Source organism: Squalius cephalus, assembly GCF_949319135.1.
Source record: "Squalius cephalus genome assembly, chromosome: 4".
Taxonomy (NCBI): domain Eukaryota; kingdom Metazoa; phylum Chordata; class Actinopteri; order Cypriniformes; family Leuciscidae; genus Squalius; species Squalius cephalus.
Genome location: NC_137125.1, coordinates 12,811,868 through 12,883,956, shown reverse-complemented (window position 1 = coordinate 12,883,956; position 72,089 = coordinate 12,811,868). Strand labels below are relative to the sequence as shown.

The 72,089-nt window shown below is 37.9% G+C and overlaps 1 protein-coding gene and 1 long non-coding RNA gene across 2 annotated transcripts; both read left to right on the top strand.

The window, feature by feature from the left end:
* Positions 1-17,214: 17,214 nt before the first annotated feature.
* On the top strand, positions 17,215-18,499 carry LOC307157443. Its single transcript, XR_013820979.1, has 4 exons — positions 17,215-17,681; positions 17,809-17,904; positions 18,092-18,173; positions 18,358-18,499. It is a non-coding gene; the product is annotated as an uncharacterized lncRNA (long non-coding RNA).
* Positions 18,500-45,611: 27,112 nt separating this feature from the next.
* Positions 45,612-54,375, top strand: LOC307157339 (tripartite motif-containing protein 16-like). Its single transcript, XM_079869225.1, has 6 exons — positions 45,612-46,273; positions 46,812-46,907; positions 46,994-47,227; positions 47,992-48,151; positions 48,297-48,344; positions 53,339-54,375. Exons 1-6 carry the CDS (start codon positions 45,701-45,703, stop codon positions 53,893-53,895), a joined length of 1,668 nt encoding a protein of 555 aa, XP_079725351.1. The 5' UTR covers positions 45,612-45,700; the 3' UTR covers positions 53,896-54,375.
* The last annotated feature ends 17,714 nt before the right edge of the window (positions 54,376-72,089 follow it).

Genomic DNA, 72,089 nt, shown 5'->3' with positions numbered 1-72,089 from the left:
TTTGCGCCCCCTAGCGACCGTGAATCGAAATTTCAACTTTTTTTCGATAATTATTGATATTCAGACTCCATAGAACATTTCTGCACTGGTTTGGTTCCGATCGGACTAAAAACCTAGGACTAGTTCGCAAAAGTAGGTTTTTGACAAAATTCAAAATGGCGGAAAAATTTGCATACCGGAAATGAAATCGGAGATATACGTTTTGTTCTTCAGGGTTCCAGCTTTCCAATGATATAAGACACTTGAGTCTACGACATATGGTCTAGGAGTTATGAGCAGTTTCGCGCTTTTGGTCGCTATAGCGCCACCTATGGGCCAATCGGAGTCATACTCTCTGAACCTCTCCTCGATTTTTGTACTACCATTTGGCAAAGTTTCAAGTCTCCAGCACTTACGGTTTAGGCTGCACGATGCGTTTTACGGCAGAAGAAAAATAATAAAAATCAGCACAATTACAATAGGGTTTCAGCACTTCGTGCTTGAACCCCTAAAAATGACTGCAAATGTATAAAAATTTAACTTAAAATGAAGTTAAATCATATCACATGCAAAATACACATCAACACAATACATGCACAGCAAAGGCATTATGGAAACTTTTTTTTTTTTACACAAGTTACACAAGGATATAATTGAAATGGTATGATATGGTCAAAACAGTTTATTTGTCTTTCCATAAGACTGAAAATAACATCATCTTTAAGATGATTAAACCTTCTATTCGCCAAGTCTCTTTTAGTGAGCCTGAGGTAGGGCTGGGTGACAAATCTATATACCACGATATATCTTATATAGATGATATAAAGTAAAGAAATATCGTGACCATCGATATAATTTAATAACACTTGTATTTGATCAATTAAGTTTTTGTTTCAATTAAGTAATTGGCACCGTAAAACAATCAGTAAAAACGAAAAACAATTCAAATAAGACATGAGCAAATCTAATCATCACAGTAATGATGTTAATGTAGCAGTATGAGTTAACTCGTGACGAGCTGGCACTCTTTTGGCCAATCACTGCCACAGGCTCCCCCCATAAATCCAGGTAGTAGTCCCTCTGATTGCCCTCTTGCTCGCTGGTGACGGAAGTGCGTCATACTTCCGGGTCACTCACTCCGTGCGTTGCTCTGCTGTGCTACAGGTAAAGTAGCGGCTTTGCTGTCTCCGTTCTTATTCCATTGGTATCGGCTGCTGTTATGTTTACTATGCATTGAATGCTCATAGATCTCCGGTTGGCGGGCCAGTCCTTCACTCCGTCGTTCAACGCATTCAAAAGCGGATGTTACTGAAAGCTGCCTGTACCGTTTGTACCCTTTGAGCTGCCGCCTCCTGGGTGATACAAAATGCTGCTTGATCGGTATGTAGGATATATAGTGTAGGATTTATTTGTTTGATTTGGGGTTAATTCATTTTTTTTTTTAATAAAGAACAGGAACCGGGCTGGTTCAACGGGAGATTGACTTCAGCTGCAGAGCATTCATTCACTAGCTGCTGTTTTGCCTGGATTGCTGTTTGTTTAACGTACATTTTGAATATTGTACCATCAACCTTAACGTTATCTGATTGCTGCACGTCCGTCCTGGAGTGTTGCTTGCCTAACGTGTATATTTTGAACATTGTATCAGCAGCTCTACTCGATCGCGCTACCTGCTCGTCCTGGACAGCTGTTTCCTCATGTGTGTTTTGAACATTACGTACCAGCAACTCTAACGTTACTCGATCACTGTACAGCTGTCTCTTTAATGCAGATTTTGAACACTGTATCACCAACTCTACTCGATCGCTGCATGCCCGCCCTGGACAGCTGTTAATGTGTACGTTTGGAACATTTATACCAGCAACTCTACTTGATCATTGCCTGCCCGTTCTGCCTTCACGGCCACTGGGCAATCACGGCCAAACGGTCGAATGTGTGAGCCTCCAGTTTTACGTGGGTCAGTATTTTAAACTGTTTGAATGCAGCTAAATGGGTTGGCTCTCTATAGTTATAATTTGGTTAAGAGGTTTATTTTCCTTTTCATTATTTTGTTTTCAATTTAGTTAATTTGCATTATGGTTTTTGTTTCTTTATCAGTGACTTTAGTTTTTCATTAGATTCATCAGTTCAGTTAATGCATTTATATTTTGTCTTATTACTGAATTTGTTTTCCTTGGCCAAGGTCTCATTGTACTTTAATCCATATTCATTATTTTGTTTTTCTTGGTTTATTGAGAAGTGTTTTAGAATTGGTCTTTTCTAGTGTACCTCCTTCTGGAACCATTGCTGGTTCTGGCAGTTTGGTTATTTTGTGATTTAAGATTATTTTAATTTGTTTCCTTCATTTAAATATTACATTGGTTTTTCTTTCTGTTGAGTGAATCCCCTTTGATCGTGTGTGTTTGTTTGTTTTAGTTGCTGAGAGCCAAGGTGGTGGTGTTGGTGTCTGGGTGGTGGTGTCCCCTTCCTGCGTGCTGTGTTGTCTACCCCGTTTTCTTTGTTGTGTTCACTGTGTTTTTTAGTGTTTGTGCGTGTTCACTGTGGTGACTTTTCCTGGGATTCCTTTGTGCCTTTGTGACTCCTTCCTCCTCCACCGGCAAGCCTCAGCAGCAAGCATGAATGTGTTTTAAATTGTTTTTGTTTTTTTTAATTATTGAAATAAAGTTGTCCATTCACAAAATTGAACCGTCTCTGGCTGAATTGTATGCGTACCTGTGTGTCCTTAAGTGAATCAATAGTATTGCAATTAGGAAATAAAGAAAATCATTCTCTGGGTGAAATTCCCAGGGTGGCGTAGTCGGTGTTTTTGAGGCAGGTTTCACCTAGACTATAACCTCCTCTGTGTCTGTCTGCTCTCGTGCCGCCACATTAAAAAAATAAATTATTTCGTGATATGTGCTCAGTTGTGGTCTCGACCAGTCTTGAACTAAAATCCTGAGTCCTCTTCTTCTGAGACCGAGACTAGACCAAGACCTTGAAAAAGTGGACCGATCTCGAGTACTACAACACTACTATACATATGTCTTGATTCCCAGCGGTTAAACCCTTGTCGATGTCATCTTTGGCTGCTGGTCCACCACCTCTCTACTGTCAGTCCGGCTTTAAAGGAACACGGCAACTTTTTGGGACTTTAGCTTATTCACCGTATCCCCCAGAGTTAGATAAGTCCATACATACCCTTCTCATAGTCACAGCGTGGTCACATGAAACACGGCCATCTTCTAACCATATACATACTGGGAACTATATTCTCAGAAGGCAAAGCACTGCTACTTGGGTGGAGTGATTGGGCGCAACACTCTGAGCGAACTCTCTGCTCCTCACCACGGGGCTTCTCAGGTGCTGCGAGCAAATCACTCCGCCCATGTAGCAGTGCTTCACCTTCTGAGAATATAGTTCCCAGTATGTATATGGTTAGAAGATGGCTGTGTCTCATGTTACCTTGTTATTCGTACACGCTGTGATTTTACAAATCATAACATGTAAATAAGAAAATGTTGGTGTTATTTTTGTCACTTATTGGGAGCAGTATGCTAGCTGGAGCCATTTACCTCCAGTCTTTGTGCTAAGCTAGGCTAGTGGTGGGTGTGTCAGACAGAGTTACGGCACGCACGGAGATGAGAAGGGTGTGTATGGACTTATCTAACTCTGGGGGATACGGTGAATAAGCTAAAGTCCCAAAAAGTCAGCATGTTCCTTTAAACTGCTGGTCCTCCACAGATAAAAACATAAGTCGCTGGACCTGGACTGGGCTCAGGCTGGTCCTCCAATCAGACTTCACTCGTTTCATGGTGGAGGTTCCTTCTCACACACCGTTGTGTTCACTGGTAGGACCTGGTAGACATTCATAAGAGGCACATTCTTGAAACTTGTACACCTTTCCTCTGAAAAGCAGGGTGTAATGTATGGCGGAATAGCACTGGGACTCAGGAGCACTTCGACTCGGCACAGTAAAAAGTCACATTGGTTCTAATGACAGAAGTGAGAGAGAGAGGGAGAGATGATTGGAGTGATGATATTACTGCGCCGAGTCGAAGTGCTCCCAAGTGCTATTCCGCCATACATTATAGTTATCCTTTTTACCCGCTTAGAACGTGGAGGTGTTTGGTCGCTTCTAGCTTCATCTCTGTTTGGATTGCACTGAGACGAGAGAGGTATGTATCAACTTGTCTTAGTTAAGGGAATAACATAGTTTAATATGAAAAAACGGTGGAGTGTTCCTTTAAAGGAACTTTGGCAAAAGCCATGATTTGTTTATTTCGATGATTTTGCATGCATTTATGGATGCATGGCTTTACAAGAATTGAAAATAGAAGTTGTGTTTTTTGGCTATTGTTTGTGGACTTTCATAATTTTGTGCATTGAAAAGAATGATCATTTTGTTAAATATCTATTTCTGTGTTCAAGTAAAAAAAAAAAAAAAGTGACATGATGCTAAGCAGATTTTTGGGTGTTTTGAACTCTTTTTTTCAGAATTGTTATGAACAATTTTTGACAATTGTACTACTTTTAAAATTACATTTTAGATGGAAAAGCTAATAGCTCTTGGCTATGTCCCTCTTCTGCTTTGGGGCAAATGTTTGAGATGGCAACTGGGGGGTATGGATTGTTGGGGGGAATAAATCCTCATTATTCTTTGAGTATATTTTACAGGATAAAATGTATTGGGAAGCACTGATACTTACATTTTTTAAAAAATATTTTAATACGTACTTTAATAAGTTCTGTAGTTATACAATGTATATGTTGAACTGCACAGTTTTTTAATGCTGCATTTTGCAAAGGTTTAAGTGCAGAAATTCACCCTTCAGATAAATAACAAGAGGTGATGAGGAAGAGAGTCAGGACTGGGAAGAGACAGAGGATGTTGAAGACACAGAGGGAGACCATGAGAGAATAAATACATACATTATGAAGAATGTAGAAGAGGGAAGATTCAGAGCAGATAGAAGAAGAACAGAGATAAAGTGGGGAGATAGAAGCAGAGAGACCTGTGGAGGAAGAAAGAGAGAGAGGGAGATAAAAGTGACAAAAATACTGAACAGACAAAGGGGGTGAAGAAACAGACTGATAGAGGAGAGATTATTTCACTTGAGATGGAGGAAATGAAAGCAAGGAGAGAGATGGAGAGAAGAGTGAATAGCATAGTAGCAAGTGCACAGAAGAACGAGGAAGTCATATTGAAAGAAGAAGTAAGTAAAAGAAGATGAGGAAAAGCCAGTACATAAGGAACAATGTGAACTTATGCACTAGGACTAATGCCAAAAACTGACATGATCGGTTTCTTTTATTTTTTTTCTTCACAGCAAATCAGCTGTCAACATGGTTGCAAAAAATATAGATCTGGATAAAACGGCTAGTTGTGACAGCAGCGGCAATCCACCTGTCACTCAAGTGGACACGCCCATAATTATGCAGAACTTTAAGGCTTAATATAATTTAAATGGATGAGTTATAAAAAAATGCACCCCCTCACAGTTGTCATGAAGGGCAAAATGAGCTATATAGACCAAAAGCACTTTTTTGCACCAGGCTGTAAACATTTTATTTGTTTACAGCCTTTTTTTTCTGCTGTAAAGTTGGGCATTTTAATATGGGGGTCTATACCCTGGAAATCCAGAGTTCTCGCGAGAGCACAATTTGAATTTGCTCAATGAGTTACTCTGGTGTCGAGTAATGATGCTCATTAACTATGCCCCTGGATCCGAGCTGCACCAATCACATCGGTTTATGTTATATAGGCGGGCCAGAGGCGAGATGACGACAGCGCTGCGACGTCTAAGTCATTAGTAAACATTGCAAGGTGGCTATGGATGAACACCATTTGTTTGAAACGGCTTTAGCCGCTACAATGAACGAGTTAGACTTGGCTTTTTATTTAAAACAGGAACAGAAGGCGGCGCTTGAATCGTTCCTTTGCAAGAAGGACGTTTTTGCTGTTTTGCCGACCAGATACGGCAAGAGTCTAATCTACCGGTTAGCTCCGCTGGTAGCCTGGTAGCTAAGCGAATGGGGCTTGTTGTGATTGGTCGTAGTGTTATCCTATTGCGTGCAGTGAGATTTTCAAATGCATGCTTGGTGCCGCCCCTCGAGTTGGGCGATTTTCATTACTCGATGCCAGACCCTTAATTTTTCGGATTTGGGTCTTTCCAGGCTAGGGGTCTATGGGATTGACTCTCTTTTGCAGCCCGTCTCTAGCGGCCAGTCAATGAATTTAATTTACTTCTGTATTGGTTTCAAGGGAGAGACAGGAAGGTCGCCGCTTGTCATATTCACAACTTTGGATGTAAACATAGCTAATGGTTTCATGAATTCACACACCTTTGTGTGATGTAGTACAAAAACTCGAAACAGAAGATGTTACCCTCTCCTCATCCCGTGTTGTTGAGCATCTTTTTCATCTCAATGCCAAGAAGGGTCGGAGGACATACAAAGTACTGGAATATTACACATTTGTTGAATTTAATCAAGGGTGTACTCATTTCTGCAACCATATATTTAAACAAAATTGCCTAATTTACTTATTTTACAGATAGCACATTTCTCTGTTTTTATTAGGATTATGTTTACATTTTGCCATCTTTCCATGAATTGAATGAGTGATTATTAAGAAATTAAATCTTTTGCATTTGTGCTGAGGAGGTGTATTCATGTATACTGAATACTGATAAAGAAGTTGACCTATCTGTAACATTATTGTAACCAAAAGTTTTTAAATGTTTAACACTGGAGGCAAATGTGATGTGTTTGTAGGGTAATGTTGTTTTCTTTGTGCTTTTGCAATCTTCATTTTACAGTAATAGTGCCAAAAGTTTAATAAATGAAGGGAAACCAGTCCAAAGATTTGTATGAAATGAACATAAAAGAGCTGCCTATTCCAATAACTGATAAGCACGCACTTTAAAAACGATAGAGGCAGATACCTAACCTGCATAATAAATGCTAAAATTACCTTACAGAAAATAGCAAGAAAATCAATTCAAGACATTTTCAATTCAATCAATTCAAGACATTTGTGCAGTTTTATTGCACAAAAAAGAACTGCCACAGAACTTGCCAGGAAGAATATGAGTTAAAATGTTTTTTTTAAAAGCTGCATTAGAATACAAAATCCTGACATAAAATCCAGCCTTCACTAAGTGTGCCATTCATTTAAAATTAATATCAAACAATCTGTTAGAACTGTACTTTAAAACACAGCACAATGTGATGTACTTACAAGCACCACTTTAATTTATGACCCGCAATGTCACACTTACTCTGTAACTACATGGAACAAGAGTATATTTCCCCAGTATTAAAAAAAACAAATTGCAATAGTTTTATTTTGACTTGCCTTGAAACATGCAAGCCTAAACTAAAACATCTGCACTTTTGCTATCAAAAATAAATAAACTACTGTATAAATGCAGATATGTACCCTGTAAAAAAAAAAAAAAAAGTGTATTGGTACACTATATTACAAAAAGGTAAGCATAATAATAATAATTATGTTATGATTATGATAATGTATGGTATCGCTTAATTGCTCCCAAATGTAAGATTGTTGAATTGCTCCCAAATGTAAGATTGTTGTATCATAATAGTAGAATAACTACCCCTTAGTTCTATAATACTTACAGTATAAATAATTTGTTAATTCTCCTGGTTGTTACCCCTATATTTCGTATTGTTCCCTTATACTTACAGTAGTTAGTTTTTTTTTTTTTGACGGAAAAACAACCTTGCTGAAAACAAGTTTTATTTAATAAAGTTTTAAATAGTTACAAACCCTGTAGTTTGTACATTGTGTGAATGTGCACCTTTAATTTCGTATAGTGGTGGGCAATAGCCAAGTATTTTCTTTTTTTCTTTTGGAGAAACGTTTGATTTTACTCCAAAACATAAACAAAAAAAATAATAAAAAACCTTCCCTGAAAAGCCTGTGGTTCCTTGTTGCATGCAAGAATAAATATCTCTTAAAGGAACACGCCGACTTTTTGGGACTTTAGCTTATTCACCGTATCCCCCAGAGTTAGATAAGTCCACACATACCCTTCTCATCTCCGTGTGTGCCGTAACTCTGTCTGACGCACCCACCGCTAGCCTAGCTTAGCACAAAGACTGGAGGTAAACGGCTCCAGCTAGCATACCGCTCCCAATAAGTGATAAAATAACGCCAACATTTTCCTGTTTACATGTTGTGATTTGTATAGTCACAGCGTGTACAAATAACAAGGTCACATGAGACACAGCCATCTTATAACCGTATACATACTGGGAACTATATTCTCAGAAGGCGAAGCACTGCTACTTGGGCGGAGTGATTTACTTGCAGCACCTGAGAAGCCCCGTGGTGAGGAGTAGAGAGTTCGCTTGCGCCTAATCACTCTGCCCAAGTAGCAGTGCTCCCAGTATGTATACGGTTAGAAGATGGCCACGCTGTGACTATGAGAAGGGTATGTATGGACTTATCTAACTCTGGGGGATACGGTGAATAAGCTAAAATCCCAAAAAGTCGGCGTGTTCCTTTAAAAAGAAGTGTATTCTTTGATTGGCTGATCCTTTACCCCTCTCAGTAGTCCACATGCACTTTGACTTCAAATACTTAAGTATATTAATAAGTAGGCACTTACACTTTTATTTGAGTTATATTAAATCAAGTTCAAAATCAAGTAGAAAATATGTGTGCTTTTTCCACCACTGATTATGCAACTCTAAGTGACTAAATTATAGCGGCACTAATTTTATACTTATACATGACTTCACAAGGGCATCTGACTTAATTTACATAACATAAGAGCATCTCACTTACATAAATGCATGCAAAATGCATTACCAGCACAATGAAAAACCGTTTATTAACACACAAGGTAAAACAGACATTTTGAATACAGAAGGGAAACTTGGAAGGCAAAACACAAGGAAAACCACATTGGTAGCACATCATAAGCACATGCAGAATAATACCAACAAACATTCAATTGTGGAAACCACAGGACATTCAAAATTATTCATTCATCCTTTCACACTGCACTGGTCAGCACATATTTGGCAGAACTCGCTGCAGAAGTCTTCACTGATTATTTTTATAAGTTCCCCCCTTCTTCCTCGACCTACATATCCTATGGGTTAGCAAAGAAAGCAAATATTCCTGTTCATTATTTTTGTAATGTTTTAATTCATCATTGAAAGAAAAAACACTCCTTGACAAAAACTAACAATGCATACCTGGAGTGCAGTTGCCTCTACATTGCCTACAGGTTTCCAGTCTGTACATTTTATAGTACTCCGCCTTGTAGTATGTGGAGAATTTGTGACACCTGTACAATTTTTTTTTTAAATCCCAAACATTCAAAAATACACAAGGCTGGAATTCATTAACCAGCCAATCAAACAAAAATCACTTGAATTTCTGAATTTCTTAAGATTTTTATAAAAATATGTAACTTTTAAAAAAGGTATGCAAAAACTGCTAGGAAACAGTCATTAAAAACACTGTGATGAATGGTTCACGTAATTGCCTGAATTGTAAGTTTCAACCCAATTTGGTTCTATTTTCCCTCCCTTTCTCTATTGGCTCCTGATATTCAAAAAGACCACTTTGTCCCCAATTTTGCATGTTTTGGAGCCTTTGGGATCATGTACATTTGGGCAGCCTTTTCAACATTTTCTCTTACATGGGTGAGGATCTTGTCCTGCCGCTGTATTGCCTCTGACACCACCTCCTCGTCTGTAACATCCTCAATGTTTCTGTCAATCTGTTGGATGAGTAATTATCCTTATAAATATTTAGAACATATTGTAAAAGTGTATGATTGGTGATGTGCTTAATATTGGGAATATTGGCATATATTGCTAATAATAAAGTATTTAATGTTTATTTTAAGTTCCAAACCTTGATTCTGATTGGTCAATAGCTGTGCTTTATTCACGATAAAACACGGCTATGACTGCTTCACCCAACGGTTCTATTTATCACTGCGCCCTTAGCAACACCCTTAGCAACCACACGAATCAACATAAACAGATTGTCCGATGCTGGTCTCGAATCGAGGGAAATTATGTCTGTGAGTTCACTACAGAGCTACTGGAGGCCAAACTTAAAACAAAGAAAGCACTGGAGCGACATTCTTGCTGCAACAGAAAACACCGCTGACAGTGCTGAGCCCCAACTAAAGAGAACCACATTAAATATCACCACAGTGGAGCCGATTGAAATGAGACAAATATTTAATGCGTGCACAATAAATGGAGATGTTCAAATAAATTTAAATAAACAACAATAAAAAAAATGGAGATGTTCAAATAAATTTAAATAAACAATAAAAAAGTATCTCTTGTTAGGCAGCATTTTAGCAACTAAATTAATAACATTAATAAAATAGATTAAAGACCTAACTGTTATCTATCAAAATATGTGCCCTTGTGTTTTTATTTAGGCTATGTAAATATTTAGTTTAGTGCAGAGAGAAAATAACGGAATAAACAAAAAATAAACGTTTTCTCATGCTGAGAGATAAGCTATGCCTATTTGTGTGAGGAAATTTCACAAATATTGTGTTGTACAAAATAAAAAGAATGAGACAAAGTTTGAGAACGGTTTGTTGTTTTTATTTGAGCTTTCATGCATATTACACATTGGACCGTTGTTGTTCACGGTCAGGGACTATTTTTTTCTAGCGGAAGGAATGCTTTTATTGATTTAACTTCATGAAAGTTGCACTAATAAATTTTTTTTACTTTAATATTGTGTGGTAACCGTTTTATAAAAGCAATAAGGTACTCGAGGCAAGTGCTGTATCGTAATAAGTAACTCCGCTTCACGTCGTGCCTAACAATGCCCTTCAGCCGTTACTTATTCACGATACAGCACAGCCTCTCGTACTTTATTGCTTACAAGTGCAATACTACAAAAGCAGTTTAATTATTCTAACCTTAAATTTGTAAACTATTAAAATAAAAATAAAACATTTTATTAAAAGTGCAGATACATACTTGCTATAAACAAACCTTATAGTCCTCAGGCACTTAGGATAGCAGAACATTGTTGTAAGCAAAATCTGCCGCCCTTTGCTGAATAACATATTTTTCCTTCTTTGTAGCACCAACAGGATAGGTGCCACTTGTTTTGTTGGTGACAATCTCCTTGTAAATAGCTTGATACATTTGTCTGAACAGCCGTTCAAACTCTGCATTTGAGTGTGGCGAGGATTCAGTACAGCTTTGCACAGGCTTCTAGGTTGCTTACTTAGAGTAACAATATAGTTGATTCATCATCTCCAAATTACCTTTTCGTCCTCTGGCACAAGACATTGTGCTTTTGAAAAGGTACCCAAGGTTTGGTGCTGGACTGAGATGTCAATCAATGGCATCCTACAGGACATAATTTTTTGCCATTGGGTTGACTACTCTGCTGTAAATTACTACTCTGCTGCAAAAGTACTCTAGTAAATTACTAGGTAAATTACTACTCTGCTGCTCACTGGTCTTGGTCAACTCAAAGTGGAGTTTCAGTTCTTCCCACTGGTCTAAAATACGAGTAACCGCAGACTCAACCGATAGCTAATGTGTGGCACACACTTTCAACTCTCAGATACAAAAAATAAATACATAAAAAAGAAAGACAAACTATCTTGTGAAATATCATCAAAATGCAGTGTCATCAGTTTGACAAAAAAAACAAAACAAACAGAACTTTCTAATGTATTGCGTACCATTTACACGAGGTAGAGAGCACTAATTAAGTTCACCTGTTGTTCATCTAGTTCCCTCATTTACCTCTGTGTATTTAAGTGCTCAGTTTCCTTTGTTCAGTTGTATAGTGTTTAATAGTGTTTTCAGTTCTGTTTAATAAATACAAACTGGCCTATATCTTTATTTCAACTCAAGTCACGCCACTGATACTGTATGTCAAAGGATCTAGTCTTGGTGTGCAAATGCAAAATAAACCATTGGCCAGAGGAAAACTGAGAACAGAGCAGAACTGCCCTCTGGCTTTCTTAGTTGGAGACAATATTAATATTCAACAATATTGTTGATCTGACTACTGATACTGCTGTATGAGAACTGAACTGAGCTGGACGATGACATCACTGTTTTCTACAGAACTTCTTTATAGATTAAATTGACTAATTCAATAATTGATGATCTTTACAATGGAACTGAACTGAATTCAGCTGAACAACGTCATTTTCCTGTTATCACTGTAAAGCTGCTTTGAAACAATCTGTATTGTGTAAAGCGCTATATAAACAAAGGTGACTTGACCTGTCACTTTTCTATGTAAAGTATACTTTGTTGTTCATTAATAATAATTTTAAACTTTATTTTATATAGCGCCTTTAAAAGTTGCATCTCAAAGCGCTTTACAAAGACATACAGAAAAAATACATTGAGATACATACAGATTAACATAATTAAAAAATAGAACTATAAAATCTAAATAAAAAAATCACATATATGCTAGCCGGAAAAATACGTTTTAGGAGAAGATGTTAAAGTCTTCAGCATGTCTAATCTCAGTGGGGAGAGAATTCCATAGTTTTGGAGCCAAGGAAGAAAAAGCTCGGTCACCCATAGAGCGTAAACGAGTTGCAGAAATAGTTAAAAAGACAGAATCAGAAGAGCTGAGATTACGCCTTGGGGTATAGACAGTTAAAAGTTCAGACAGGTATTCTGGCGATAAATCATGCAGGGCCTTGTAGGTAAGCATGAGAATTCTAAAATATATGCGAAACCTGACAGTATGCCAGTGCAAGGACTCAAAGATTGGAGTGATGTGCTCACTCGTCCTGTCAGGATTCTGGCAGTTGAGTTTTGAACATACTGCAATTTGTTTAGAGTTGATTTAGAGACCCCAGCGAGCAGAGCATTACAATAGTCAATGCGAGAAAAAACAAATGTGTTGATCAGTTTTTCCGCCACAAAGAAAGATAGCATGGGGCGCAGTCTTGCAATGTTTCTGAGGTGAAAAAATTATACTTTAACCTTGTTCTGGACATGTGGATGAAATGTTAAGTTTGAACCAAATATCACCACCAGATTTTCTAATTTTGTTTGTAACTCCATAGCAGAACCATCAACCTTCAGGGTTAAAGTGCCATGTTTACATATTTGGTGGGGTGAACCAATTAGCATAACCTCAGTCTTGTCACTGTTGAGACAAAGAACATTTTGTGACATCCATATTTTTACCTCTGATATGTAGTGTTCTAGACAGACAACAGCCGAGTTATCAGCAGGTTTTGAGTGAATGTAAATCTGAGTGTCGACTGCATAAAAATTAAACTTAAGACCAAGGGATCTTAGAAGTTGCCGAGGGGGGAAATGTACATGCTAAAAATTAAGGGAAAATGCACTGAACCAATACTGGACCTAAATTCACCCAGGGACACAAACTGCCTACGGTCTGAGAGGTAAGACTTGAACCAGTTTAATACAGTGTCAGTAACACCAAAAACGTTTCCAAACGAGTGAGTAAAAGAAAATGATCTACAGTGTCAAAAGCTGCACTGAGATCAAGAAGAATCAGGATTGAAAGACAGCCAGTGTATTGTTCCTTCTCGTGTAGTGCATTTATTAAACTACACACACATAGAGATGTATCTCAGAACTAGATATTTATTATTAAACACTAGCAGCGTGTGCTGCTCACAAGCCTGTGCATGTATATCACTCACTCCCAGTAACCACAGTATTAAGAAACAAGGTGGCCCTCTACTGGAGTCAATATGAAATTACACCACAAAATGCACCACATCCCCCTTTTTCTCAGGGAACAATTCTAGCTATAAACAGGATATAAGAACACTAAACATAGCTCTTAAAGTCCACATAACAGGAACATTGTCTTTCTCATTTATAGCAAACATCTTGTTAAATAAGCAGTTCAAAGCTTAACATGTCTAACCTTAATTACTAGGCAAACTTATAGTCAGTCCATACAGTAGTCCTGAAACCTCACAGGAACTTTCGCCACCCGACCACTCCTGGTGATTGTGGTACTGTTTTTATGTAAGGATTGATCTGGTACACCCTGTGCAAACCGATCTCTCACTTCATGTGCCACTGGGATGTTAGAGTGTGCACCGTCATTGCGCTCATCTGCAGGAACAAATGTTTCTGTGTGCTTGTGAATTGTTATCCTTAGGTGGTGCCTGTTGCGGCGAAACTGTCGTCCTGCTGCATTGACAACATTGTATGACCTTGGCTCATCTCGTTTGGAAACAATGAGACCCGGCTGCCACCCTCTGTCTGTTTCAATGTGTACGGTATTACCTGCATGCGGTTCTTACAGGGCTTTTGCTCCCACATTGTAGTGACACCCTTGCTTCTTTTGCAGGGTTTGGAGCACCTGATGAACACCTTTGGGAGACCTGCGTGAAGTTGGCCCCCCACCCAACGCAAAACGTCGTCAAACTATGCTCAATCGTTTGTGCTCCGTTTGTGCTGGTTTGTGCTGTAAAAAGTTTCGTTTGTGCTGCTTCGGTTTTTTAGATATTAAAATTATATTTTTAGGTCATTCTGAGTTCACTCAGCCCCCCCACATGCTCCAAATTCACCCAAAATAGTCTTGTTCGTTTGTGCTTCGTTTGTGCTGGTTTGTGCCGGTAAAATTTTCGTTTGTGCTGCGTTGGGTTAAAAATATCAGAAATTGAATTATAGACGATGACGTCACCAGCCCCCCCACATGCTCCAAATTCACCCAAAATAGACGCAATCGTTTGTGCTCCGTTTGTGCTGGTTTGTGCTGGTAAAAGTTTCGTTTGTGCTGCGTCGGGTTTTAAAATATTAGACATTAAATTATTGTTGATGACGTCACCAACCCAAAATAGTCTCGTTCGTTTGTGCACAACTAACTGAATGGGAGAGACACTGAATGAGAGAGAATTCTAGACGGTGCACCAGCCCACTTTTTTTAACAGTAGACTAGTTAAAGTAACAAGGTAAGACCTAAAGAATCGGCAAACCAAATCATAATATTCACTTAGGTTATTATACTGTATGTTGTCCTGTGCGTTTTCAACTTTTAACGAACACTGCGGATCACAGGATGTGGATGCAACACAAACTTCAAGGTAAGTGTTTTTACTTACTGTATGTTGTGTTTTGTTAATAACATATGAAAATTGTCACAAATACATGCACCATAATCTGTTTGCTGCGTTTATACTCGTGTGTAAAGGTCTATAGGCTACAGTAGGCTGGGGTGAACAGTTTGGATTCTTCTTCTTTTTTTATGTCTCTTAAGCTCACTAAGGCAATTTTTTTTTTTTTTTGATGAAACATACACTGATATTGTGAAATATTATTACAATTTAATAGCTATTTAGCTATTTTCGGTTTTAATATAATTACAATGTCATTTATTCCTGTGATGTAAAAGCTGAATTTTCTGTATCATTAGACCTACTCCAGTTTTCAATTTCACATGATACTTTAGAAATCATAGTAAAATGTTGATTGTATGCTCAATAATTATTGGTGCTCAGTTAAGAAAGGCTCTTAATTTTGATCAATGTTGATCATCCTTTTTTTATTTTTATTTTTTATTATGTCCTTGCTAAATAAAAGTATTATTTTTCATATTACTTAACCAAAATCTTTGAATTGCTGTTTATATTGGTTTTCAGAAGAAGAAAAAAACAACAATAAGCAGCACAACTGTTTTCAACATTGATGTTTCTTGAGCATCAAATTCATAACATCAGTAGCTATATTAGAATGTTTTCTGAAGGATCATGTGACACTGAACTAATGATGCTAAAATTCAGCTTTGATTACAAGAATAAATTACTTTACTATATATTCACATATAAAACTGCAGTATTACATTGGAATAATATTTCACAATATTACTGTATTTTTGATAAAATAAATATAGCCTTAGTGAGCATAAGGGAAAATTAAACTTTGAGAAACATTAAAAAATAAACTTTTTAAATCTTTTGACTGGTAGGCTACTGTGTGTGTATCTATGTGTCTGTGTGTATACATCATTTAATTACTACTACTATTATTATTATTATTATTATGTATGTGGAAACTCATGACTCAATTAAATCAAAATGATTTAACTTTTGAAATTTAATTATGTACTATCGAACATCCATTAACAAAAAAAAAATACCTTTAAAAACTTAAACTTAAAAACACTTAATACTGACAAGTTACAATCTGTCTTCAAACCAAAGATACCACACAAAATAATAGACTTGAGTGCAAACTTCCATAAAATAGCACACTACTTCTCCTAACAGGAGTAAGAAAACCAGGGTGTGTGGCATACAAAAAGTTCAACAAAAATAATTTAACTTGTGAAATTAAATATAAATAGTGCAATCAGTCTTTTGTGTATAATACAGCATGTGGGCATATTTTGTTTTTATCTGACGCTCCTGTCACTCCACTTCTCAGGTCATACATCTCCCAGACACATGGAGACCTCCTGCAATAGGCCACATAATGTCCAAGAGCATCCTGGGTTAAGCCTCCTCTAAAAGCAATGACTGCCCGTAAAGTAAATCTCTTTCCCTGGAGCATCAGATCGGAGGGAAATTCACTCAAAGGAAATTCTGTGGAGTTGCTTCCCAGGTCAGTGTCAATCCACATAAGTTCTCCCAGACTGTAACTGTGAGAAACTTTCCCTGCACAGAGCACTTTTTCTGAGGTATCTGGCTTGATTGCAGAGGGACACTGTGACGGACTTTGGATCGGCCTGAGGCAGGGGGACTCCGGAAGGTCAAGGCCTTCTTCCACTGCGGTCTGAAGATGAGCCACGCCAGAAGCCTGCAGTACAGCAACAGAAGTACAAACAAATGCAATTTCCCTTGTGACTTGTTTGCTGAGACCACAATACTGTGAAGAGCACTGTTTTGATAATGAAACACAAGTGCGTTTTGTCATTGACTTTTCAATGATAGTGGAGATGTGGCATTGTGCATCGATTTGGAGGGCACCAGACTTCAGTCGGACAGCTTTGAATATTTCGCTTAGCAGTTCTGCCCTCTGTATGTAGGCCTGTGCATTCAGACCCTTTGTGGTGATGGATTTCACTAGCTGGAGGAGGTTGTTGGAATCCTCATTGCAAACAATATTTTCAAAAGTGACACTATCACAGTAAGCACAACATAAGCATTGACAAAAAGCATAAAATGCACATGTGTTCAGCACAGAGATTCTTGATTTCCTGAGTTTAACAGGCTGTTGATTGTTTCCATTTTTCAACAGGTCCACTTTGAGTCTTTTCCCTCTCACAGATGGATCTGCATGGAGCCATTCAGGACAAGGAGAGAGGTATGAACTCCTCTTCCTCTTTTTGGGTGGAACTGCTAAGCCTCTCCAGTTTTCAACAGCTTCTTCATCTGTTGGATGGATGTTTGTGACAGTGTCAGACTTCCCAGAGCAGGAAGCATCCATTTCTGGCCTTCCATCTACACTGGAGGTTGTGGTTGGTAGTGGATTGACTCCTGTGTCGATCACTGTCGCAACAGCCTTATCCTCTTCACCTTTTTCCACACTCTTTTGTTTTGCAGAAAAAATACGCATGTTGCCTTCAATGAAGGACAGATGTCGAGCAATGAATCGATCCACTCGAATAGGCAAGTGTTCATGCTTGAAAAGGCCGCGTTTGATGTTTTTAAACTCGGCTTCGACATTGGCTGAACTTGCGGTGATTTTGGAGCTCCGGAAGTGAGGGATCATTACCCCTGTCCAGAGAGGTAAGTAATTTGCAAGCCAGATTATATGTGGAATAATCTCAGGGAGGAAGTGCATATTGTCATGATCACCATTAGATGTGGCAAGTGACCTGCTCTCCTCACATATATCTGTTACCCACTGCTGCAGGTCTGTCTGTGTTTGGTCACATGGATCCACTTCCTCCAGGTCCGCACCCTCTACATCTGGAATGATGACACACTCTTCTGCAATTCGGGCTTTTAGGTATTTCTTGCACCTTTCTGAAATGAGGGGGGCTCCAGAGCTGTCACTGCCCTCTGTTTCGCTGAAAGCCACAATAGTAATGCATCTTAGTAGCTCTCTTGCATCGTCCATGGATTGTGACATGAGAAGCTGAGCTATTGACCTAACAAAGAAATCTTTAATGCGATGTGGTTTTTTTTTCAAGCAGTCCCACCGGCAGATCATCTTGATGCAGTGTGCAACATCAACCCGCACAAAACAAGGTGGGATTTTTGCTGACTGTCTACCGAGTAAGACACCACAACACTCATTGATGTAGGTCTTAAGATCAGGATGAGAAGTAAAAGCCTTTACCAAAGCTCCGAGCAAAGCCAGAGAAAAGTCACTCACAACCTCTTTTGGAGTAGGTGCACCTGCGCGTATCCATTCTGTCAGCCAATGTGTTATGGCATTAATATCATGTCTCTCTGACAGCATTTGCACCACTGGGACACTTGAGCTCTCACCCCCTGCCACAACACCCTGATATAGGAATATATGGCCAGACTTGCCATTTGGTCTCTGTAGTTTCCTCACCACTGAGCCAGTTGCATCAAAACTCACAGTGGGGTTAGTAGATGTCTTTGATAATGTCTTGTACATATACATTTGTGTTTGACTCCAATAGTGACAGAAAAACTTGTCTTTAATGCTACCACTGTGAGGTGCACTGTATTTTAACATCTGCAATGATAGAATAGGATCCTTGTCGCCTAATTCTAAATCATTTCTCTCTTGCTTTGCTTTGCGCAGGGTGGCCAAATTTGGCAGATGACTTGGCTCAGGATCTCCAAAATCCATCAGCTTTGTTGCCTCTGATGCCGTCCATACATGGGGTTCCTTTCTTCCCTCACACAGTTCTTTAGATATCTGCACACGCAAGTTACCAGACATGGCACGCTTGGAACAGCGAGTATGCAGGGAGTCATCAGTGTTTTTCAGCGAACACCTGAACATCATTGTGCTGTTTATTTCAGGCTTTTTGTCACATTTTATGTGAATGTGGCCACGACACTCCTTACAGTTGCCTCTGATAACAATATATTTGTCTGTGACTGATGGATAGACCTTGGCTCTTTTAAAAGCAAATGTGCAGGGGCATTTCACTTCTTGCCAAATGTGATGATTTATCACATGCGTCCAGATACCAGGCTTCAAAACTGTGTATTCCCTTTTTTTTGTTTTAGAGAACTTGTTTTTGTATGTTACTGTTTCAGGCATAAATTCAATCCATTTCTGAAATGGAACTTCAAAATCAAAAGTGCAGCAATCTTTTGGACTGGAGGAAAGGGACCCTGGCTCAAAATCAGTGTCATCACTACTGCCACTTGTTTCATGATCACTTTCATGAGTAAACCCTAAAGCATTCCAGATGTTGTGTCTGTTTAATTTAACAAAAGTGTATAGTGCCTTTGCAGTGATCTTGTTGTCTAGCTGTTTACTAAGCTCTGTCCAGATGCTCTGATTAGGAGTAGCTATGTTGCCATTTTGGACTATGGCCTCTTTCGATGAACACAGGACTGTGAAAATGGAATCCCTATCGACTGCTGGTTTCTTGGCCATCTGGCATAAGCAAAACATAATTACCCTCAATTATCCTGACTCCAAAAAATATCATGTACAGCATAAATTTGTTTTAATATTACTGTATTGGTCTGAATATAAGGATAATATAATATAGTAAGGATAATGTAGATGGATAATATATCTTATATTAGGACCAATATGGTAATGTTGTTGACCCAGATTGTCAGTGTTTATTAAACCGAAAACTCATTGCTAACACTAATATCACTAATTTAGATATGAAATGTTAAATACAGTTGCACATGTGACCCATGGTCGTTTTTTAATACTAAAAGGCAACTTTGTGCAACTGTAATCAGCATTTCATGGCTAAATTAGTAACATAAGTGTTATTAATTAGGTTTCTGTTCAATAACAAGTCTTAGCTCTCTTGAATGTTGTACAATTTTTCTTGAAGCTACTAATATTGTAACTGACAGTTTTAAAACAATGTATACTTACATTGGCCAGAAATTTGGATTAGTAACGACTTTTGTAGTTTGATTTATATCGACCTTTTCTCCACTAACTCTACACCATTTTATACAAGAGCATTCTTGAACAGAAATGTCACTTGGCCCTAGTGGTGGCAGTGAAGTGTAGCAGATGAGACTCGTAAAAATAAAAATAAAATACAACCAGGAGAGACTGAAGTAAAGATAATTGTTTATTGAACACATTATGTGATGACAGAATGTCTTCGTCAATTCTACTTCAAAAGTGTGCTCACCTCGAGGATAGGTTTCCTGTTCTCTTGCCCAAAAATGCTGAAGTTAGATTAAACTACGACTTGATGGCACACGCACACAAATTTTGCTCAGAGAGAAAGAGAGTGGCAGAAAAAGAAAGTCTGACATGATGTCTGAACAACATGACGTTTTTAATAAACACTACAGGGGCTACAAAAACACTAAGAAGTTGATGTTCTATTTTATTCAGTTAGCCTTGTATAGGCCTAATAAATATCAACATTTAATTTGATTTAATTTCTGATATTTTAAAACCCAACGCAGCACAAACAAAAATTTTACCGGCACAAACGAACGAGCCTATTTTGGGTGAATTTGGAGCATGTGGGGGGGCTGGTGACGTCATCAACAATAATTTAATGTCTGATATTTTAAAACCCAACGCGGCACAAACGAAACTTTTACCGGCACAAACCAGCACAAACGAAGCACAAACGAACGAGACTATTTTGGGTGAATTTGGAGCATGTGGGGGGGCTGAGTGAACTCAGAATGACCTAAAAATATTCTTTTAATATCTAAAAAACCGAAACAGCACAAACGAAACTTTTTACAGCACAAACCAGCACAAACGGAGCACAAACGATTGCGTCTATTTTGGGTGAATTTGGAGCATGTGAGGGGGCTGGTGACGTCATCGTCTATAATTCAATTTCTGATATTTTTAACCCAACGCAGCACAGACGAAAATTTTACTGGCACAAACCAGCACAAACGAAGCACAAACGAACGAGACTATTTTGGGTGAATTTGGAGCATGTGGGGCGGCTGAGTGAACTCAGAATGACCTAAAAATATTCTTTTAATATCTAAAAAACCGAAACAGCACAAACGAAACTTTTTACAGCACAAACCAGCACAAACGGAGCACAAACTATTGCGTCTATTTTGGGTGAATTTGGAGCATGTGAGGGGGCTGGTGACGTCATCGTCTATAATTCAATTTCTGATATTTTTAACCCAACGCAGCACAAACGAAAATTTTACCGGCACAAACCAGCACAAACGAAGCACAAACGAACGAGACTATTTTGGGTGAATTTGGAGCATGTGGGGCGGCTGAGTGAACTCAGAATGACCTAAAAATATTCTTTTAATATCTAAAAAACCGAAACAGCACAAACAAAACTTTTTACAGCACAAACGGAGCACAAACGATTGCGTCTATTTTGGGTGAATTTGGAGCATGTGAGGGGGCTGAGTGAACTCAGAATGACCTAAAAATATAATTTTAATATGTAAAAAACCGAAGCAGCACAAACGAAACTTTTTACAGCACAAACCAGCACAAACGGAGCACAAACGATTGAGCATAGTTTGACGACGTTTTGCGTTGGGTGGGGGGCCAACTTCACGCAGGTCTTTGGGAGTAGTTGATCGCAGGACTTCACTAGATGCTGGTAAGGTGCTCCTCAGTACTGTTCCCATCAGAACTTGCGCTGGTGAATAAGACGTGACAGTGACAGGAGTATTCCTTATCGAAAGCAAAGCAAGGTGATGGTCCGTCCCTGATTGTTCCGCTTTTTTCAGGACCCTTTTGACAGTTTTGATAGTTCTCTCTGCCAACCCATTTGACTGAGGGTAGGCTGGACTTGAGTGTATCAGTTTGATGCCCCATTCAGCTGCGAATTTCTTCATTTTGTAGCTTGCGAATGGTACGTGGTCACACACTAGCTCTTTAGGAATGCCGTGCCTGGCATACACTGCTTTCAGCTTTGCTATGACTGTGGGTGCAGTTTTGTCTTTGATATTCTCAGTGCATTTTACCAATCGCACTGAGACATTTAAAATGATACCAAACATGAAAAGGAAAAACAATAGATTCACAAGATACATCATGTGATATATAGACAATCTCAGTGAACTTTTAGTGACTTGACTCAGGGGGAGAGAAAGGGTGGAGGGAGAGGGGGGATGCAGAAATAAGGAAGGAGAAAAGTTTGGACAAGACAATGTCCTGTGCTCTTTCTTTGAGATCTTCTGTCCAGGGTGCTTTTTATTGCTTTATTGTAGGGTGAGTTTTATCTCAGCTTTTTTCTTTGCAGGAAAATCAGTTCTACCAGAAAGACTCGGAAGAAGATATTGTAACAATCATGCATTTATTAATGACCCAGCAAGCAATATATGCGATAAAGTATTTGTCCATAACTCGCAATCCGAGGGTACGGATTCAGCATTTCCTGCCTGAAGATGAAGGCAGGGGCGCAGCCGACCCCCTGTGAGGTATTGGAAGGGACCGTCCTGGTGGTGGTGGGGAGGTTGGAGGGGAAGGGACCATCCTGCGGTGGTAAAGAAGATGGAGGGAAGAAACCATCTTGTTGGTGGAGGCAGGGCCGGCCCGCGGCATAGGCGGTATAGGCAAATGCTAAGGGCGCCACTCATCCATAGGGGCGCCAGAATGAGTGAACGAGTGAATTTTTTTTTTTTTTTTTTTTTTTTACATTTTTTTTTTTTTATAATAGGCTACTATTTTAAAACCATTAATTCGAAATACTATCAAATAAAGCAAAAAAAAAAAAAAAAAGTCCGGCTCTTCAATCTTCCCCCGCCCATCGAGTGCTTGAAGTGCGTCAGAAACAGAGCGCGCGGGCGATCAGTTGTTGGTAATTTGTTGTGTCGTGTGCGCGACGCCGCATCCAATGTAGACAGCACTGCTTTTGTTAACACACAGCTCGTAGAAACGGGCCTGGCAGCTCGCGCCAGTTCTAGACACGGTGAAAGTTTCCTGATTGTGACGGAAGGCCGAATTTACATGACACATTATAAATGAGCATAGTCTGCGATAGACACAGTGCCAAAAAGAAGAGAAGAGGATAAAGACAGAGGTAAAGTGATGTAGTGAATGAACAATTTATTGCATAGGAGAAAGATACTATAATTTCATGGCAGTTATTTTTACCTTAAACTTAATGTTAGCAGTTGTTCTGAGTTCTGAGTCCCCAGACTGTGATTTTGTAAGAATCATGTCAGTTTTAAGACGCATTTTTTATTATCACTTTTTTATTAATGTTTTACTCTACAGTTGTGCAGTTTTGGGGGGATACAGTACAGGCCAAAAGTTTGGAAACATTACTATTTTTAATGTTTTTGAAAGAAGTTTCTTCTGCTCATCAAGCCTGCATTTATTTGATCAAAAATACAGAAAAAAATGTAATATTGTGATATATTATTACAATTTAAAATAATTTTTCAATTTATTATACTTTAAATTATCATTTATTTCTGTGATGCAAAGCTGAATTTTCAGCATCATTACTCTATCACATGATCCTTTAGAAATCATTCTAATATGATGATTTATTATGAGTGTTGGAAACAGTTCTGCTGTAATGTGTGTGTGTGTGTGTGTATATATATATATATATATATATATATATATATATATATATATATATATATATATATATATATATATATGCTAAATCATGAACACAATGACAGGGTGAAATGGGCTGTGATGCATGGGGCGCCAGGTAAAATCTTGCCTAGGGCAGCAAATTGGTCAGGGCCGGCCCTGGGTGGAGGGAAGAAACCATCTTGGTGGTGGTGGGATGGATGGTGGTGAGTGAAAGCGTTCAGCATCTGCGAACTCAGACAAGTGTAAGTACCGGGCCTTTATACTTCTAGTATTAGAACATGATTGGATGGATGAGAAGGTAACAAGTGACGCAACAATTGAGTCTTCCCGGCCGAACTTATGCTAAAGCTTTTATTTCTTACATTACTGTCTCTTGCAGTAGCGTCTGTAAGCTGCTTTAGCATGTCTTCACTGAGACATTTAACTTTTGATGCAATCAACTTTTTGATGAATCAACTTATTATTCCATACCTCCTTTATGACCAATTGTATTTCCTCATCCAAAGCAGTAGACAACTGCTTAATTGATGTTGCAGGTAAATATAACGTTTTATCTACATAAATGACTGTCCATGAACACTTTAAAACAAGAGGAAGATCATTGGTCTTAAACAACTTCCTTAAGGCACATCACATTGCAACTCTTTCACATCTGAATAACTTCTATTATAAAATACACATTGTCCCATTAGACAGTTAACATTTAAACCAATGTACATTATGAGAAGTTAATTTGTAACATTTCAGTTTATCCAGCAATAATTTATGATCCAGTACATCAAAATCTGAGCTAAAATCTAACAATACTGCTCCTACTAAGTTATTGTCATCAATCTGTGCTCTTTCAATATGCATGCTAAAATTTAGAGAGCAAATTATTCTCCTTAAAGAATAATTGATTTTGCTCACAAACTATAATTCTTCTCTTCATTTATCAAATTTATTAATGAAAAAATCATTAACCCTCTGGGGTCTAAGGTGTTTTTGGGGTCCTTGAGATGTTCTGACATGCCCTGACATTTGTGCTTTTTTCAGTTGCTTATAAACATATTAATGGCAAAAAAAAATTACACACTATTTAGCACAAACAGGGCTACCACAATATGTGAGCAACAATAATGTACATGTCTGCATTTTTGAGAGAATAATGTTTATGCGTGGTTATTGAAAAAACTAAAAACTAAAGTTTCTGAAATAAGACCACAAAACACATACTAAATATGTGCCAATAAGACTTTTGTCTAATGGATGTCATCGCCTAGTGTTTTTTCTTCAAAATGATGTGAAAATCACCCTGCCTAATCATTCACATAACACAATACATTGATTTGAATTTTGCAAAGCACTTTCTGTTTGGAAAGGCAATATGCGGAGTGGGCGTCAACGATCATGCATATTTAGTGGTTCACACCTGAGGAGACAATGGGGCCTGCATACTTAATTAGCCATTCATTCAGGTGAGTCACTGAGCCACAAGAATGCAAGAGCAACAGTTGGAAGCATCTCAATTCTTTTTTATTTTTCCACATATTGTGCTTGCAATTTGGCCTATAATATCCAAGGAAAACATGTCTAATAATTGTGCAGTTAATTCTCATACTGTATTTTCAGTTTTGGAATATTTATCCTCTCCCCAAATTTGTCACTAATAAAACACAATAAAATTTTTTTAAAGAAAAGGCTTATATTTACCTTTTAATAGTTTGTTTACATCTACCTTGTAAATATATTTTTTTTATTAAAAAGGTTACAATTACAACAACAATTCAAGTGTAATCTTTCTTTGTAAAAACTAAAGTATACATTTTATCATACATATTTCAAAGTTAAGGATTTGATTGATTATTTGATTACTTTATTTTTGACAAAACATACTATATTTAACATGAGCAAATATTGGCAAACAAAAGCTTATTTGAGGTGGCAGATATTTTACAGTAAAAATGTATAATCTATCCAAAACTAATCAACGAAATGTTGTCTTTCATATGTCTGTAACATAGGTCTTTCATTTTTATTATAAGAAATATAAATGTTAATTTGCAGTTTAATACGTTGCTTATACAAATACATTTTATTTCAACATATTTCAGTCGATTTTTACTCAGTATAGCAATACAGTTTGCTAAAACCGAAACATTCATTCACAAACAGAAACGCCTGACTGTAACGTTGTTTTTATTAAATATTAGGGCATATAAATGTTCATTTTCAGTTTAATACGTTGCTTATACAAATAGCCTACATTTTATTTCAACATATTTCTGTCGATTTTTACTCAACTCAGTATAGCAATACAGTTTGCTAAAACATCATCATTCATTCACACAGAGACGCAATTTAAATTTAAACTGTCTTTTTGCGAGCTGTGATAAACAGCGCGCATCTCTGCGGCTGCCGTTCATTCATTCACAGAAACGCGATTAACTTGAGAAGGAAAAAAAATTACTACAGTATTCGGATCCTCTCTCCTCGCAATACCCGCACTCTGAGGTAGATTTTCCATTATTATTATTCCTCACAGCGCTGCCAGATGGTGTAAACACGTAGGCTACAATGATATGATTAAACTTGTGTTTTCTCGAGCTGATATGGGGGCGTTCACAGGTTTGCTTGGATTGCCTCAGTAATTTGCGTTTGAATAGCACGCGCTCTCCGTGGGTGGGTTCACATTACATTTGAATGAGCTCTAATTAGCTCGACTGGAATCGCTCTCTTTTAATACAGATTTCACAAGATGAGAATATTTGTTTTTTATATAAATGACCTCATTTAAAAGAAGAGAATTCAAGCTTCATGCCTGTGTGTCTGTATGCCTGTTTGACTGAGTATTCGCTGAGTTACAGTTCATTTTCGGACACGTTTCAGAATGGTCTTCACTGACAGAGAGAAGGCAGAACTCGCATCACGTTTATTTTTCTTTATTTGGCAAAAAGCACAATACTTTGTTTTTATTGTGAGTATACACAAAAATAATACACATTTAACAGAATCGATTGATGTATGAAACTTGCTTGTAATATCAAAGTCAACAGAGCAAAATTAATTTCTTTTGAACTGAACTGAAAAAAAGCGAGCCTATCGCGCCGGCGCGATTGTCGACCTCAGGGGGTTAAAATATATTTTTTAATTATTGGTTTGATCATTGGTTTAAATCATATGGGTTAAAAATAGTTAAAAATGTCTCACCTGCATCAATAAAAAAAGGAATTTGACTTTATTTCCTATCCATTATTTCATTGAGTGTACTCCACATTTTTTTACAATCATATTTACATTCACTTATTTTAATTTTGTACATTTTTATTTTTCCTATTAATTTTAGTTACTTGATTTCTTAATTTGCGATAGACGTCCCAATCCTCCTTGTTCCCAGTTCTGTTTGCTGTACCCTTTGCCACATCTCTCTCAAACATAACGTTTTTCAACTCATTAACAATCCATGGTGCCCTAACATTCTTCACTGTACACTTTTTCATAAGTGCATGTTTGTCCATCAAAGGGTAAAATATTCTTTCAAATGCTGACAATGTATTATCAGGATGAACTTCCTTATAAACATCAATACAACATACATTATTTACTTCTGTACAAAATGATTCTTGCCTGAATCTCTTATATGATCTTTTATAAATTACTTTTGGTTTCCTAAGTTTTCTAAGTGTTTACATGCTTACTAAATAAAACATAAAATCTTTTTACGCATGTGCTTAAAGGCCTAAAACTGCTTGAACCCCAATAAATGCTGCTTGTTATTATTAGGGGTTCAAGCACGAAGTGCTGAAACCCTATTGTAATTGTAAGGATTTTTATTAGGGGTTCAAGCGCGTAGCGCTGAAACTCTATTGTTATTGTTAATTTTACCATGATGCAGAATTCTCCATCTAAAACTGATTGGGCAGACAGAAACCGTAAGTCGTAGAGACTTGATACTTTGGGGGCTGATAGTACTCACCGCATACAACGTCACCAAGGCCCGCCCCGATCGGCCTGACGGGGGCGCTACAGCAGTCAAAAGTACGAAATTGCTCATAACTCCTAAACCCAAGTGTCTTATATCGTTGAAATCCTCTGCTTCAAGATGCTTTGGAGTCCGATCCTAAGAGCCGCCAAAACGTTTGAAGTGGGAGGAGCCACTTTTACTAAATTGGCTATAACTCGTGAACGGAACGAGATATTTTCACCAAACTCAGCACACCTATGTAAGAGCTCATTCTGCGGTCGCTTGAAAAAGGACGTGGCGACTGGCCACTTGGTGGCGCTTAAACTATTAAAAAGGTGTCAGAATGATGTATTTCTATGGCAAATCCCATGAAATGGCTGATTTCCCCGTTCCTGCCTGATTTGCATACAACCTCACAAAATCGGGCATGCGCATGCATCACGTGATCCCAACGAAGCTTGGAAACTTATATGGACGTTGGGCCATTGGTGGTGCTTTGTTATAAAGATGAAAAATGCTCTATATTATCCTATGCAAAATTACATTTAAATGATGTTTTATAAACAAAGTTCGGGAGGAGCACGTTCAAATAATCAATCCAATCTACTCGTCATCAAACAATTATGTCTACCCTAAATCAGCATGACAAGAAGTATATATATATCCACTCTGTCAACTCACCTAATATTCCTTGACAGTTTTCCAGCATCCCTCCACCACCCCGACTCCTCACTCTTGGCTCAATCTTTTACAGCCAGGAATACGGGGGGAGTACTCTGGGTTCGGGCCGAATACCGAGCCCGGAGCCCTCTCCTCGGACAGCACGCCAAATACGCATTTATTCTATCTGACTTATTTGTAAGTGTGAACTAGTGAAATGACTGAAAAATGGTCTGCTCTGTGCAGAACTACATTAAATTAGCTGAGCATGTGCACCATATCATTCTAAATTGGTTCTCGCGGAAGCTCAAATGTGCTGTGTAACCAGTGTTGGGAAGGATACTTTCAAAACATATTTCATTACAGAATACAGAATACATGCCCCAAAATATAATTTGTAACGTATTCCATTATGTTACTCAATCTGAGTAACGTATTCTGAATACTTGGATTACTTCCACATTGAATTGCATTTTAAGTGTAGGAATGCGTGCGGTGATGCGGTGGTGACGCGTTCATGTAACATGTAATGGTGGCGCTGCCAATAAAGCGTTTTCTGTGTCAGTGTTGGCTGCAAAGATGAAGTTGACAATGCTGACTCGTGATCTTCGCAGTAGTGAACGCGCCAGAGAGAAATGCACATTTCATATGGATTACATAAGCAGAGAACAGTCTGTTTTGTCACGTCCTGTCACGTCCTTGACGTCACGTCCATAACGCTGGAATTTATTTTGTGTAGGTCTACGTATTTTATAATGTTAACTTCAAATAATACTTATAGTAATTTAAAGATGTAGTAGCATTGGATCTGGACGGGAAGGATAACATGGGAGTTGGAAGGGGTGTGTCACGATTCTGCTTTCTCACACCACGACACAGGTTCGTGAATCTGAGTGTCGCGATTTCGGTTTCATATCGCATAACGTTACAGCCCTGGTAGATACCAGATACAACTATAAAATAGCAAGGTGACCAGTAAAACTACAGCAGACGACTAAACCTGGCTAATTAAAAAAATAACTTACTTTAAGATGCTTCTTCAGGTTGGAGGTGGAGTCTTTGGACGCTGAAAGGAGGTTGGTTGCTGACAAGCAGAGGTTGCACTGCACAGTTATATTTCATTCTCCCCTCTCTTTCTTTAATGTGAAATGCTGTTTGAATTTCCAAGATAGAAACACATTCTTGCCCTGGCTCTGTTGTTGCGGCTCCATCTCTACCTCTAGCTCCCGCTTCTCCTCTTCCGACTCCATTGTGACTGATCATGCAAACCGCGCATTTTTTCGTTTTCATATTGGGGGCTTCTGGGAAATGCATGGAGTTGCCTTAATTTATTTAGAGAGTGAATAAACTCGTGAAACAGAGAAGTATTGTCATGTAATCCATTGATTTCAACAATGTAACTGTATTCTAAATACCAACTATTTAAATTGTAACTGAAACAGAATACAGTTACTCATAATTTGTATTCTGCATACGTAACGCCGGTACATGTATTCCGTTACTCCCCAACACTGTGCGTAACATGAGAATGAACCTTGGTTCTCGCGGAAGCTCAAACGTGCTGCGTAACATGAGAATGAACCTCATTGATTCTTGCTGAAGGTCAAATGTCCTGCGTAACATGAGAATGAACCTCATTGATTCTTGCTGAAGCTCAAACGTGCTGCGTAACATGAGAATGAACCTCATTGATTCTTGCTGAAGCTCAAATGTCCTGCGTAACATGAGAATGAACCTCATTGATTCTTGCTGAAGCTCAAACGTGCTGCGTAACATGAGAATGAACCTCATTGATTCTTGCTGAAGCTCAAATGTCCTGCGTAACATGAGAATGAACCTCATTGATTCTTGCTGAAGCTCAAACGTGCTGCGTAACATGAGAATGAACTTCATTGGTTCTTGCTGAAGCTCAAACGTGCTGCATAACACGAGAATGAACCTCATTGATTCTTGCTGAAGCTCAAACGTGCTGCGTAACATGAGAATGAACCTCATTGATTCTTGCTGAAGCTCAAATGTCCTGCGTAACATGAGAATGAACCTCATTGATTCTTGCTGAAGCTCAAACATGCTGCGTAACACGAGAATGAACCTCATTGATTCTTGCTGAAGCTCAAACGTGCTGCGCAACATGAGAAGGAACCTCATTGGTTCTTGCTGAAGCTCAAATGTGCAAAGTAACGAAAATGAACCTCATTGATTCTTGCTGAAGCTCAAACGTGCTGCGTAACACGAGAATGAACCTCATTGATTCTTGCTGAAGCTCAAACGTGCTGCGTAACATGAGAAGGAACCTCATTGGTTCTTGCTGAAGCTCAAATGTGCAAAGTAACGAAAATGAACCTCATTGATTCTTGCTGAAGCTCAAACGTGCTGCGTAACATGAGAATGAACTTCATTGGTTCTTGCTGAAGCTCAAACGTGCTGCATAACACGAGAATGAACCTCATTGGTTCTTGCTGAAGCTCAAATGTCCTGCGTAACACGAGAATGAACCTCATTGATTCTTGCTGAAGCTCAAATGTGTTGCGTAACATGAGAATGAACTTCATTGGTTCTTGCAGAAGCTCAAACGTGCTGCGTAACATGAGAAGGAACCTCATTGGTTCTTGCTGAAGCTCAAATGTCCTGCGTAACACGAGAATGAACCTCATTGGTTCTTGCTGAAGCTCAAATGTGCTGCGTAACATGAGAATGAACCTAGTACCTTTGCTGTTCACTTTTGCTGTTGCTGCACATGCTACCCTTAGGAGATATCGTTAGATATCGGTGGTTCGTGGACAAACGCCCATGGGGTTATAAGCTGCCATTGGGCGCATAATCATTGATAATCATTACAAATACTTACCGCTCGCTCCATTTCTGTAATCCGCTTTTCTGTCGTCCGTTGCTCTATAGTTTTTTTCAGATTTTTTTTTTTACAGCCATCTTTGATTTACCAAGGGGGCAAATAATTCTTACAAGCACTGTGTATATAGACATGAGTGTCCCAAAAGAATCCTCTCTGATCAGGTAAAAGAATTTGAGAATAAAGTATGTGCATATTTCAAATACTATTGTTGTATTGTTATTAGTCCCATCTGCTTTTTTTTTTGTATTAAATTTTACTGTAACTGTTTTATGTTTCAGCTCAACAACAGCCTCTGTAATATGTTGTATATTGTAAGAAGTGTCACAGCTGCCTATCACCCCCAAACCAATGGCCTGGACGAGAAAACAAATGACAACAAAGAGGCAAGGTTTTTTTTTTTTTTTTCAAGCTTTAAGCAACTCTGTTGCTTTTAACCATGGATGATTGATATTAACAAATTCAATGTATTTGGCACAGGTAAGGGGGGTCAAAGCCAGACTGCACCCACCCCTAAAACCCAGGACCACCTCGAGGAGCGTACCAAAGACCAGACAGACAAGTGGATAAAAGTTGAACAAGTTTTATTGAATAAAATTAATCTAAAAGTCCTAATAAAGCTTCTGGGTCCCCCACAGGTGCGGGGACCAAACCTCTGACCCCAGGGAAGACGTGGGATTCTTCGAGGCAACTCGTGCCCGAACGTAGCGACTAGGGGAGGAGGAAGTCGGCCACCAGCCCGACGAACAGGTAAGTATCCAGGTAAGCAAAGCTTCTTGAGACGTAGAGCGGAACAGAGTCTCGTGATCGGAGAGGATCTTTCGCTGAGCCGACAGGTAAGTATCCAGGTAAGCAAAGCTTCTCAGAACGTTAAACTATCGGGGCGTGGCCGGTACAGGAGCTGATAGCCAGAAGAAGAATCTTCGACCAGGCAGGTGAATATCCAGATACGTATACCTTCTTAAGGCGCAGAGCGGGACGGGGTCTCGTGGTCGAGGAGGATCTTCCCTTGGACAGACAGGTGAGTATCCCGGTAAGCAGGCCTTCTCAAACCGTTGAACACTCAGGGCGTGGCCGGTACGGGAGCTGATGGCCAGGAGGAGAATCTTCTACCAGGCAGATGAATATCCAGGTACGTATACCTTCTTAAGGCGCGGAGCGGGACAAAGTCTCGTGGTCGAGGAGGATCTTCCCTTGGACAGACAGGTGAGTATCCCGGTAAGCAGGCCTTCTCGAACAGTTGGACACTCAGGGCGTGGCCGATACGGGAGCTGATGGCCAGGAGGAGAATCTTCTACCAGGCAGGTGAATGTCCAGATGAGTATACCTTCTCAAGGCGCGGAGCAAGACAGGGGAAGAGGGAGTCTTCTGCTAAACAGACAGATAAGCAACTCAAGTATGTACGTGCTTCTCTTCAGTGCGGAGACGGAAGCTTACCGCTGGATGTGAGCTTCAATAGAGCAAACGAAGGTCTGTTCCAATATGTGTCTCTCCTTCAGGTGGGCATCGCATAAGGGGACATTGGCAGAGGAATCCTCTAGTTGAATAGACAGAGTGAGTTATACAAGGTACGCGTGCTGTTCCTCAATACAGAGACAAGGGCTTACGGCTGGAGTGTATTGCTGTATAACAGACAGACGAGGGAATCTTCTTACTGTGAGTCTCTCCTTTCAGCAGACATCACCTACAGGAATATTCACAGGAGGCTTCTCTATTGAACAGACAGAGTGGATTATACACGTACATGTACGCTGTTCCTCAATACAGAGACAAGGCTTACGGCTGGAGTATATTGCTGTATAACAAACAGACGAGGAATCTTCTCACTGTGAGTCTCTCCTTCCAGCAGACATCACATAAGGGAATATGCACAGGAGGCTTCTCTATTGAACAGACAAAGTGAATTATACACGTACATGCATGCTGTTTCTCAGTACAGCGACAAGGCTTACGGCTGGCGTGTATTGCTGTATAACAGACAGACGAGAGAATCTTCTTACTGTGAGTCCCTCCTTCCAGCGGACATCACATAAGGGAATATACACAGGAGGCTTCTCTATTGAACAGACAGAGTGAATTATACAAGCACGCCCATTCTTCCAACATGCAAGAGGTAAAATGTTTAAATTCAGCACCTGAAATCCCTCTTCAATAATAGCAGATGAGAATCAAAGACGGGGAGTGCACGGCGGCCAATATATATAATATCCCCACACACTGCAACCTCACTTCAACCCACGCTGTGTGACACAATTCAAACACTGCATATCCACTTCCTCTCTCAGTGCAATAAGGCCAGCACTCACCCGACGATCAGTCCCTCCATTGTCGTACTGAATCAATTCTCATCAAATAGCGAGGGGATTCGGATGCCTCCTTACGGGCACGGCGGGCAGAACTTCCTCAGCACTCAACTCACACTCAGATGGAGAGAAACAAGAGTTCAATGATCGCTCAGTCCAACCACTCTCAGTGACAATTACACTCGTGATCAATACACTTCATGAACTTCGTATTCAACTCAGTGCAGGTGCATACACTCCATAAGATGCGATATCATACTACTTATCTCCCTTCCAATGATGATGGCATTCTCCAGTCTTCACTCACTCTCCATAACTCACTCTTTTTCCAGCCTTTGACGTCCTCAACTCGTGTTCGCACAATCGCCGTTACACTCTTAATCAGCCGAGCCCTCGTAACACTCTCCAGAAGCCTCCGTGAATCAGCAACACCACTACAAAATAAACGACTTCTCTCGGGGGAGAACCACCCCAAACTTCTTCTTCTTCTTCTTCTTCTTCTTCTTCTTCTTCTTCTTCTTCTTCTTCTTGCTTTTTACGGCGGATCGCAGACAGATATGTGCATTACCGCTCCACCCCAAACTGTTTCTTTCTGTTTCTTTTATACGCTCCCTTTGTCTCTCCAGCCTCAGCAGAAATCCCCCACACCTGATGTGCATCGGTCATTATCCCCGTCGTCATGGTGACTGAACGCATAACCGGAACCGTCCTGGTGTTACCATGCCACGGTCCCGGGGGAAACACAACCTCCGCGGAACTTAGTTCCGCCTCCATTTGGTCACCTTGTGACATATTATTATTTATTCACTGTAAATATAATATTTTATATAATTAATATCTGTTTTATGCAGTGCATGGTTGGAGAAAGACATTTTTAATTATTCCTGGAAGAGGCTTAATTTTGTTTATTTTGCATTTCTTAATTACATCTTAGGGCTCTCACAAATGCTATTTTCATTAAGGTCAAAGTTCCACACCACCACAAAAAGCAAAAGTAAGGAAAGAGGAAATACATCGTAATTTATATGTATAACACTATGAGTACTAATAGAGGTGCTTCTCTTCCTCTATCCTCCTCTGTATGGTGCTGGAAGTGAAACCAGAGGAGCTGAACACGCAGTGCTGGTTGGGCTTTTGGTTATGATGTGGATGGGGTAAAAAACAGGAGAGAGTAGACTCTCTGATCCATGTTATCAGAAGATGGTAGTAATGCGCTATTACGTATGATTTGCCAGTTAAAAGAAAGAAGTAGCTTTTACCACAGGTGGTGAATGCCAGCATTGCCTGACACAGTTAAATCAAATAGTGATATACCTATAGTTAACTCCCAACTAAAACCACTGGATAAAACTGCAGTTTCTTTGCAGGAGAAATGAAAAGCTGTACAGAACATACTGATCGGTCTTGTTTCACTGAACAGCTTCACAGATAAGAAGTGACAGTATGAACTGATACATTACAGTGTAAATACTTTTCCTAACATTACAGAGGACTGGCTATAAAACTGCAGTGCTTTATATAGTGGTAAACTTTTATGTAAAAATGATTTACACTCATTTGTTTTGACTTTGTAAGGGTGGATTTCCTGCAGGGGTTCAGACTGCAAGACTGCTGAATGACTAAAGAAAAGTTTTCAGCAAGATGGTAGAAAACTGTACATTTCTTGTCTATTCCACTCACTGCTACTTACACCAACGACGTAAATAAGCGCAGTTATATGTGGGAGAGCGTTGCTATAGAGAGTGACAATATTGTATTGCAATATGTAGCACTTCAAAGGCGATACCAAATCAAAACTGGTTAGCACATTAGTTGTAATTGAAAAGATTTAATGACAAAATATGGTTATGGTTACACTTAAAATAGTTACAAAATAGATGTATGAGATGATGATAACTTATACCATTAATTGTACCCAGCATATATGAAAGATGTTACCTGATAGAGAGAGCAAGAGAGAGAGAGAGAGTGTAGAGAGTAAGAGGAAAGAGGAGACAGAGCAACAGTTTCAATCTTCTTTTATCCTTTCCCTGACCATGTGACTAAAACCCAGATGTGAGGCATTCAAACTGACCAATCAGATAATTACAACTTCCACAATTGAACTAAAGGTGTGACAATTCATCAACACCCAAAGTACAAACATATTGGCCTACAGGCCTTGATCAATATCTGTCTTTAGGAACTCCAAATGGTCCTTGTGGTAGAAAGAGGGGGTAGAAAAACAGTCAAGCAAATGTTTTTGTTCGTTTTAAATATCTTGGATTATTTTCAAGTCTACAACTTTTAAACAACATCCATTTTTTTAAACAGATAACTACCTTTTAAATAGAAAAAAAGAGAGAGTGTCATTACTTTAAAATTAGAAATTTTATTATTTTTAATCTTGAAATATTGAATTAGGATAAAGAACAGTTTCAGTTGTCAGAAATCCTCTCCAACACTATTGATTTTTGTAAAATATAAGTAATGTTTTACTTTGAAAAGTGAATGGTGGACATCAAGATGTTTGGTGCAAACTTTATTAATGCCGTTAACCCTCTGGGGTCTAAGGTGTTTTTGGGGTCCTTGAGATGTTCTGACATGCCCTTACATTTGTGCTTTTTTCAGTTGCTTATAAACATATTAATGGCAAAGGTATAATTACACTCTATTTAGCACAAACAGGGTTGCCATAATATGTGAGCAACATGTATGTACATGTTTGTATTTTTGAGAAAATAATGTTTATGCATGGTTATTGAAAAAACTAAAAATGAAAATTTCTGAAATAAGGCCACAAAACACATACTAAATATATGTCAATAAGACTTTTGACTAATGCATTTTGTCGCCTAGAGTTTTTTCTTCAAAATTATGTGAAAATCATCCTGCCTAATCGTTCACATAAAACAATACATTGATTTAAATTTTGTAACACACTTTTTGTTTGGAAAGGCAATATGCGGGTGGGCGTGATTCACACCTGAGGAGACAATGGGCCCCCGCATAATGAGGCTGCATATGTAATGAGCCTTTCATTCAGGTGTGTGACTGAGCCACAAGAAAGAATGCAACTACAATATATATATATATATAAGTAAACATCTTAAGTAAACTGCTGAAAGTGAAAGCTGGTGAAAAAGATCGGTGCAACATCCATTATTTGGACTTGGTTCGGATTTAAGCCGTCCGACGAGCAGCAGCAAACTATATAGACAGAGTGTGGTAACAGTTCAGTAAGTTAACACACGACTAATCCGTTCTACCACCTCAAATTCAAAACGAAACATGATATCACTGAATACCAGCGCGCGCTTATTATTCCCAATATATCTTAGTGGTGTAGCACATAATCTCTGTCTGCGCCCGATTTTAAGAATCGTTGTTGTGTTTCTTTTTAACTGAAAAGACATCAGTTAGACAATATTCTAATTTTAAATTTGGGGTTTCATAAGCTCCAAGCCATAATAAACATTAGACCTACTTAAGTCTCTGCTGCTAGTGTACTTACATTTTATTTATCTGCAAAATTATGTTGTATACTTACAGTTTTGCACAATATATGTTCTCAAAACTACATACACTATTTAAAAAAAAAAAAAAAAACATTTAGCAGTTGTTTAGCAGGGTCTGTGTAACCTGTTCTGAAATGGTTTTATTATAATATATATCGTTATCGCAAGAGGCTGCAATGTATATCACAATATGGATTTTAGGCCATATCGCCCATCCCTAATTGATAGCCTATAGTAGTTGATAATAACATAGGCCTACCTAATGTTACCTACGGACGGTAACAGTACATTAGTAACCTTTTACAGTCTATGAGTAGAACAGCTTTCTCAAGCAGTTTGTGATGTATATATATTGTCGTGGATATTTTTCCCTAAACCTAACTATCTGGGGCGTCTGCACTCGACACCTGCCTTAATATCCGGGGCGTCTACACTCGACACCTGCCTTAATATCCCTGGCGTCTACACTCGACACCAATACCTTAAACTCTAGCTTTTGCATCTTCAGTTGACAACTGGCTGAGTTTCTAACTAACTTGCTTCCCTAAACTAGCTTCCTGCGCAGGAATAAATTGACAAACAGACCTGCAATTGTCCTTTAAATGCTTTAATCACGGCCGGGAGATCTTCCCGAGCAGTTCTCAGGGAATCTCTCCCAAGAAGCAAGGCCGGAGGATCTCAGACAAATTCCATTGAGAATCCCACCGTAAAACACATATACAACAGTTTTTATAGAATCAGGGTATGGCATAAATGTCAGGCTGCATTACATAATTTCCCCATTATTTGATTGGTTCTTCATATGTAAACCCCTCTGTTACTAGGTAAAGCAAACTTTTATCTTGTGATTACTTATCACAAGGTTTTAACGATGACTTAATTTGTTCTAACAGACTTGTCTAGTTTCACTTCCCATAACTATGTTATTTTTACCCGTAGACACATACTCAAAGTCACAAGTTTTTCCCCAAAGAGTTTTGACACATTAAAAGCATTTGAATGTTGTTCCTGCAAGAAAAGCAAATGTTAGTTGATTAATTAACGTTGATTAATTAAAATTCATTCACAATATATATATAATTGGTTCACAGTTGTTGTTGTTTTTTCCACAAATTGTGCTTGCAAATTGTATAATATCCAAGGTAAACATTTCTAGTAATTGTGCAGTTAATTGTTCTCATACTGTATTTTCAGATTTGGAATATATTCTCTACCCAAATGTGTCACTAATAAAGCATAATCAAATTATTTAAAGAGAAGGCTTATAATGACCTTTTAAGATTTTTTTTACATCTATCCTTGTATATATATATATACTGTACATATATATATATATTTTTTTTTATTAAAAAGGTTATACAATTACAACAACATTTAAAATTGTAACAATATTTCCAGTGTAATCTTTCTTTGTAAAAACTAAAGTATACATTTTATCATACGTAATTCAATTCATATGAGCAGAAATTGGCAACATTATAAGCTTACAGATCTGGCCTTTAAAAACGCGCGTTTTCTCCCGCGGCATTCGGCAATTCGTCTCGTAGAGTCTCGCAGAATTCTGCAAGTGCTTTCGGAGGGCGCTACTTACAAATTCCCTCAATGTGTTTCGCTTCACAGAATATCCACCAGGTGGCGCATAAAAAACAACTTTACATTAGATTTTTTCTTTTACTTCATTACGTCACGATTGTGAGAAAACATCCACAATAAAATATAAATTATAAATAGTAATAGACACAAATATTTACAGTAGGCTGTCATTGCTGTGGTTTCCAGGAGATGAGTGCATGCAGAATATTTAACATTGCTTTTATTAAAACAGCAAAGTGACGTTCTTGCCAGTAGCGCATAACTTTTTTGTACAACTATTAAGATTATTGTGCATGCAATGCGCATTTATATAAGTGCAACAGAGAATTTAGTGTGAGCATAATACACGTGACTCTGCCTGTAAAAACCCAGCAGTATTTTTTATATATATACACAAAATCATCCTAACATAATGCAATTAAATAATGCGACTTACCCAGATTCTTAATTCGTGAAGATATTTCTTGTGTGATTGTTCTTGTGCAGATATTTCTTGTGAGGTAATGTTGCAGCTCAACGCGTAGCATTTATATTTTGGGCGCATCTGATTTGCCATTACATTATTAATAAATATTTTAATTGAACTGTCTTAATGCATTAAGCATAAAGATTTTTCCACGTTAGTCTCAGAATGTCCGGGGTTGGTTTGAGGTCTTGCCGACAGTTTGTAAATCTTCTAAATATTCATATTCACAAATTCCATACAAAGGGTGATCAACAGTTATGACTTCTAAAATAAAATAAAAATGACCAGATAAGAGGTATCTGATTGACAGTTTGACAGATGTTGTTTTAAAAAAATAATTACAACATTATGGGGAAGTGGTATTAAATATTCGATAACACATAGCCTAATACAATTATTTTAAGTATGCATTTTGTTCAGTTTTGCTTATACAAAATGTTCCCTGTTTTTTATATAATTAATTTAATCTGAGATGTGCGTTATATCGCTTTTTGATCATTATTTGTGTTGTCGAATTTTGACACAGTTTCATTACTTGTTCATAATAATTTGATTCATAATTATGTCGTTTTTTTCTAAAAGTAAAAGTAAAAAAACTAAAAGTTTTTCTAAAAGCAATATTCTAAAGAGATACAAAGACAGTGTACGTGTACCCACCAGATTTCGCCATGAGTCATTTTGTACCCACCACTTTTAACTTCCGTTGACCGTTTTCAGTGGTTATGAGGAGCAATATGAGAGAAAATTTTTGTAATCATTGTCTGACACAACAAAAAAAAAATTATAATATTCATTTTATTTTAATTTTCGTGTTCGCATTTATGAGGGAAAAAACAACGTGTCAGTTTACGGTTATGGACGTGAGCGCTCTAAAAGCGGCACTAAAAGACTGCTTTAAAACTTTCACAGAGACCTTAAACAGAACAGCTGCCTTTCTTTAAATCGAATTTCGTTTTGTATTAATTATGTCTTAATTTTAATCAATGTTTCGTGAACCAATTGCCTGGATTTAAGAAGTAAATATAGCAGACAATCACGACACCGGCGCCGGCGATATCTCATAAATGAACCGAAACTCAGCGTGTAATGCACATTCACATTTACAGTGTATTTAGACACATTTAGACGCATTCATAATCATTACTTTTACCGGTTCTTTGTGGCAAGCTTTATGCGTGCGGTCGTGCGATTGAGTGCGGCTATATTATAGTAAATGCTCATTACTTAAAACAAAGCATAAGCCTCTTCCTGGCATGCAATGGAATCTACAATGTCAGTTGGTTATATCAACATATGTCAAATTAAGTTACGCGATATCAACAAATTAAGCTATAAACATTAATTTGAAATAACTTAAAGCGTATGTATAGTATATTTGCTTAAATAGCATTTAAACAAAGGAACTGCAAGGGATTAAAACCCCGCCCACACGCTGGTGAAAACTGGAAAAACCGGTTTTCTTTTGATTCCCTGAGAGGAGATCGATTAGCATTGGGGGTTGAATCGGCAGACCTGGGGGGTGGGTGGTTGTAATTTCTTGACTCTGTGCAATTGGTAGCAGCTAAAACAAGCAGCTAAAACAAAGACTGTGCAATTAATTACATTTTGGAAATAACTTTCTTCATGTCGTTTTATTTATACACTGTAAAACTTTTTTTTTTTTTTTTTTTTTTTTGAATTTGTAAATATTAAATATGTTTTACAAACAATTGGTTTACAAACTCTTGGAGGTTTGTGGTTACCATCATTCAGAAGAGTGGTGCTTGTGTTTAGACTTGTGTTTTACGTGATTAAATCAGGAAGATTACATTGGTTTCTGTCCACACGGAGACGCATTTAAGACGATTTAATCAGGAAATGGAGGCACCGGCGCGATATAACTTGCATTGCTCGTGAACTGAGCTCGTCTCATAAATGAACCGAAACTCAGAAATGTATCTAGAAAGCTTGAAATGTCCACTTTTAAACAAAACAATTCAAAACGAAAAGAAACAGACAACTCTCTTTTGTAAGTGTGCATTTCTAGGCACGTTCACAATATCTGCGAAGATGACGAGTCAGCATTGTCAACATCTTTGACTGACACATAAAACACTAGTTGATTAGTAAACAATTAAAATGTCTCCTTGCTATATTTGACACATGATTACTTTTGCCAGTTCTTTGTGGCAAGCTTTATGCATCCGTTAACTATCGAATATCGTGACTCATATTTTGTACCAGACCATTTATGGTTGTTCATATTGTTCAACAAAGTTCTTGATAAAAAAAGAAAAGAAAAAAAAGAAGCTACTGTGCCTAATATTATTGTTGTATAGCGCGCAAGGTTTATGCGCATGCTTTAAGTCTTCTCCGTTTTTAGTGTATGTCTGTGGCAGAATTACAGTGCCTGGTCTGGTATGTATACTAGGCTACATCGTTTTGAGTCGGTTTCAGTGGTTTAGTGTGTACGCAGATATTTCTTGAGACGACGCCATGTTTTTATGTTTTTATGCACTTTTACTCTTTTAGTTTTGTTGCAATTTCACCAAAAGCTTATAATTAGGAAATACACACAACACGCTAAACTTGTATTCTCTATATGTTAAAAATGTTGTAAAAAATACGTATTATTCTTATATAATAAGAATAACAATATGATACATTTATATTGCACTCGAAATGATTTAGATATGGAAAGAGGAATTCTTCTCAACTACCACCAATAAAGTTTTAAAATTCTTCTTTAGAAAATATTATATTTTGATGATTCTGCAAGTTCAGCAGACAGTGAGGTTCGGGTTTGTTCCGATCAGAGCTCGTGAGTGGAGAGCGCATTTCTGAATATTCCGCTCCGCTCGTTCATTCCGCTCAGGGTCCACGGCCTCGCTCAACACAGATGTCCTGTTGCCTGGTTCGAAAATATGTGGAATACGGGCTGCTTTCGACTAAAAGTTTTTTTTTTTGTAGTCGACTAGTATACTAGGCTAGTTGTTCATTTAAGTAATTCGTGGACAAATCGCCCCTTTATATTAATTTAATTAGCCTACTTATGGATCATGAGCGTTTACGTAATATAGCCGCACTCAAGCGCACGACCGCACGCATAAAGCTTGCCACAAAGAACCGGTAAAAGTAATGATTATGAATGCGTCTAAATGTGTCTAAATACACTGTAAATGTGAATGTGCATTACACGCTGAGTTTCGGTTCATTTATGAGATATCGCCCGGCGCCTCCAATGTCGTGATTGTCTGCTATATTTACTTCTTAAATCCAGGCAATTGGTTCACGAAACATTGATTAAAATTAAGATATAATTAATACAAAACGAAATTCAATTTAAAGAAAGGCAGCTGTTCTGTTTGAGGTCTCTGTGAAAGTTTTAAAGCAGACTTTTATTGCCGCTTTTAGAGCGCTCACGTCCATAACCGTAAACTGACACGTTGTTTTTTCCCTCATAAATGCGAACACGAAAATTAAAATAAAATGAATATTATATATTTTTTTGTTGTGTCAGACAATGATTACAAAATTTTTCTCTCATATTGCTCCTCATAACCACTGAAAACGGTCAACGGAAGTTAAAAGTGGTGGGTACAAAATGACTCATGACGAAATCTGGTGGGTACACGTACAATGTCTTTGTATCTCTTTAGAATATTGCTTTTAGAAAAAACTTTGTTTTTTTTACTTTTAGAAAAAAATGACATAATTATGAATCAAATTATTATGAACAAATAATGAAACTGTGTCAAAATTCGACAACACAAAGAATGATCAAAAAGCGATATAACGCACATCTCAGGTTAAATTAATTAAGCTCCTCATAACCACTGAAAACGGTAAAAAAAAAAAAATCGAACCAAAAGTCAAATTAATATGGACTGAAGTTAAAAGTGGTGGGTACAAAATGACTCATGACGAAATCTGGTGGGTGCGTACCCACCGTCCCCACCGAAATCGACGCCTATAAGGGAAACATGATAGTATAAAAAGTACTGTGTGTAATGCAGAAAAGCGCATTACAACCATGTTAAAACTATTTAAAACGTTAAGATGCAAAAATGAACTAAATGTAAAATTAGATAATGATATTGCGCAAATGATCTCGGTCTCTTTAAAGGTCTTCGCAAATTATTGTGTTATAAGACTCAGTTATCATAGCCTACATCACGTCTCTTCTACTGTAAGTATACAGGAAAAAAAAAATAAGACAAATGATGCGCGTTTGAGTCGGATTTTTATGAAGAATATGTGACTGTTTATGTAACTGGCAAAAGAAAACATTGTATTCGTCATACTTCGTCAACTCAGTATGGCCACATGAAACACGACTGCCATCTACAGGTTTTAGTATTTCCTGCGTCCAACACCTAATCCCCCTTCTGCACGATCCCGCAGAATTTCGGAAGTGCTTGTGGCATTCTTTTCTCTGAGACGCGCATTTTTAAAGGCCACATCTGTATTTGATGTGGCAGTATTTTACAGTAAAAACTTTATAATCTATCTGATTTTGTAGTCGATTTTTCCTCATCTCAGTATAGCAATAGAGTTTGGTAAAAGCTGTTCATTCATTCACACACAGAAACGCGATTCATATTTAAACAGTCTTTTTGCGCGTACAGACACTTGCGATTAGAACAAAGCAAATAGAACTGACCTATTCCTCAGCTGGATCCGTTGCTCCTCGAAATGAAACTTCCAGCACTTGTGAGGTAAATTTTCCAGGATTATTATCAAGATAGTATTATTCCTCACAGCGTCGTAAAGTACATGAGTCTGAAAGTGAACTCGTGGTGTGTGTTATCCAGCTGATGTGGGCGTTTCACAGGTTTGTATGGATCGCCTCCATCAACTGACAGAACAACTGATATCTCTCTGTTTTCATACATATTACATAAACGGTGAATATTTGTTTTTTATAAAAATTACTTCATTTAAAAGAAGAGAATTCAAGCTTCATGCCTGTGTGTCTGTATGCCTGTTTGACTGAGTATTCGCTGAGTTACAGTTCATTTTCGGACGCGTTTCAGAATGGACTACACTGACAGAGAGTAGGCAGAACTCGCATCATGTTTATTTTTCTTTATTTGGCAAAAAGCACAACACTTTGCTTTTATTGTTAGTATACACAAAAATAATACACACTTAACAGGATCAATTGATGGATGAAACATGTATGGAAGATCAAAGTCAACAGAGTATTTAGAGTCTCTATTGCACCGATAAGGAAAAACGCGAGCTGGTATCGCCGGCGATACCGCCGACCCCAGGGGGTTAATGCAGTTAAAATAAAAGCTAGTTACAATGAAGAGACCAATGTATATGAAAGGCTAGTGTTGCTGTGAAACTTGGACATAGTCTGAACAAAATCAAGCTTACTGAGAGCCATTCTACCATTAATGGAGACAAAGCAACAGCAAAAGTTGCAAACAGCTTCCAACAGCTGTATCAAACTCGAGTACATTTCATCAACAGCCCAGCAAACACTGGAGGAACACAAGTGGAACTGCCCACATTTGCTCCCGTTCACTGAAGATGTTAAACGTTTTCATGTGTATCTTGATGAGCAAGAGAAAATTCACAGCAAACTCTTGTCAGCATCATCTCGGCATTGGTCAAATTTGGCCAAGGTTACACATATTCAGATTATGCCTTTTAATCGTAGACGAGAAAGTGTCACATATGTCTCTGCATACGCCTCCAGCAACCAATCAGATATCAGCTCATAGATGGTAGCATGGCCTTCACAGAGTTGGAAAATAAATTGTGTCAATACTTTAAGCGTATAAAGATCAGAGGCAAAAGAGAGAAAGGTTCCAGCACTTGTTACTCCTTCAATGCAAGAGTCAATCAGCCTGCTAATAAAAACAAGAGTAGGTGTGGAGAACTGAATGAGAACCCTTTTCTCTTCGCATGTTCGTCTGCAATGATCTTTTTCAGAGGCTCTGACTGCATCCGTGAATTTGCAGGTGCACGCAAAGCTAATAATCCTCAAACTCTCTCTTCCACAAAGCTGAGGAAATTCTCAATTTGAACAACACTGAGCTCGATCAGCTGGCTGACTTCCTAGGCCATGATATTAGGATACATCGTCAGTTTTACTGCTTACCCTTCAGCTGGCCAAAATGAGCACAAGGCCAGCCCACTCCTCATTCACCCTCAGAGACACTGAGCGTCTGAGAGCGGGACATAATCGCAGCATTTATCCAATGACCGTCTAGTTTCGAAGCACTGAAAAAAACTGTTCAAAGAAGCCCCATTGATGTCAATGGACGCTGGGCTTCAACAGGGAAATGCACTGTGACGCTACGGGAATGAGAAGGAAATCGAGTCAGCCGACCTGCTATATGTAACTGATTCTGAACGAACTCGTCTTTGAGATGAACGCTTTCTAACGCATTTTTAGTCAATAAAATATGAACACAATAGTACATATTTGACCATTCATTTTTTGACATTATAGGGGAAGCCGAGCTTACCTTGCAGTCTTAAAGAAATCCCCACTGATATATACATATATACATGCATCGATATGATGGTGTGTATTTTGCTCAGCGGTTACCTAATGTAGACCAAATTCAGTCTGTCAATAAACACCAGTGCACTGAAGTGCTATTGTGACTGAGACATAATTTCTTGTACAGGTAATACATGATGTATTACCATCATGCCTCGTCACAGACATGCCTGTTTAGCACACGACACTCAAACACAGAACCAGGAAACAGGAAACACGTGAGTTCAGGGAAACTGAAACTGAAGTGTAGTTGAGCTGTTGTGTGTTTGTATCTCTGTATTTTTGCAGTAAAAATGGCCGAAGCCAGAATTACTCAGGATGAGTTCCTGTGTTCAGTGTGTCTGGATCTCCTGAAGGATCCAGTGACCATTCCCTGTGGACACAGTTTCTGTAAGAGCTGTATTACAGACTGCTGGGATCAGGAGGATCAGATGAGAGTCTACAGCTGCCCTCAGTGCAGACAGACCTTCAGTCCAAGACCTGCTTTAGCTAAAAACACCATTCTGGCTGAAGTGCTGGAGAAACTGAAGAAACGTAAACTTCCTGCTGACTGTTACGCTGGAGCTGGAGATGTGCAGTGTGACGTCTGTAATGGAAGAAAACGCAAAGCCGTCAAGTCCTGTCTGTGGTGTCTGAACTCTTACTGTCTGAATCACCTTGAACAACATGAGAGTTTCTTTAAAAGAAAGAGACACAATCTGACAGATGCCACTGGACGACTGCAGGAGATGATCTGCCAGAAACACGACAAGCTCCTCGATGTTTTCTGCCGCACTGATCAGAAGTGTATATGTGTGTTATGTATGATGGATGAACATAAAAACCACGACACTGTATCAGCTGCAGCTCAGAGGACAAAGAAACAGGTATGAACTTAAAGAGTCCCATTATGCTTATTTACAGGTTCATAATGTTGTTTACGGGTCTACTAGAATACATTTACAGCATTTAATGTCTATCATAAAAAACTAGGCACTGATGAAGAAATGCTGGCACTTATGATTGAAGCTATAATAACTTTATAATAACCTGAAAGGTGGGCAGTCGGGGATTAATGTTTAGAGAGTCAGACTGATAATCTGAAGTTTGGGGGTTTGATTCCAGTGCCGGCAGGAAATAACTGAGGCCCCAATCGCTTCCACAGAGAATGGCTGGCCACTGCTACCGTGTTCACTACTCACTGCTCCTAATGTGTATGCACTAACTTGGATGGGTTAAATGCAGAGGACAAATTCAGAGTATGGGTTACCAAACTTGGCCTTCACATGCCACTTCACTTCACTTTTTTCACTTACCATGTAAGATCTTTAACCCCTCAGTCTCACCACTTCACAGATATTGGATTCATATCTGTTTACCTGATGATTAATGTGATGTTTCTCCTGTCACTGGTTGGTCCTTTAGCACCAGCTGAAGGAGACGCAGAGGTCGTTCCAGCAGAGGATCCAGCAGAGAGAGAAAGATATTCAGCAGCTGAGAGAGGCTGTGGCGTCTCATAAGGTGAGTCTGGGGAAGAAGAGAAGTTTGAGAAGTCTCAGTCAGGACTCACTGAACTCACTGTGTGATTGTGATGTGTGTCCTAACAGCGCTCTGCACAGACAGCAGTGGAGGACAGTGAGAGGATCTTCACTAAGTTCATCCGCTCCATTGAGAGAAGCCGCTCTGAGGCGACACAGCGGATCAGAGATCAGGAAAAGACTGCAGTGAGTCGAGCTGAAGGACGACTGGAGCGACTGGAGCAGGAGATCAATGATCTGAGGAGGAGAGACGCTGAGCTAGAGCAGCTTTCACACACACAGGATCACATCCATTTCCTGCAGGTAACAGAGATCTAGAAGAACAGGATCATAGTGGACTTGATCACGAGACTCACAGAGAAACATTTCATGAGAGCAGAATGAGCCGTTGACTTGAAGTGTTGATCTGTGTGTTCAGTTATTATATCATCATCAGTCAGACTCAGTCTCAATCTCTTAGGAAACAACAATGTAAAATCCATCTTGAAGGTGCCAGTTTCACACAGCTAGATTTCCCATCATCTCTTTACTTTCTTTTGACATTCTTTGACTTATACTACAAATTTTGGGTAATGTTTACCAAAATCAGATACTCCTTTTATAATAATTTTCATATTTTTTTGCTGGTAACAGATCAATGAATTTGGCAGTGAAGTCCTCAAACAGGAAGCGAGGCTGTATATTAGCTGTATATATTGGCTGTATATTATATCTGATGCTGTGAAAGTGCCTTTGAACTGCTTTTCCTGATCAAATCTACTCAAACCTGCCATGTGACTCCATTGATGGACTTGATCTGTTACATTTATGTTGATATGTTACATTTATGTTATTGCCAGTTGTTTGATCATCCAAGAGTTTTCCAGAAAAGTTCACATATAGTGTCAAAAACAAGAACTTATAGCTCGAACAGGATGTAATGAATATGAGAAGAATGAAGCTGATGCTGTGAAAGTGCTGGATTGAGGAGAATTACTAAAGATCAACAAGAGCCGCACAAATCTGACAGTAGTGCAGGTTATTGATGAAGTGTGGAGGTGATGAGCTTTGATTTCTGTTTTCTGTAGAGTTTCCAGTCTCTCTCAGCTCCTCCTGAATCTACAGACGTAAATGACAATCCCTTCAGTTCTCTCTCCTCTTTTGATGGCGTGAGAGAATCTGTCCGTCAGCTGAAAGACAAACTGGAGGATTTCTGCAAAGAGGAGATGAAGAAGATCTCTGACAGAGGTAAAGTCCTGGAGATTCTGCTCTCAGAAATGATCCTCCATCATCTCATATCATGTAGAAGATCATATTAGAAATGTCTTAGGAACGGATGCAGGGATCAATTTCTCTTGACATGATAATCACACTCTTCATCTCTGTTCCACAGTCACTTTCACCAGCATTGTTCCCATGACCAGGAACGACTTCCTACAATGTAAGTCAATAATGCCTGTCTCACACTACAGGAGTTTTAAAATCCTAACCGATTGTGAAATCTGGTTGCAGCACACACTTTCAGATTTTGCTCACGCTACAAGATTTGAACATCGCGGCGCATCTCACACACTACACAATGTTATTAAGATTCTCGTGCCAGAGGAAGTGCCTCACACAGCAGATCAGAAGCTGAAAAGCAGAGCCGAAAATATCGTCATATTCGTAAAAAGGTTGCAGTGTCCAAGGAAAGCAAAATCTTAAAAAAATTATCCTTTTAACATTTAAGGATGTTTTCAATGAATGGCGTCAGCGCTGGTCAATTCAATGAATCAATGCCTTTGATCTCTATGAAGTGACTCACTTCACTCTGATCAGCTGAGCCTTGTAAACTGGAACTCAAAGTTCAAATTAAACATTAAAATAATTAACACCTTGTTTCATTACATCTTTGAATGAATCCATGTTTTTTTTTTTTATTTTTTTTTTACATTTTCGTTGAATGAATGGTTTAATGACTCATTTAAAGACAGTCCCTTGCCAACACCTAGAGGTGTAACAATGTAACTGGACTGAGTGACAGCCTGTCTAAAATGCGCAAAGATGAGCAATGTCGATACTGATGAAATATCAGCAGAAAGCCTCTCGTAAAGTGAGATTCGAGGTTTGGAACTAACTGTTATATAACAATGGCCCAAGGTTGTCAGGTTTCTATTCTGTTATTATGTGGACCCTTATTTTGCTATTATCTTCTGTTTCGTTTTGTTTAGTTTCACTTTCATTACTGAACATGTACTCGTTTTCATGCCTGCTGACCACAGCGTAACACTTCCTTTATAGCAATAAATAAATAAATGGCGATAATTCTGCATATCGCGCTGTTAAGTCACTCAAAACTAACTTAAGGGAAATTCCCTCACCACAGCCCTACTTGTTTCTTATTGGCTATTGGGTAACACTTTATTTTGATAGTCCGTTTGTTGAGACTTTACTAGTTATTAGTAGCCATTCAGTAGCTTGTCAACAGTGTATCAGTTGACATTCAACAACACTGTTTCAACTGACAAGTAACATACGTTCAACTGACTGCCTATAGACTATAAGGTACAATTCAAGTGTTAATCTACAGATTTTACGAAAAAGTGCCTGTTGACTGTCAATGTTATTTTGCAACAGGTTATTAACCAATTGGCGACTAACTTTCAATTGTCAACTAACTTTCTGTAGATTGAGTACCAACAACTCAAGATCAATCTGTCAGTTAAATGTCAACAGTCATGTCAGCATATGAAGTATATGATACTGTATATCCTACTCAAGGGGTCTCATGTGCATCAAATTAATGATTATTTTAGCTGATTTAAAACTGTTTTTAAAAATGTTTTAACCATTTGTAGATAATCTGTTGATAGTCAACTAAAGATTAGATCTGTTGCATGTCAACAAATAAATTGTTTATGATCAGTAGACTATTAATAGACATTATCCACTAAGTGTTGGTAGATATCTTTTAGGACTATCTAATTAAAGTGAAAAACAGTTTATATCAGTAGAAAGTCTATAACCTATCAACAGATTGAAAGCATATTTTTTTGTACGTTTGGATAGATGCTGAAACGTATGATACAGACATGTCTGCAACGTAGAATTATTACGAATTCACAGCTACAAAACGTTTACGAATCATAAAGATATCTGTATCATTTCCCATACTGTTAGATAAATGTAAGTTCCCTTAACCCTACTCCCAAACCTAAATATAAATTACTCATTTTATACAGAATATAAAAAGAATAAAACACTTTATGGACAGAGATGTGTAGGGAAATGCCAGTGTTATTAATAGCATTAAAATATATTTTGAGCCACTAACATTAATCCTACTCCTGCCCCTAAACCTACCCATAACCATTTCTTAAAACTATGCAGGCTAAAATTATGAAGAAAAACAACAGATGTGTAATCATAATAATTTATTGCAAAAATGTAAATCGGTACCAAAAGTCGCTCAAATGACGATGTGTTGCAGTCCTCTCTGGCAGTATATAATAGTTTTGTATAAGGGACAGAGCAGAATTTAACTTATTAATCCATGAAAATGTTAACCCAGCTTCCCTCTGCGTGAAGACGGCGCGCGCGCGCTTCTGCATTTCAATGTTGTTTCAACTGAAACACGGCATGCTGCAATCTGTGACGAAGCAGGCGAGAGCCAATGAGCGTTTGATATCACTGCCGTAAAACATGTTGTAACGCTTCTTGAGGGCGCAATTTTTTTATTTAAATTCATCACGAGCGCGGGATTTGACATTTACGGTCGCTGCTGAGAATGGAGATGGAGATCGCTGGATGTGGATGAAGGGCTGAATTTGGATCTGTTTCTTGCTTGCGTATGGATTATAAAGATTTGGATTACATCTAACGTTACGTTAGCTTATAAAAATTATGTATTTTGTTAATTTATATTGTGTTTTGGTGTATTATGGTTCTATAGGAGAAAACGCCTTTTGTGTCTCACAGTAACGTTAAATAAACTAAATGTTTCAAAATGGTTAAACGATTAAAGAAGGTATTGTTAAGGGTTTAAACTATAGTCTTGTCTGTTAATCCTCCGAAGCAAGATTGCAGCAGGAATAGAGATTATTTCTTAAATGAGTAACTGTTATAACGTTAAACTGCATTTAATAAATGCGATTTTCTGTAAAACTTACTGTCATGAAAGGCTAAATGTATTAATTAATAATTATTGTTATTTGTTGTTTATAACTTTTGATCTTGGCCTCGGGCATTTGAAATGATGTAGACTATTGAGAGTTTTCTCATTTGGAATGCTTAATATAATTTTTTTCACATAATCAGATGGTTCAGATGTGATCGTGATATCCTAGTAAATAATGGGTTGTATTATTATTATTTATTTTTTTATTTAATAAAAGTGATTTTTTTTTTTTCTCTGATGTGCTGGCCATAGTGTTTGTTCTACTTCAGTCAGGTTAGGTATGCAATCTGTTGATAGGTTATAGACTTTCTACTGATATCAACTGTCTTTCACTTTAATTAGATAGTCCTAAAATATATCTACTAACACTTAGTGGATAATGTCTATTAATAGTCAACTGATCATAAACAATATATTAATCTGTTTATAGGTTATAGACTTTCTACTGATATAAACTCTTTTTCACTTTAATTAGATAGTCCTAAAATATATCTACTAACGCTTAGTTGAGAATGTCTATTAATAGTCTACTGATCATAAACAATTTCTTTGTTGACAAGCAACAAATAAGCAACTACATGTAATCTTTAGTTGACTATCAACAGATTATCTACAAATGGTTAAAACATTTTTAAAAACAGTTTTAAATCAGCTAAAATAAATAATTAATTTGATGCACATCAGACCCCTTGAGTAGGATATACAGTATCATATACTTCATATGCTGACATGACTGTTGACTTTTAACTGACAGATTGATCTTGAGTTGTTGGTACTCAATCTACAGAAAGTTTTCTGTTCGATCTACTCAATCGACAATTGGTTAATAACCTGTTGCAAAATAATTTTGACAGTCAACAGGCACTTTTTTTTAAATCTGTAGATTAACACTTGAATTGTACCTTATAGTCTATAGGCAGTCAGTTGAACGTATGTTACTTGTCAGTTGAAACAGTGTTGTTGAATGTTAACTGATTGACAAGCTACTGAATGGCTACTAATAACTAGTAAAGTCTCAACAAACGGACTATCAAAATAAAGTGTTACCGGCTATTGTGACAGTACTGATGTAATCACAGTCTTGGTCATCTGGATTTAAAATCCTAAATATCAAACATGTTTGATATGATCGGGCCGAACCCGATTTGTGTGAGAGCAGATCGGGAGGTGCAAGATTCGACCTGTGAACGCCTCACATTAAACAGATTATTGATATACACATATTCTGCGCCGAACATCGTAACCGATCGAGGTCCTCAACAAGATTTTGTCTCCGATTTGCGGGAGGGGAAAATCAGGCATAAATCGGCTTGAAAAGTCCTGTAGTGTGAGCCAGGCATAAGAAAACAAGCAGAGAAACTCACTGAGTGTGTTCATGTTCTTCCTGTAGAAGGCGAAAGAAAACATGACAGAAGAGATTTAGAGTTGATCATGTACATGTGCGTTTCTCAATGGAGAATATTGGGGGGAGCAATGTTTTCAAAGGGGGTGTTCTAACAACTACAAAAATGGTCTGCAACATTCTAACAACATTCTAACAACATTCTACACAACATGAACATTCCAAATGCATTTGTCCGTAGTGCAATTGAGTGCGTCAGAAATAGAACGTAGCACATCCAGTGTAGACAGAGTCACTGATTATAATGGGTTCTGTGTGCTTTTACTGTCGGTGATTTGGCGACAATGAGGAGATGCGGGTTTAAACAGGGTGACGTGAGGAGACTGGCAGCGTGAACCGGGGTGTCATCTTCCCTGGTGGATTCAATGAAATCTGAAACACATACACATATACAGCATTCATTTCTCCGTATAGCGTCATAACAAAGGTTTTATTGTTTTCAAAAGTCTCTTCTGCTCAAAAGGCTGGATTTATTTGATCCAAAATAAAAGTAAAAACAGAATTATTGTGAAATATCCCTATGATTTTAAAGAAACATTTTCTATTTGAATATATTTTAAAATGTGGAATGTGTGGAGGTGTTTTTCATCTTGAATTTCAGTTATTTAAAATATGAAAATGAAAAATGCACTTTAAAAATACATTTATTAGGTTCAAGCAGGAGATAAAACAAAAAGTACAAACGTTTTAGCTATTTGCCTTTGTCAGCTAAAATATAAATGTTTATTAACTTAATGTATTTACTGGCTTTTATAAACATGTACATGGATGTAAAACAGGACAGAATTAAAATGAGGATTCAATATATTCTCCAAAAACAGGATATCTAAATAAAATAATCATAATTCCTGATTCTGATGTGTTTTCTCTCCATCAGATTCCCATCAGCTCACTCTGGATCTGAACACAGTGAATAAACTCCTCCGTCTGTCTGAGGAGAACAGAGAGATCACTAACACTGGCACAGTCCAGCCGTATCCTGATCATCCAGACAGATTTGATCATTATGAGCAGGTGTTGTGTAGAGAGAGTGTGTGTGGACGCTGTTACTGGGAGATTGAGTGGAGTGGAGAATATGTGTGTATGTCAGTGTCATATAAGAGCATCAGCAGGAAGGGAGGGGGTTATGAGTGTGGATTTGGATCTAATAATCAGTCCTGGAGTTTGATCTGCTCTTCCTCCAGTTACTCATTCAGACACAATAACAGAGAGACTAAACTCCCTGTAAAGCCCATCAGCAGGAGAATAGGAGTGTATGTGGATCACAGTGCAGGAATTCTGTCCTTCTACAGCGTCTCTGACACACTGAGCCTCATACACACAGTCCAGACCACATTCACTCACACACTCTATCCTGGGTTTAGGGTTTATTCTGGATTGTTATCACTTTGTAATACAACAGACTGTAGAGAGATTCTACCCATAATGCTTTGAGCTGCATGATAAATCAGTAACAGTGAGATGTTATAGAGTCTCTTATTTTCTCTTCATTACATTAATACTTCAGCTGAACTTCTGTCAGTGAAATAACATGACAGAATAAATGTGTGTAATGAATCCTCATATAGAAAGTCAGATCAGTGTGTGTTTGTGAGTAATGATGAGTGATGGTGTGTATCTGTGCTTTTCTCAAACTATATTTGTGTTGATGGAAATCAGTCATTCAGTTCTTATTGTCGTGTCACATAAATCATTTTTATTATTACTATCAAACGTACATTTCAACTGAAATTATCGCACACTTGTTTACACAAGCAATCTATTGTACCAACACCATTTGGTATTTTAGGTACTTACCAACACTGAAAGTGAAAGAACACACTGAGGTAACGTCATCACAATACGTGTCACAGTGTCTGTGTGTGAATAAACTGAGAAGGTTAAACAATATATAATAAATAGAAAGCTGACGGTATACATTCCTTCATGTAATGTATAAGTTTTGCATCCAAAAGCTCAAAATAATTTGTTTAGTTGACTAACAGTCAGCTGTGCATGATTCTACAGATTAGCATAAAGCAGGGATGCAAACACGTGTATGGTCAAAAAAGAGAGAGGTAATTGAAGCCCTCGCCCCGCGGCAAAATACCCAGATACATACACTGCCACCAACCCCTGCCATCCCCGGCCCACCCCTATAGGCACATAAAGTAAAATGAAATTCTGAAAATCAAAACACACCGACACTAATTTGGAATACGTAATTTCATTTTTATTCTGAATCAAACTCTTATTGAACAATCTAGCACTTCTTCTTGCTTTACTCCTTCCTCTTCTTCCTGGCCACCTCCTGCAACGTATCCAAGGCTTTCTATCATTTTCTTAACATGTTTGAGACGTGTCTGCCTCTCTTTGACCAGAGCAGTGGTCTTGGCCTTCTCGGCACATTCAGAAGTAGCACTGCAGCCATACTCTGCCTGCCTCTTCTGCTTTGCCTCCATCCTCTTCTCTCTGTCGGTCTTGTCCCTTCTCCCTGCAGTCCTTATGTTTTGGCAGAGAGCTTTATCAACTGGCCCCATGTTGATGTCATCTCATCTGAACATGCTAATGCCAGTCTTGCCCCTAGACCTCAGCACATATTTCACCGTCTGCACCGCATCAAATGTGGAGATCTTCATGTTAGCTCTTTTAGCATCAATCACATCTCCCATGAGGCTAAAGGAGGACTCTACCAGTGGCCCATGGAAGATGGAGAGGGCACCTCTGATAACCTGGCTAAGAGCTGGATACTTCCCCAAACTCATGACATGGGCCCACCACTTCACAATGTCATCTTCGTACTTGGCCAGGTTGGGGTCCACATTGTACCTTATGATTTCCTGGGTGATGTCACTCTCTAGGGGCACTACATGTTTCATGAACCCAGCCAACTCCTTCAGCTGAGTAACAGCCTGGGAATGGCCCCTCACCACAGGATCAATGGAGGACAAGGCCTGTAGGGTCTTACTCTCGAGAGGTAGTTTTTTCTGCATATACTTGCCACAAGCTGTGTATGCCTTAGTCACCTTCCCAATAAAATCCATGATTATCTGCAACATACAAAAAATATATATATTTATTCTGAATTCAAACTCTGGTTTCATGGCTGCAGCACAATGGCAAGTTTCTCAATAATGAGAAATAATCAGCATTCTTAAACAGAGACCCTCGTTTGTTCCAAAATAATAATAAAAAAATACAAATTAACGTGATCGATGAAATTCTTAATGATCAATTATCGATCGTCGATTAATCAGGCCCATCCCTACTAACCATCATCAAATCAGATAATGTTTGATCATATACTTCACTGTTTATGTAACATTTAATGTGGCATCATGCAGGACTGTAAAATCAGAATAGAAAAATTCCCAAATTTTTACTTTTGTACATTTTAAATGTACAAGATGTTAAATACTCTTATCAATCTACATATAAATGTACAAATCAGTCAATCAAACGGAAATAGTAATTACAATACATGTCCCAAATGCTGTATTTTCGTGACTATGCTGTTGCATTTTTTTAACCAGTGGTGGAGGCATGACCTAAGATATGCTGCTGTTCTGAACCGCTAATGATAAAATGGAAAGAAAATTAAAAGTAGTAGTAAACTTTATTTAAAATACTAACCGGATGCTTTGGATGGGCTGCAATTAGGTCTTCTGTGACTTTCCCAACGTAAAACTGTGAGTGAAGTGTGTTATAAGTCCAATTCTAGCAATTTGTTTGGCGACATCTTCAGATGCTCGGGCTTGATGAAGCAGGCAAGAAAGTTGATGAACACTTAAAGTTGCTTGTCATGAAGCTTGTGAACCAAGGTTTTACTTCCCTTCAATGAACATAAAAATCGCATTTTTAGAACTGACTGAAATTGCTGCTGTTTTTCAATAGAGATCAGAATCATCTTACTTCTATGTTAAGTTACAGTTGTACACAGAGAAAAATACTCACTTGAAAGACCATCACATATTCCTTCAAAATTGGGAGGACACCAAGGTACACGCTAAAGATTAAGGTCCACTTTTTGGTTTTCCACCCAAATCTTCTTTACAATTCGGGCCTTCCTTTTCTTCCCCAAATCAGTCATTCCTTAAAAAAAAACAAAAACAAGATACAATATACAATATACATTAAAGCTGCAAGCAGCATTTAGCAGTGTTCAAGCATTTAAGGCCTGTAAAGTGTAAGTTGCAGGTTAACCACCACAGCCAATTAATGTGTAAATTAAAGTGCTCTATATGTATATATTTAATTATTTCTGTCTTAAAATGCGTTAAAATAACATTTATTGGGGTTTCTTCAAAGGTAGCGTGTTTTTTCAGTAACTGGTGATGATGTCACAAGAGGAACTCGCAACCCATACTCTGCTAGATTCCCACTGTATTATGGCTATTTGGAGAACGACTGAGGATGTGGGAAACCATCAAATTCTTTATGGACCACAGCCCTACAATTTTTAACTGGTCAGGTGTGAGAGAGGGGAGCCATGGCACTTATAGAGTTATTAATGCTTGGTGTAAGGAGAATGGAGGGTTGGCCAGGTGTCCTGGTGAGTAACATTAGCTACGTTAGAGGTAGTCTAGCCTGGTGCAAACTTAACCCGGATAATATAACAGAACAAGCAAGTCTTTTCAAAATATTGCCGTCATGTAGAATAGCAAGGAGGGACAACGACTGAAGACATTATTTACTTACAGTAAGTCAGTCCAAATCAGAGCTGTAGAGATGCACACACTGCACAGGCATCAATCGCTAGTCTCAGCGACGCCTCAAACGTCATTTAATACCCTTCCTCAATCCACGCGTTATCAATTTCTCACGATTTAATTAGCGATGTTTATTGTCAGAAAAGAAAAAGAGAGATCGATGTCCTCATCACTGTGTTTGTGTGGGCTATGCCACCCAATTGAATCAGCAGTGGAGAGTATGTGCTGTCGTGAGGTGAACGCGTTTAGTAGTTTAATATAGCTGCTAGAGTACTATTGACTATGCTGGTAACTCTACTAGTGAGTTCCTCTTATGATGTCACGCCCCATCTAGTGGAAGGGAGCGGGAGCGGTTAAAACCACTATTAAAAGTGCCAACTTTTCATATTATATCAGCATTTTGGTATAAAAAACAATGGTGGGCGGTTCTTATCTTTACGTTTAATAAACACATTGCATTACTTCGTGAAAAATTTAACCTGCAACTTATACTTTAAGCACATAAGGCAATTTATCTGAATTTTCGTATATAATTTACTTCATAAATTCTTGCTAAATCATAACCATAACCATAAAACAGTAGGAAAAGATGTACAACACACATTTTATTAATCTCTCTCTCACACATAGACAGACACATACAGCATGTTTACTATTGAATACTAAGATTCAATAGTAGGATTTTAGTTCCTTCTTGACCAAATAACAATCAGTTACAATATATACATACACATACATACCCTTCTTGCAGAGATCATGGTGAATAAATTCAATCCTTCGCTGGGCCTTGTCACTCACACCATGATCTCAGTACAGGTCCTGTAAAATTTCGTTGTACAGTTCTTGGTCCTGCTTTCCCATAAATCCAAAGTAGAGCACTTTGAACACAGGTAACACTCTTTTAGTGTTGATCCCTACATCATAAGTTGACAACCAGCGATGGGAGATAAATCGCTGGGGATTGGTGGCAGTTCTGTCCAGGAACTCTGCTATTTCTTTCAGGTAGGCCAACTGCAAGTAAAGACATAACATATCTTACACAACTAGCTGAAAAAAGTTAATAAACTAGTTAGAAAATGTAATGCATGTTCAGATTCCTGATCTGATGCCCATTGATGGTCTGTGTGGATGTCTGCAAAGAGCTGCTCCAAGTAGTTTTCCAAATTTTCTGCAAATCTTTTTGCAGCGTTGTAGACGTGATGGCAAGAGTTACCATCCACGTCAAGCAGAGTGGGACAATGCCTCTCTCGGATCCTTGTCTCCAGCACGGATTTGCTCCCGCGCATCACATTGCATGAGTCTAGCATTATGCTGATTAGGTTCGACCAAGGAATGTTCTTTTTCTGAAAAAAGTCACACATCAACCTCTCCAAACTTGCTGAATTGACTTTTGCAACTTCAAGGGAGCCCAGGTGTTCAACCACAACATCATTCAGCTCTTCGTTGAAGTAGCTGACGAGCATAGAAAGGACCTTCTTATTACTACTGGAGGTACTCTCATCCACATTTATCGTCGTAAGTTGGAGTATGTTTTCTCTGCAAATGTATGACCCATACCATACACCATTTTGTAAGAAGCTGCAGTGTGGGACACTTTAATTTGGCTAAGGGCTGCCTTGTCTGCAGCTAGACACTGGCTTAACTCCACCAACACAGGTGCCATTGTCTGAGGTAGTGAGTGCTCAGCAATAACTGCCAGGACCATTGCCTAGTAAATAGAGAAAGAAAATACATAAATTACTCATTTAGTGATTCATTTTAAACTTTGTCCCCAGGGGCGTGTCTAGGGGGAGGCTGGGGGAGGCAGTGCCTCCCCTAGGATAAGCCCTGCCTCCCCTGAGAAATTATCTGTCCATCTGATGATAAATTAAAATTTAAAAGTGGATTATTTTGTGCATATTTTTCCATCGCTAGCAGATGGGTCTGACCCAACAAAAATCCAGTTTGGCGCTGTTTGACAGTGCGCGCGTGCTTCGAGCGTACGCGCTCATAAAAAGTGCATCATGTGAGAACAGAACGTCAATGAAATGTTTACCTGGCAGAGCTTTAAAGCACGAGCAAATAATGAACTTTTGTGATTGCGAATAAGTGCAGTGTCCTGTGAGTGTAACTCTACCGCTGCATTGCATTAACATGTGATGTGAATGTACGTCGAGTTTTACAGTATTGGGACTGAGGCGCCAGAACTGCAGCTGATAGGATGTGTGCTGTAGCACGATACTAGTACCATATGTTAGTTTCCATGCTTAATGTGTTTCCACAACAATGTTAGTGAGTAAATCTACTGAAATGGCCACCATAACAGTGGAGTGTGTGATGTGTAAGATGAGAAAGCCGTGTGCACTGCGAATGTATGGAATGCCAAAGCTGACTTTATTATAAATAAATAAATAAATACATAAATAAATATACGAAGAAATGTAAAAAAGCAAAAATACATAAATAAATATACAAAGAAATGTAAAAAAGTACAAATAAATGAGTATTTATACTTTTATTTCCTTATTTATGTATAATTGTATTTTTTCACACTTTATTTTTTTATTTATACATTTATTTATTTCCAAATTTATTTATGTATATATGTTTTTATGTCTACATTTATTTATTTTCACATTTATTTATTTCTAAATTTTTTTGTCCGTATGCTAATGAGGGGGGCGTGTTTGTACCTCAGACATCAGCAATCGAGCTCAGAGTGGCAGTGCTGAAGCTTTGAGGCCACAGTGACACCTTGTGGTGTGACCAAATGAAACAAGAGGTGTGTGGACAATCTAACATTGTAAGTCATGTATCACCCTAACTGTATGTAAGGTAGGCTATAGGGTTAACACACATAGCACACATGAAGAGAAACTGCACTTCAACGGGTCTGATAGCAGACACTTGGACATGGAAGCGCATGAAAGTATCCACTATTAATAACAATGTAAATGCAGTGGATAGGGCTGATAAGAGCTTGCGTTTATTGTCGATGAGACTCGCACACCAGCGCAGAACATGGAGAGAAACCAGCGCACATTTCACTGACTCCTACGCAAGCATATTGATCAATGAGTTTGAAACGCGACTCAATACACAGTTTACATTCGCGTTTCCTAATTTCGTATGCATAACAGGTGACAATTCAAATGCTTAAAACACAATCCATATTTCATAGATGCTGCTCTTAGATACTGATTAATCACAAGTCATCAATTTGGAATTATTCTTAAATCAAACAAAAGGGGCTCATGTAAACGCAGCTAGTGGGCCACGCATCTCACGCCATGCATTGGAGCACAGAAGCATCATCCTGCCCATTCAAACAGCACCTGTCGTGCCCATGGTCGTGGTGATATTTCCCCCTATAAATTGATTGCAAGGGGCGTTTTTTCCCCCAAACCTTATTAAATAGGTATACATCATCATATATGTCAAGTTCTTAATGTAAACGGGGATCATTTTGACATAGTTGCACATGAAACTTCCGTATTTAGTACATCGTTGTAGTGTAAACGTGTCCTAAAACTCATTGAACACTTGTTTCAGCAGTAGACCAACAGTTCTATTTAATAAAAGTGTATTATTATTTAATAAAAACATGCAGGCTGATAAAAGAAGAATGTCGGACAAAGAAAACGTGTAAATGAAACTTGCAAGGTAATCATGGCAGCCACACCAGTCGGTGAAGGAACACGTCACCACATCACACCACACCCGAAACAAAAAGAAACCTGTATACACAAGCAATCTATTGTACCAACACCGTTTGGTATTTTAGGTACTTACCAACACTGAAAGTGAAAGAACACACTGAGGTAACGTATCACGATACGTGTCACAGTGTCTGTGTGTGAATAAACGGAGAAGGTTAAACAATATACAATAAATAGAAAGCTGACGGTATACATTCCTAATCTAGCATTACATGCATTCATGTAATGTACAAGTTTTGCATCCAAAAGCTCAAGATAATTTGATATTTTGTTTAGGTGACTAACAGTCAGCTGTGCATGATTCTACAGATTAGTAACATGCAACTCATGTGCCTTTAAATCATGTGACAAACTAGAGACGATTAATATTCCTGTAAATTCCACAGAAGGATAGACATCCTCTTCTTATCAATATATAATGCAACTCATTTCAATCTTTTCACAAATGACTCAAGACATTTGCTGTAACAACTCTACAACATGGTCTTGAATGGTGTAAGTATTATATTAAATTAATGATCTCTTAGAGGAAAGAGTCTGAATACAACTCTTTAATTGCACTTTTTAAACAAGCAAAACATTACACTTTATATTATTGTAGTTTTTTTATTATATTGGTAACACTTTACAATAAGGTTCATTAGTTAACATTAGTTAATGCATTAAACTAACATGAACTAACAATGAGAAATTCACTTGTTACAGTATTTATTAATCTTTGTTAATGTTAGTTAATAAAAATACAGCTGTTCATTGTTCATGTTATTTCACAGTGCATTACCTAATGTTAACAAATACATCCTATAGTTTTAATAACATATCTGTAAATGTTGAAATTAATATTAACTAAAGGCTGAAGAAGTATTGTTCATTCTTAGTTCATGTTAACTAAGGTAGTTAACTAATGAACCTTATTGTATAGTGTTACCATTATATTTATCCTAATATATTGAATGTCCTATGAATGTTTGATTTTAATTTATTTTTAGTTAATTTTATTTCTGTGTGAATTCCTTTAAACTACAGACAGTGATGCTGCATCGTGAAAAGTTTTGAAAGAGTTTTGAAAATGGAGGCATCAAGGGAACTATTATCAAGACTGATTTCCCTGCTAAAGAACGGACAATGGGAGAAATATGATGTTATTAAGTTGTATAAAGCCCTCGTGGAGCAATATAATGGAGGAAATGGACATTTTCTCACATGGATGATGAGAATCCTTTATCAAATTGAGATTCACAAAATAAGTGTGTCAGATTTGACAGCAAATGACAGTAAGATTGTGAATAATGTTGAGGCCAAAATTGATGAGATCAAAAACACTGATAAAATAGAGAAAACACTGAGAGATGTTGTGGAGGAAATTCAAAAACAAGGAAATATCAATGAAAAAGTTATGGCACGAGTGCAAGATATTGTGACCTCTGTGTCCAAATGTCTATCAGCTTCTACAGCTCCACATTTAACAGGAATAGAGCAACTTTTGTTCAAGATCTGCAAAGCAGTGCAAAAGAAGAGCAAGAAGAAAATAACACCTCGAGTAACTCAGATGGTGAGCTGGTGCATTCTTGTCCTTTCTAAATCAAGTCAGCTCGTTCAGGTTTTAACAGGAGAAGGAAAGTCGTGCATCGTGGCAATGTTTGCAGCATATCAGGTCATGAAGGGAAAAACCCCTGATATCATCTCCAGTTCTCCTATTCTCGCTGAAAGAGACGCTAAAGAATGGACGCCATTTTATACAGAACTTGGTATCACTGTTAACGTCAACACCAACAAATCAACAGAAAAAGAGCTGAAGAAGTGCTATGAATGTCAGGTGGTCTACGGTACCGCTGTCAGTTTTGCAGGTGATTTCCTGAGACAGCGTGTCCTTAGACAAGATGTGAGACCTAAGAGAAAGTTTCAGTGTGTTATAGTGGATGAGGTGGATTTTTTAATGCTGGACAAAGGTCATGAAGTGGTGTATCTGAGCAGTGAGATTCCTCTTATGGAATCGCTCAATGGAATACTGGCTAAAATTTGGTTTGTCGTCAATCAACTGAAGCGTTTAGAGACTGGAGAGATTTTAGGGCCCATTCAGCTCTTCTCTGTGGTTCTGTCTGAAATCATGCAAGAAAATAAAGATGTCGATCCACTTAGTATTATGCAGATTGCTGTGGACACAGGAATTATGCCTATAAAACTTTCAAAGGCCATGTCAAATGCTCTAAAAGAACTAGACAACACACAGGCATGAAAACTCCTCACCTTTCGGCGAAATTCGCCGTTTTAAAACCAAAATGGGTCACCTACGTGATTTGTGCAGATCCGATGAGAAAATATTTATGGGGGGGGGGTCGTGGTCGAGGCCAGCATTTACCCGCTATAAAGTTACCATAAACTTCGCAGCTTTAAAAAACAATCATCATTCCTAATGCCGAAACATGACAGCCAATACGAGTCAGAGTAACGTTTAGGGCAGAAATGTTTTCAAAGTCTTTTACACCGCGAGTCTGACAACTGGACTCACTGCCGAACAAAGAACCGCACGTCGGAAAGCAAGCCTGAGGTAAGTTAGCTTACTATGTTAACTGTACTGTCAGATACAGACAGCGATGTTGCCAATGTCATTATTTTTAATTTTGACATAAAAGTGGGCGGGATAATATGAGCTCTGAGCGAGCAGGAACGAGTAACAGTAGTGAGTTGTCGTCGAAAAAGATGGATAACCCAAAGAAGCTGTCGGGGGCTAAAAATAGAAAAAGAAAGAGGGGAAATGAGATGGCATGTCAACTGATGCGACAGCAGCTAAATAAGTGGATGGTGAAAGGCTACAGGTAGGATTTTGTTTTGTGTGACGTCCAGGCAATGCCATCGGGACTACCGAGAGATTCCCGGTGGGCTGACGTGCTTTTTGTTTGGGCCGATACATCTCATACTTTTTTTTTTTTTTGTCTTAACGGCCCATAAAACTCGTACATCGGCGGCCCATATGTTTAGTTTAGCTTATTTGGCGGCGCTGGGTTACAGTGCGTAATTAGTGTGTAATGCATTGGTCAAAAAAAAGTCAGCCGATGAAACACGTAGATCAGCGGCCCATTGGTTCTTTTCTTAATTGACACTGGGCTAGCCCAATCACATCTTTAATGTGAAGTATAGAAATATACTCTTTCAAGTATAGAAATTAGTACAAAATCTTTAATCTTTTCAGTGAATTTGTTTTACAATATATGGCCATTACTATCATGGGATTAATATTATAACTATTATTGTATTAGTAATGTAGACAGACACTGTAACTAAAAGAGTTTTGAATTTTTCTTTGTTTAATTTGCACCAGATTGATGAATTTAACATTAAAAAGCACAAAATTTTCTGACGGGGGAGCATGCCCCCAAACCCCCCTAGAGTGGCAGAGGTCCACTTACCACAGTGATCCAAAAAATCCAGTGAGAAACACTGGTATTACTATACCAATGAAGCTTACAGCTTTTTTTTGTGGGGGGGGGGGGGGGGATTCATCACTGTGGAGTATAGTTCAATTCTATTAATAAGTGAGAATTTTGTACTTATTTGATCTGTTCGTGTTAACTCTCACGCGTTCCTACTCACTCATTACATTTATTCTTTTATTTTTTTGTGTGTGTGTGTGTGTGTGTGTGTGTGTGTGTATATATATGTTTTCATGCCTGAACACAAGTGTTGTGCAAATTGTGGGTTTTTTAACCATGTTTGTTCAAAACTTCCCTGAGTATTTCTTTAAACTTTACCAAGAAGGGCATGACGGAAATTTACAGAAACTGGGTGAGATTGGTTCCACAAGTAAAAATAATTGTAAAGAAATATCACTTCTCATGGGATGTGGACAGTGTCGTTTAGTGTACTATGAGGAAGACTCACTGGTTAAGTCACTGGGTAAAATGATTAAAAGGGGGTATCAGTCTGAATCAGCAAAAGTACATGAATATTGTATCGCAGGCCGTCAAGACCTTATCAATGGAAAGATGCAAACTTGGATTGGAAATGCTCTGAAAGCCAAAAAAATGTCTCTGGGCCATGAATACGTCCTTCATGGAGATGGAGTCGCTCCTGTGGATTACAGTTCCACTGGTGTTGTGCAGAACAACATGAGATGGGTGGAAGGACTACAGCAGTTCCTGGAGATGAAACACCAAACTAAACTGTCCAACATGACTCTAATAGCAAACTTCATGTCAAATTTGGGTTTATTTAAGAAATACAGAAACCAGATCTATGGGATCACAGGAACTTTGGGGGACCAAACAGAGCTTGAGATACTGAAGGAGGTCTATGAAGGCATTGAGACCTGTAAGATTCCCCCATTTAGACGAAGGAAACTTTATGAGCTGCAAGGCATGGTGTTAGCTGAAGAAGACGAGTGGATCAGGACCGTCTGTAATGTTGTTCAGCATCAAGTGACTTCTACAGTCTATCGAGGTCCACGAGCAGCTCTCGTCATCTGTGAAACAATCCATCGTGCCAAAATATTTCACAGCATCCTTGCAAACACCATCTCAAAACACAAACTAAAACTCTATGTAAATAACAACATGGACAACTCAAAAATTGTAGATGAAGAACTACAAGCAGGAGACGTCATTGTTGCAACTAATCTAGCAGGCCGAGGTACAGACCTAAAGGTCAGTGAAAGTGTAAATGAGGCAGGAGGTCTGTTCGTGGTGCAAACCTTCTTACCTCTGAATGTCCGTGTTGAACAGCAAGCGTTTGGACGAACGGCTCGCCAAGGGAGTCCAGGATCCGCTCAACTCATCACATGCACCAGTCATTTCTCTGACTCTCTGAAACAAGTGATGAGCCTGACCACATCTGTCATCAGCTTATTCAGTCCTCTGTGTTGTTTAATAATGCAGATGTCACATTGTATCACAGGAATTCTATTTGGGGAAACTGTTAATTGCTACCTGAAAAATCGTAGCTCTCAAAATCATGAGGCGATGATCTCTTCTCTCACAGGCCTTTTAACCATAAATTCATTCCCATTTAAGGAAAGTAATCTGGAAAAGGGAAAATATGCCAGAAACAATGAGGTCCAGCTCAGACTCTCAAGGTTCCTTAGAAAAGACATTGAAAAAATCATAAAAGAAGAAGAGCTTTTTTCTTCCTACCTTGATGTTTTAGACAATTAAGACATTATAAATGATGCCAAGTTCTTGTACTCAAATATAAAAACAAACAAATAACCTGCTTTAGTTGACTGATGTGATGAAAAAGACATGCACTGCATAAAACAAGTTTGTCAGTGTTACAGAAGGTATATATGTTATGATAAAACTAACCCCTTACACTAGAAATTCAGTATTTCTACACCTAACATGACATGACCCCTACTTGCACTTTTCAAAAGTGATGCAATACCGTATTGAAACTATAAAGCTTACAGTGTAAGGGGAAGTTTTTAATAGTTTATTTTCTTACTGAAAGCTGGTCAGCTGGCTTTAACTGCACTCAGTTGGTGTGACTTCATCACCGACACTGAAGAGGACATGACAGTTGAAAGAGTGTGGAGGGACAGTGTCATGATAGCTCAGATGAGAGAAAATCTGGATCTGTCCTACTTTTATACTTACATAGATGAATATCTTCAGGGTGGTGTTAATAGGCCTGCACTGTATAAATTGTTAATACTGTAAAAAAACAAAACAAATAATAATAATAAGGTAGTCTGGAATTGTGTATATAATTTTTATTTATGGTGTAATTGTTCTAATGATTTAATATTTTTATAAGATATATATTTTCATATCACCGAGATATGATTTTCAATAAATGTTTTATGAAACTATAATTGTTACTTTATTTCAACAATGCATAGCTGATACTAATGGCCTAATAAACAGTACAATGTGAAAAAATATAATACAAGAGGTGTAACATTAAGATATAATACATTTAATTACATGTCACTCTTTAAAATAAAAAGGCTATGATGGACATACCCCTTTGTGACCTTTAACATCGAGCCGCCACTGAAAATTTCTCATCAAGCAGCAGTTAGTCCACAGCTGGTTAACAGTTCCAGACAAGGTTAAGGGTACAGTGGTGTCCCAGATGTGAAACTCCTTCACTCTTCTGATGGCTCTCTCAACAAGAATTCAAAGACGAGATATGGCTTGTGTTCTCTCTGCATTTTCTTTGCTGAACTGAGCTGCTGTTTTAAAAGGTGATATGATGAGTTTGCCCCCCTGTTCTGCCAGCATCTTCTCAATGGTGAATCATTTGTCAGCTATACAAGCATCACCAGGCTCCAGCAAGTCAAGAATCCCTGACTGTTTCGTCAACTCCTGATCGGAGAAGGAACCTGTGTACAGGCTGGAAACAAAAGTAACTGCTCCGTAAGGAGTAATACCAATCAACCCTTTGAAGGTAGTGGTGTTTTTATATGAGGAGAACACCTCAGACTGGAGCGTGAGTGAAGATGGATTCTGGCATCTTATCTCTGTGCAGTCAATGATGATCCTCACCTCTGGAAAAAACTACCTAATTTTGTCTGGCATGGTGGTATTCACTTGCTCTCTGCTTCTCCATATGGGCAATGATCCAAGGACAAGGTAAAGGTAACTAGCCCAAGTTATGATGATCCGGCTAACAGTGGAGACACTTACCTTGAAAACGTCAGCCGACACTTTCTCCTTCAGTCCTGCAGCAACACGACAGGAGTACAAAGAAAAAACTCATCAATCAGTGGCAAGTTGCGGTGATGACTGAGAGAAGCTTCCACAGCAGTTCCCTGTCCTTTCTTCTGGGCCCTAGACCAGTAGACCAGCATGGATGCTGAGGGCTTAATAGCCTTCCAGAATGCTTGGAAGACCTCTTCAGATGGAAACCTGGTGTAAAAACGTATGTCTTCATCTGAAGCACAGAATCTCTGAAACTGGTACAGAGAGTGGCCTATTCTCAGCTGCATGACCTCACTTTCCAGTTTTCTGACTTCAGCTTCCAAATCCTGTATTCGCTGCTGCACCTGTGCACAAAAGAAAAAAAAAAAAAAAACGGTTTAACATAGTGGCAAAACAATTATTAATTACTTACCTTAACAATTATTATTATAACTACATATTATACCCAAAATTAGAACTTTTGCACACTCAGGCACAGTAAAAAACTCAGCGTCTGGTTTAACACATGCTTTTTTTTGGCCGCTAAATAATGATGCAAATACCATAACTGATGAGCACAAATCTTCGTAAATGTCCTTTCATGACTGATATGTCTGAAATGTCTGATAACCTGCCAGCAGTGATGCACCGATCATGATTTTTCATGGCCGATTTGATACTGATTTTTTACAAACAAACTGGCTGATTGTGATTTTTTTTATCTTTAAGTGACAAACAAGAAAGAATGAAAGTATACATAAAAAAAATATGTTTATCTGGTATTTCACAGGCCAAACTGGCTTTTGAAAACAATAACTGTAACCATCTGAAATTAACGGCAGTAGCTGCGCAGTAAGTGTCACGGACACATCCTTGTCAGCACCAGTTCCAGACACATTCACTCCACTCGCTCACTATCCCCGGATTTCTAATTGTCATCACCTGCCCTCACTCATCACCATCACAGAGTGCGTAAATTTACATTTATAAAGCTTATAGGCAATTTAAAGCATATTTTTCATCCAATGCCACTGCAAATAGATGTTCCATATAATATAAAATAATATACAATTTACATAGTGTTAGAGTAGTTAGTTATCTTACTCCCATGTGCCCTGCAGTGTCCCACTAAATCACGTCTGCTGACATGCAACAAAGGCTTAACCACTTGGAAACAGGCGTTTCCAGCCAGCTTAGTTTACTTAGTTGGTTTCGTTCAATTCCGGGGGCTGTTCCATAAACCAAGATTAGAGTATAAGCCAGGCTTATTTCGGTTAGTCAGGCTTATTGTCGGTGGATTCTGTTTCATAAAGCAAACTTAAAATAGTTCAAACTCAGTTACCCTGGCAACTTATGCTGGGAAACTAGCCTGGTCCAGGGCAGGCTAACTGTCAGGCTAAGCCTCAGCTGTTACACAGATCCTCTAACACTGACCAATAGGAACACAATGATATTACCACTGACACTCTCTCATACCATTATTGGACTTTATTAACCACTATTAGTCCAAAAATAAATACACAGTATACAGAAAATCAACTTAAATAAGGCTACAATGATAAATTAGACAATATAGACCTATATATATATATATATATATATATATATATATATATATATATATATATATATATATATATATATATATATATATATATATATATATATAGATAGATAGATAGATAGATAGATAGATAGGCCTAAATACAATATATACTACAGGTTTTCTTTTTTTACTGGCTGAATGTTTTGTGCCCAAGATTTAATTAGATTGTTTTAAAGATTTATGAAGATCTCTCTGGTTTTGTTTGGCAGCTGTAGTACATGTTTATGATTAGAAGAACATTAGAACACAATCTGAAAAAAGCTTTGTAAAGCATAAGTTAAAATCACAAAATTAAAAATAAATAATTACAAAAGCAGAGTATAAATTTTAACTGTTAAGATGAATCTGAGCTTAGTAATTGACAGTATATTAGCCTACATTTGATTTTACCCCATTACAATAGTTATTACCCCTTTACAGTTATTGCTATTATAAAAATACACACAGGTTTAAAATTCTAAATAAGGCACATCTAATGTCCAAATAACAAATATTTTAGTATATATATATATATATATAAAATGTACTTTATTATGTCTTTCAATTCAAACACATTTAACACAATTATACAAATGGACAGTTCCTTTAAAGACATCATATTTTCCCCCAATAAATATTCCTTATTTTTCCTTCTACTTTTTTTCTTTTGTGATAATACCCACCAACACATAGCCTAAAAACACACATGATTAGAACAATAACCAAAAAGTACATAGACACTTTTACATATGATTTAAGGGGGAAAAGACAAAAAACAATAAATAAATAGTAATAAAAATTTAACATTAACATATTTATATCAAACTCTTATAATGACACATAATTCCTAATAGTTATTCAAGTAATATTATTTGAATATCAAATATTCAATATTAAATAAGTAAATAAATAAAATAACAAATAACTAGAAATAAAAGGGAGGGAGGGTTATATAAAAATGTAGTTAATGTAGTAGGCTAATATATATTCCTTTATTTTATGGAATATTCTTTGATTTTAGAGTTGCACATATCTTTTCAAAATGTAAACATTTGCTCTTAATTTAATGTTATCCTCTCCATAATGTACTTTAGAAACTAAATCTACTCATTTAAAACTGGGGATTCTTGCTTTCTCCAAAAAATGATTGCATTAAAAGCTGTAATTCTCAGCATTCTAAATAAGTATACATCATCTTTATTAAGTAGCATAGGTAGCGTTAAAGTAAGCGTATTAAGTAGCGTAGTAACATATCACAAACGCATAAAACAGCACAAAATATCCGCTGTTTGATGGTGGATCGATTTGATCCACGATCGACCTCTAGGGCTGCTTAAGAAACGCGTGCACACGCAATTATCTAGACTAGATAAACCTGGATCAAATTAGTGAGATTGCGTGAGCTTCAATTACCTTTTATGGAACCACTTTAGCCCCAACTTATTTGTTAGGCTCATTCAAGTCCGGTTTTGGAGTTTAATCCCCGCTTTTCTAAGCGTCTTTTATGGAACAACCCTCTGGATACCTATGGGATCAAGATTATGTTATTTGATCTTATAGACACTCAACACATAATGTGACTTAGGTCTCAGAGATATATCATGTGGCCTATACAATTATAGTTGAGACGGTGTTATTACTTTCCAGTAATCGCTCAGCCCTATATTAAAAATAAGACTAAATATACTATGTTGTATTATCTTTACTTAATAATAAAAAAAATATTTACAGTGCCTAACAGTTTTCCACAACAGCTCAACACTGTATTATAATCAATAAAACAATTTGGTCCTTTGATGTTTAGCTTTTCTCTAATTAATGACTTCTAATGATGCTTCTTCCAAGATGTTTCCCATCATTGTATTCTGGAGGCCAGAAATGCAAATGTCAGCAGACACGTGTATCAGTGATAGTGGTAGTATGATGCAGTAGTATGTACTGTAACTCTCTCTTCCACAAAGCTGAGGAAATTCTCAATTTGAACAACACTGAGCTCGATCAGCTGGCTGACTTCCTAGGCCATGATATTAGGATACATCGTCAGTTTTACTGCTTACCCTTCAGCTGGCCAAAATGAGCACAAGTCTTCTGGCCCCTGAAAAAGAACACTTAGTAGTCTTTTAGGTGAGAAATCTTGATGAAATCAACATTGATCAAAAAGGCACTCTACACTGTTAGTTATAGTTTTTTTTCCCCTTTGTCTGAACTTTATTCATTTAAAGAGATTTTTGTTTTTATTATTCTATAATAGTTACAACACATTTTCATCACACTATTTACTCAATGCTTAATAATATTATAAATAATATATGGTTACAAAAACACCACTCACAACAATTTCCACACTGAAAGCTCTGGGACAACCATGGTCTTACATTGCATACGAGTGTTATGTTTGTCCTAGAGTTAAGGACATTTTAGATGTGCTAAAATCAATCTAATATATTGCTATTCCTCATTTTGAATTCTTACGTGCTGTCCATTTTGGACACCTCTCCACATCCTCTTCATCCGTTTCAACACAGCAGCCTTGAGATCCTCTTTAGCCGTGCAACCTGCAAAGGAAATGCTTTATATCCAGTTTGAAATCTCAAGCATTGCCTTAGTATCTTCATTAAAGTCATGTTGAGTCGATTCCTGGGTCTGTTCTCTTCTGTTGTGACAATATGATTGATTATAAAATAAATGTGTGTTATAAAAAAATATTATATATATATGAAGACTTCAGATGCAAAAGCATGTATATATACCAGTGGCGGCTGCTGGTCTTTCAAAGAGGGGAAGCTCATTTTCGGCCTACATCATAAAAATTGTCAATTTTTCTACGTTCCTTTTCAATAAAATGCTCTGTGACCCTGTCATACAAACTAGGCGTCTTTTCCAGTGTTCTCTCAAAGGCCAGCAGAGTTAGCTATAATTGTATAAATGTAACAATATAATAAAGGTATAAATAATAATATAATAAAGTATAATACTACTATTAATAATATATTTTTTAATTATATTAATAGTTTTTTTTAATTATTACTAATAATAATAT

Coding starts and splice junctions, on each gene's coding strand:
- LOC307157339 (XM_079869225.1), top strand. CDS start 45,701: ATGGCCGAAGCCAGAATTACTCAGGATGAGTTCCTGTGTTCAGTGTGT. Junction 47,228..47,991: donor ATCACATCCATTTCCTGCAG/GTAACAGAGATC, acceptor TGTTTTCTGTAG/AGTTTCCAGTCTCTCTCAGC. Junction 48,152..48,296: donor GAAGAAGATCTCTGACAGAG/GTAAAGTCCTGG, acceptor TCTGTTCCACAG/TCACTTTCACCAGCATTGTT.